The sequence below is a fragment of the Erythrolamprus reginae genome, chromosome 2 (genome assembly GCF_031021105.1).
Source record: "Erythrolamprus reginae isolate rEryReg1 chromosome 2, rEryReg1.hap1, whole genome shotgun sequence".
Taxonomy (NCBI): Eukaryota; Metazoa; Chordata; class Lepidosauria; order Squamata; family Dipsadidae; genus Erythrolamprus; species Erythrolamprus reginae.
The window spans coordinates 217,358,234-217,430,322 of NC_091951.1; the positions used below are offsets into that span (position 1 = coordinate 217,358,234).

Sequence of the window (72,089 nt, forward strand, 5' to 3'; positions counted from 1 at the left end):
GGTCTAGTAGGAATCTTTTTCTGTGGAGTTCGTTTCTGATTAGGGCTAATTCAGTTCTTTTCAGGATCCGTTCAGTGGATGGGGTTTTAGAATGGAATTTTAGTTGGCAGCATTTGGGGATCAGGTTTCGGTCTCGGCAGTTGCGTAGAAATTTGAGGTCACATAGGATGGTAGCTCTTTGGACCTCGAGTTTCTCGTAGGTCCTGGTCAGCAAGAAGGTATCCTCCCCGTAGAGGTAAGATATTTGTTTTCGTAGATTTTCACGGGTACAGGTATGACGGTCTTGGTATATTCGGGTTTCTTCCCGTGTAGGATTTGGAAATTTCTGGCGACGTTTCGATGAGGTCTCACTCATCATCTTCAGGCTGGTGTTTCTGTCCTTTTTCTCAGGCGAAGACTGCGAGACCTGAGCTGCATTCCTTCTATAAATACTGGTGGCTGGGTGTGGTTTGATGGCTCAGTAATTGCCTGCTGTGTAGAAACTTCCTGGTGAGTCAGAGGGGTAACAATAGGGGTCGTTGATGTAGCTGAGGTATGCTGGTTAGTTAATGGTTGTAGATTAGGCGTGATGTCCTGTGTAGTTAGAACTTGTAGGATGTTATGTTTGTGCAGGATTTTACTAATTTTATCCGTGGTGCCTTTGATGTAAGGAAGGATGGTGGTGCCATTGTCCTGTTCTTGATCTTGTTTTTTGGGGGGTGTCTCTTTATTGATTAGGTTTGTTATTGTTTTCTCTTTGAATCCATTAGAAATTAGTACATCTTTGTATATATATGTAGATTGTTCTGAGTTCGGGTTTTGCCCTGTGTAATGTTTTGCATGTCTATGCGACGTTTCGGTGAAATCACATTCACCATCTTCAGGCTGGAGTTCCAATCTTTGTGTTGTTGTAAATGGAATATTAGCAAATATTATATATATTTGTTTTCGTAAATTTTCACGGGTATATTATATTTTTATATTTTTATATTTTTATATTTTTATATTTTTATATTTTTATATTATTTTTATATTATTTTTATATTATTTTTATATTATTTTTATATATATATATATATATATATATATATATATATATATATATATATATATATATGTTTTCGTAGATTTTCACGGGTACAGGTATGACGGTCTTGGTATATTCGGGTTTCTTCCCGTGTAGGATTTGGAAATTTCTGGCGACGTTTCGATGAGGTCTCACTCATCATCTTCAGGCTGGTGTTTCTGTCCTTTTTCTCAGGCGAAGACTGCGAGACCTGAGCTGCATTCCTTCTATAAATACTGGTGGCTGGGTGTGGTTTGATGGCTCAGTAATTGCCTGCTGTGTAGAAACTTCCTGGTGAGTCAGAGGGGTAACAATAGGGGTCGTTGATGTAGCTGAGGTATGCTGGTTAGTTAATGGTTGTAGATTAGGCGTGATGTCCTGTGTAGTTAGAACTTGTAGGCTGCTTGATTGCTTTACAATGTGTGTCCTGAGTCTGGTTTCTGTGGCTGGGATATGTTTGAGGGCTGGTTTCCAGATGTCTGGTAAGCGAGAGGTATCATCCCGCTTGTTCATATTTTGGGGATGTTTTTCTATCTCGATCGCTTCCATGATTATTCTTTTGCTGTAGTGTTCTGTTTTGGAAATTAATTTGGTACTGTCAAAATCAATTTCATGTCCTGTGGTTTTGAAGTGTTGGAAAAGGGAGGAGGTTTTTTCTTTTTTCTTTAATGCATTCTTATGTTCTGCAACACGTGCATTAACTCTCCTGTTTGTTTGTCCAATGTATGTGGCTGGGCAGATTTTACATGGTATTTGATAAACTCCCTGGTTTTCAAGTTGGATATTGTCTTTTGGGTTTCTTAGGATGTTGGCTATTTTTTTATCTGTACCAAAGGCTGTCTTTATGTTGTGTCTGCGGAGAAAGAAATGTCAGTTTGCTAATATTCCATTTACAACAACACAGAGATTGGAACTCCAGCCTGAAGATGGTGAATGTGATTTCACCGAAACGTCGCATAGACATGCAAAACATTACACAGGGCAAAACCCGAACTCAGAACAATCTACATATATATATATATATATATATATATATATATATATATATATATATATATATATATTTGTTTTCGTAAATTTTCACGGGTATATGTATGTAGATTGTTCTGAGTTCGGGTTTTGCCCTGTGTAATATTTTGCATGTTTATGCGACGTTTCGGTGAAATCACATTCACCATCATCAGGCTGAAGTTTCCAAGCTTCGTGCTGTTGTAAAATGGAATGTTTGCAACTGTCATTTCTTCCTAGTATATAGTGTGGGGGTGGAGATTTGGTTTGAATGTAGCAAATAGATTGGGTGATTATGTTTTAGTGATCTGATTGGTTGGTGTAATCATAATTATTAGAAGGATTGACATGGTGATTTTTATGAAGTGTTTTTTGTTTAAGGCTGGTTTCCAAATTTCAAAATTCCAAAATCATAATTATTAGAAGGATTGACATGGTGATTTTTATGAAGTGTTTTTTTTGTTTAAGGCTGGTTTCCAAATTTCTGGTAGGCGGGACGTGTCATCTCTTTTATTTATGCAAAGGGGGCTCCTCTCAATTTCTATGGCTTCTAGAGCAATTCTTCTATATAAATTCTCTGTTTTGTGAAGTAATTTAGTTTTTTCAAAGTCAATTTCGTGCCCTGTTTTTTTAATGTGCTGGACAAGGGAGGAAGTATTTTCTTCTTTTTAACTGCATTCACATGTTCTGCAATGCGTTGGCTCACTCTTCGGTTGGTTTGTCCAATGTATGTGGCTGCACATGTTTTGCAAGGGATTTCATAGATTCCTTGGTATTCCAATTGGATTTTATCTTTGGGGCTCCTTAGGATATTAGATATTTTTTGGTTAGTGCAAAATGAAGTTTTGATGTTATGTTTGTGCAGAATTTTACTAATTTTGTCTGTGGTGCCCTTGATGTAAGGGAGGATGGTGGTACCATTGTCCTGTTCTTGATCTTGTTTTTTGGGGGGTGTCTCTTTTTTGATTAGGTTTGTGATTGTTTTCCCTTCGAATCCATTAGAAATTAATACATCTTTGAGTTTGTTCAATTCAGTTTTTAAGTGCTCATGGTCAGCTAAGCGTTTGGTTCTGGTGATGAGAGTTTTGGCCACTGAGGTGATTTGTGCGGGATGGTGGTGTGAGTGTGCATTTAGATAACGGTTGGTATGGGTTTTCTTTTGGTAGACAGTGTGTCCTAGGCTGCCATTGGGTTTTTTATAGACCAGTACATCTAGAAAGGGAAGTTGATCATTGATTTCTGTTTCCATAGTAAACTGTATTTTGGGGTGTAGGCTGTTAAGATGTGTGAGGAAATTGTCTAGTTTTTCCTTACCATGTGGCCAAATTACAAAGGTATCATCAACATATCTCAGCCAAAGTTTAGATTTGTATTTGGATTGCTCTAATGCATTATTTTCGAAATATTCCATATAGAGGTTGGCGATGACCGGTGAATTATGTTCAAAATTCATTCCACTTTATACAAATAATCAAAAAACAAAACCTACAACCCGATGACCTACTTGTGAGTTTTGATGTCGTGTCCCTTTTCACACAAATACCTATTAAAGAAGCCTTGACAGCTATCCAGGACAAACACAAACCCCCCAAATATATCCTAGACCTTACCAACCACTGCCTGACCAATACATACTTCATCTATAATGAACAAAGATATAAACAGATAGAGGGAGCCCCCATGGGATCACCTCTCTCACCGGTCATCGCCAACCTCTATATGGAATATTTCGAAAATAATGCATTAGAGCAATCCAAATACAAACCTAAACTTTGGCTGAGATATGTTGATGATACCTTTGTAATTTGGCCACATGGTAAGGAAAAACTAGACAATTTCCTCACACATCTTAACAGCCTACACCCCAAAATACAGTATATATATAATTTTTTATTAGAGTTTTAACTATCATTAATTTTAATCAATATTTTAACTAAATTGTTGGTTTTTTTTTAATTGATGGATAATTGGGGTGAGTGTAGTAGTATGTATGGAACAAATGACTGGAATGGGTGGGATCGGTGGGGATTGGTGGGGTGGGTGATACTATGGCATGAATGAGATGAATGGGAATGGTATGAATGACATATTTGGCCCACCTGACATAGGAAAGGCAGGAGGGGAGGGGGCACCTATCTCTGGGGTAACAGAGAGTCAGAATATCCTGGTCCTGCTGGGCAGAGGCAGATATGGCAGGAGCCACAGAGCTTGCCGTTCCAGGGGAAGGAGAGATTGCTGCTTAATAGCGATCCCTTGTTCCGGCTCCGTAAGCTCAACCCGGGGCACTGGTGACGAGTGTAATTCTGGCCCTGGGCTCAGGCTGCTGCTACTCAATGCCAGGTCGGTGGTAAATAAAGCTCTTCTTATCCGGGATTTGATCCTGGAGGAGGAGGCTGACCTGGCATGTATGACTGAAACCTGGCTGGGCCCAGAGGGAGGAGTTCCTCTCTCTAAAATTTGCCCAGCCGGGTTTCAGATATGGCATCAGCCCTGACACCAGGGATGGGGGGGAGTGGCTATTATAGCCAGGGAGACCATCAAGCTGCATAGGCTGTATATCTCTACCCCATGTCCAGTCAGTGAATGTGATATGCCGGGGCCTGGAAGTTGTTGGGGTCTGGATGGGTGTCAACAGACTCAAGCTCAACCCTGATAAGACAGAGTGGCTGTGGGTTTTGCCCCCCAAGGACAATTCCATCTGTCTGTCCGTCACCCTGGGGGGAATTATTGACCCCCTCAGAGAGGGTCCGCATCTTGGGCATCCTCCTCAATCCACAGCTAACATCAGCTGTGGTGAGGGGGGCGTTTGCTCAGATTCGCCTGGTGCACCAGTTGTGGCCCTATTTGGACCGGGAGTAATTGCTCATAGTCACTCATGCCCTCATCACCTCGAGGTTCAATTACTGTAATGCTCTCTACATGGGGCTACCTTTGAAGAGTATTCAGAAACTTCAGATTGTGCAAAATGCAGCTGTGAGAGCAATCATGGGCTTCCCTAGGTATGCCCATGTCACACCAACACTCCTCAGTCTGCATTGGTTGCCGATCAGTTTCCGGTCACAATTCAAAGTGTTGGTTATGACTTATAAAGCCCTTCATGGCATCGGGCCAGAATATCTCCAAGACTGCCTTCTGCCGCACGAATCCCAGTGACTGGTTAGGTCCCATAGACTTGGCCTTCTCCGGGTCCAGGTCTGGTGGGACCCAGGGGAAGAGCCTTCTCTTTGGTGGACCCGACCCTTTGTAACCAACTCCCCCCGGAGATTAGGATTGCCCCCACCCTCCTTGCCTTTTGCAAACTCCTTAAAACCCACCTCTGCCATCAGGCATGGGGGAATTGAGACATTTCCCCCCAGGCCTATATAGTTTTATGTATGGTATGCTTGTGTTGTATGTTCTTTTAAATAATGGGTTTTTAGATTTTAAATATTAGATTTGTTCTCTGTATATTGTTTTATTATTGTTGTGAGCAGCCCCGAGTCTGCGAAGAGGGGCGGCATACAAATCAAATAAATAAACAAACAAACAAACAAATAAATCCTACCTCTGGATACAATCCACTGGACAGCTTTCCTGCACAAATGCCATGGAAATACTAGTGGTACTACTTATTTTATATAATTTAATTTCATCAGTACAAGAGTATATTGCAGTGGGTGCTCAACTATTACTTTTCACTTTATTAGTGAGTTGATATAATCAAACATTTATGTTCCATCTGAAAGCAAAAGGTTCCAGTCACAGAAGGCTCAGACAACGTCATATTTTATAAATTTGTGTCACATAGTGATAGTACCAAGCAAATGCCATGCTGTCATTTCACTAGGATCTAAGTTAGTAAATAAATGATATGCAAATCTAGGATCCAATGGCAACATGCTGACTGGAATTAAAAGCCAGAAGGCAAGTTAAGATAAATGCCAGAATAATAGAAATAGTAATGATATTTTTTACTGCTATGCAAGATACAGCTGTAAAGGAAACCACTGCTATTGGGAAAAACTGAAAAGTGAGATTCCATATATGTCATATGCAGGATCTCACCAAGGAATTTTAAATTTTCATGGAAATAAAAATCCAGTTTTCCTGTAGGATTTTAAAGTTAATTGCTTATTGAAATATGTAGGGTTTCCTGCCTAAGCAGGGGGATGAAGACCTCCAAGGTTCAACTCTGTCGTTATTTATTTACTTATTTATTATTTAGATTTGTATGCCGCCCCTCTCCGCAGACTCGGGGCGGCTCACAACAAAGTGAAACAATTTATTGTTATTGTTGTTATTATTATTATTGTTGTTGTTATTATTGTTATTATTATTATTATTACTTGCAGTTGAAGAGAAGAATCAGTGATAAATTACATTCTTTTTAGAAAGAAGATTATTTCTGAAGAAGAAAAGAAGGAAGGAGAAGGGGGAAAATCATAGTTCAGCAAATTAATTTTTAAAAAAGTAAGGGAGGGCGGGAGGCTCTAAAAGAATTTGCTGAGATTTTGGATAGCTACTACTAATCAGAAAAAACAGGACTGGGTAGGGTTGACCAATCCTCATGCTTCAGGACAAGGCAATCTCAGCACTTTTAATGGAATCCCCACAACTCAGGATATGCAGATTTTTTATGTACCACCAAATTGCCCAAAGATAATGATGAAGAAAGTGAAGAATAAGAAATGCTCTACAATATCCTGTTCAGTTAAAAAAACCCCACAATTGTCCATTTCCAGCCATATTACATTAGTTATACAGACCTACTGCCAAATAGGTTCTAGATAAAGCTTTTATCATACTTTCCTTCTATCTGCTGTATAGTATTTTTCACTTAGCAAAACAGTAAGATAGGTAGAAGGGACCTTGGAGGTCTTCTAATCCAACCCCTGCTCAAGCAGGAGGCCTATATACCATTCCAGACAAAAGGTTGTCCAGTCTCTTCCTTAAAGCTTTCAGTGATGGAGCACCCACACCTTCTAAAGGCAAACTGTCCCACTGGTTAATAGAAAATTTCTCTTTAATTCTAGGTTTCTTCTCTCCTTAATTAGTCTCCATCCATTATTTCTTGTCTTGCCTTCTGGTGCTTTGGAGAATAAGTTGACCCTATCTTCCTTGTGGCAGTCCCTCAAATATTTATTTATTTATTTATTTATTAGAACACTCTAATATCATGTTATCCTTAGTCCTTGTTTTCAGTAGACTAGACACTCATCATCTTTGTTGCTCCTCTTTGTACTCTTTCCAAAGTCACTATATCTTTTTTATCATATGGTGACCAACTGGATGCAGTATTCTAAGTGTGGTGTTACTATTGTATCAAGAGAGTAAAAGAATTGAAATGGAAATGGGCTGGTCACATAGCAAGATGAACTGATGGCAGGTGAACCCAAGCAGTCATAGAATGGATCCCACTTGATAAAAAGCATCCACAAAAGAGACCTAAAACAAAATGGTTTGATGACATCCAAAAGTATTGCGGGCCCAATTAGCAAAAGAAAGCTCATGACCGCATAGGCTAGATATATGCAGAAGAGACCATCATCCTGCAGTGGACAGATAACGGCTAAAATTATGATGATGACTGTTACGTCACATAATCTTGATTCTATCCTTCTATTAATGCAAACTAGGATTGTCTTGGGTTTTTTTGGCTGTTGCTACATACTGCTGGCTCATATTGTCCAGTAGGATTCTACCATCCCTCTCCCAGTTACTGCTATTTAGCCAGGTTTCACCTAATTTGTGACTGCATATTTGGGTTTTGGGTTTTTGTTTTTATTTTGCCTAGGTGTAAAACCTTACTTTTTCATCATTGGATTTAATTTTGTTACCATAAATAGGGCCAAGTCTGTTGAGATAGTGTTCAGGTCTGTTGAGATCCATCTGGATCTTGAGACTATCTACTGAGGTGTTGGCAATACCTGTGAGTTTAGTGTCATTGTATCACTAAACACCCCAGAGGTTCTAGATCTAGATGGATCTTGATAGAGCCCACTGGGCTCAGTGTTCAAGTCTATCTACCAAACTGAAATTTAATGGTAAGAAAAGTAAGGTTTATACTTACTCAAGAAAAAACCAAATGTACAAGCACAAATTAGGCGAAACCTGGGTCAACAGCAGTAACTGTGAGACAGATCTTGGAGTCCTAGTGGACAATCATATTTAAGTATATATTCAAATATAACATGCCAATCTTTTTCTCTCAATTCTGCTATCATTTGCTTTTGTCTCTTTCCTGTCTCCAGTGCAACTTCACTTTGATTTAAAATTTAAATAATAGTTGCCCATTGAATAGCAGTAATTTGGGCACAGCATTAAGAATCAATGTTATGTGATAGCCATCAACTAATTGGTGGGGAGAGGACTGGGGCAGGAGTGTGTTCCAGATTTTGCTACTGTTGGTTTGTTGAAAGATGCACAGAGTGTGCACTGAGTGTGCACTTTGCCCGCGTATGCATACTAAAAAAAACTTCTGTTAATGTGCAGAAGCAAAAAAACAAGATGGTGGTGCCATAGGCCAGAGAACCAGGTCAGGGGTGTAGCAGGGCTGGGTTGCTGCTGTTTCCAGAGACACAAGCTGCCATGTTACTAACATTTCTATAGAACTGGTCCAAACCGGTAGGAATCCACCACTAGACTGGGGAATAGAAAACCAGCCCCAAGTTTGCATTTTGGATGGATGCAGAGCTCTCAAACTGGATTTCTTTGAGGGTCAGATCAGCATTGTAGTTCAGCAGCACCCTCCTGGTCAAAACAGAGCGTGCGGGGGTGCACATGGCCCCTTCCACCCCATTTATGGCCTGAACAGCCTCCTGCAGCACATTACTGGCATTACTGGCCCCATGGGCTGGATTGATTGATCCGTCCGTCCGTCCGTCCGTCCGTCCATCTATTTATTTATTTATTTATTTATTTATTTATCTATCTATTTAATTATCTATTTAATTATCTATTTAATTATTTATTTATTTATTTATTTAATTATTTATTTATTTATCTATCTATCTATCTATCTATCTATCTATCTATCATCTATCTATTTATTTATTTATTTATGTCCAACCCTCTGCCTGAGCAGGAATCCTAAAGCACCCCAGCCAAGTGGCAGTCCAATCTCCTCTTGAAAGTGTCCAGAGTTGGGGGGTTCACAACCTCCGCAGGCAGGTTGTTCCAATGGTTCATCGCTCTGACCATCAGGAAGTTCTTCCTTACTTCTAGGTTGAATCTCTCCTTGGTCAGCTTCCAGCCGTTGTTCCTCGTCCAGCCGTCTGGTGCTCTGGAGAATAGAGTGACCCCCCCTCCTCTCTGTGATAACCCCTCATATACCTGTATACAGCTACCATGTCCCCTCTGGCCCTCCTTTTCTCTAGGCTATGCATGCCCAGTTCCCGCAATCTCTCTTCGTAAGTCTTGGTTTCAAGTCCCCTAATCATTTTGGTTGCTCTTTTCTGCACCTTCTCCAGAGTTTCAATGTCTCTTTTGAAGTGTGGTGACTAGAACTGGATGCAGTACTCTAGATGTGGTCTGACCAGGGCATAGTAGAGTGGTATTAATACTTCCCTGGTCTTGGAGTGTATCCCTCTGTTGATGCAGCTTAGGGTGGTGTTGGCTTTTTTGGCCGCTGCTGCACATTGCTGGCTCATGTTTATTTGATTATCCACCAAGACTCCAAGATCTCTTTCGCAGTTACTGCTGCTAAGTGGGGTTTCTCCCAGGCTGTATGTGTGTCTAGGGTTTTTTTTTTTACCAAGGTGAAGGACTTTGCTCTTGTCGATGTTGAACATCATGTTGTTAGTGTGGGCCCATAGTGTTAATCTGTCTAGATCTTTCTGTATTTTGAGCCTGTCCTCTAGGGTGTTGGCTACCCCTGCCAGCTTGGTGTCGTCTGCGAATTTGATTAGTTCCCTTTCTACTCTTGTGTCCAGGTCATTGATGAAAATATTGAAGAGTACAGGGCCCAGGACGGAACCCTGTGGTATCCCACTGCCTACCTTCTTCCATGTGGATTTAAGCACTCTATGGGCCAGATCCAGCCCATGGGCTTTGAGTTTGACACCCTGGACCAAAGAGACATTGGACAAAATCAGGCAATGAAGATTCTATCACATTTAGAACAACGTTATTTCTAGATGCAGCTTTAGGATGGTACTTTTAGAATCTGAAGCAGTGAGAGATGATCCAAAGTTGCCTTTTGGAACACTAGAATTTATTCCTAATTCTGCTGTTTGATTGGGTCCCCCCAATCTAAACCTAACATACATTTAGATCCTCAACCTGCAGTGATATATTCGGTCTCCTTGCTGTAGAGCAGCTGTTCTGAACTAGATCTATGAAACAGATAAATGCTTAAGTAATGTCTCTTCTTCCCATCCCAATAGCACTATAAATATTTAGTTGAGGAAATTCTCAATATATTTCACCCCCATCTCTCATTCTGAAAGAAACAATGTTTTTCTCGCACAAAGCCAATGGTAAGTTTATAGAATATGTAATGAGGTGGAGAGCAACAGGAATTTGGCAGAGAAAGTTGAAATAGACTGCAGAATAGCATACGCCGAAGAGAGAAGGGGCCAGGGAGGAGATGATTCAGGCATGTGGCCAACTCTCTGCACTCTTCCTAACTCTTGCCAAATAGTGGCTTTTTTTCCCATTTGCTATTTTTCGTTGTCCCAGCTGATTCAGCGCTGCTTATTGCCACTGTGTTGGTGACTAAAGCTAATTGCCAATTGTGAGCAGTGCTTACTGCTGGCCCTTCTTGAGGCAGTTTCAGAAGACATATAAGGAAACCATTTTGTTATGTTATGCATTTGATGAGTGAGTAAATATGAAGAGCAAATAGGAGTTTAATTTTTAAAAATCCTTTTTTTCAATGCTGATCAAATTTTGTAGAAAATGTTGCATCCTGTTCTGAGTACTATGTCTTAGTCACACTGACAAACTAGAGCAAGTCTAGAAGAGAACAATCAGGTGACTAGGGGCCTGGAGGAACAATTTACAAGTAATAGTTGAAAGTGCCTGATATATTTCACTTGGAGAAGATTAGATAGACATGATAGTTGTTCATATATCTGAAGGGCCACTGCTATGTAGAACTCTTTCAAAGTTGTTCCAGAATACAGATCTAAAAATGAATAAATAAATGAAATAGATTTTTATTGGATTTCAAGACAAAATATCCTAACAGTGAGTAGAGCAAATGGCCTCAGGAAATAGTAAATTCTTCTTAATAGAAGTATTTAAGCAGACACTAGGACACCAGGGATGCTGTAGTAGTGGGCACCTATACTACAACTCTGTTGTTGTTTGTTGTTAAATATTGAACAAGAATGGCCTATATGGCCTATATGTATTCTTACTTTCTATGATTCTATAGTTTCAGTGTCTCCTCTTCAAGTAGATGCATAAGATATACAAGTGGTGAGTTCAACGTATCTAATTTTGCAGAGAAATAATCAAACCCTATGAAGAATAGACTGTAAGTGCATCCATACAAATTATATTAATTATCTACAAGCAATTTTCTATAGACAAGCTGGCTCTAAACTGGGTGGGAAGTCACCGAGAAAACAAATATTTTGTATGTGTTTTTTAAGATGGGTTTTGGGTAGGACTTATATAAGGAGTCCATGGTTAAAATAACCCAGAAGCAGGTGCACATGAGATTCTAAGTACTAACATCTCAAAGATGACCTATTGATATGAAAGGTCCTTGTGCTAGTGAAGTATCCTTTGAGACAGGAATTGTGTGTGAAAAGGTAAATCTGGAATGGGTTTCCAGTATGATCTCAGTTTGTCTTTGTTCTTCTCATTTCTACAGCTTACTGATCACTGAGAATCAAGTGTGTTCTGAGATTGGCCCTTTGCTCGTCGACAGGATGGTCCTCGCGGTTCATCAGAGCGGCGGAGGCGGCGTGCTGGCAGGCCAGTCATCTGGCGGCAAAACTCTAGAAACAGAGAGCTAATCATTTGATACATGCAGCTTCATTTGCAAGAATCATTTTATGGATCCATAACATTAAAATCCTGACTAGATAGATAGATAGATAGATAGATAGATAGATAGATAGGTAGGTAGGTAGGTAGGTAGGTAGGTAGGTAGGTAGATAGATAGATAGATAGATAGATAGATAGATAATTTATATACACACACACACACACACACACACACACATCTGTCTGTCTGTCTGTCTGTCTGTCTGTCTGTCTGTCTGTCTGTCTGTCTGTCTATCTATCTTGTAGATTTTCACAGATACAGGTATGAAGGTCTTGGCATATTCAGGGGTTTTTTCTACTTATAGAGTATTTATAGAGGTAAGGCAACTCAGATCACGCTTTATTCACCCTAGCACAAAACCAAAAGCACCAGTCTGAAGATGGCGAGTGAGACCTTGTCGAAACATCGCCAGAATCTCTGAAACTTACACAAGAAGAAACTCAAATACGCCAAGTCCTTCATATATATATATATGCCACCTAACTCCCGAAGGACTCTGGGTGGCTTCCAGTAATAACAGCATAACAACAACAGCATCTAGTTCAGTTTCTAATTATTACTACAAATATTTTAAGGGTAGTTTTCAATCTATGAATTTCACAGGTACTTGTCCCAAAGTATGTGATACAGTGATACCTCATCTTACGAACTTAATTCGTTCCGTGACAAGGTTCGTAAGTAGAAAGGTTCGTAAGATGAAACAATATTTCCCATAGGAATTAATGTAAAAGTAAATAATGCATGCAAACCTATTAGGAAAATACCAATTTTAAGGCTTAAAAAAAAAGTGGTGGGCAGACAAAGTGAAGGCTAATGGAGTGGAGACGGACTGCAAGGAGAAGCGAAAAATGGAGGTCCTAATGAGGGCTAACATCACCCTAAATTGCTCCCAAAATCACGCCTTCAGACTTTTCCTATGCCGCCCCAAATCGCTCCCAAAATCACCCCTCCAAAAGCTTCCTATGCCACCCAAAATCATTCCAAAAATCACCCCTTCAAATGCTTCCTACGTTGCCCCAAATCGCTCCTAAAATCACCCCTCCAGCCACTTCCTGTGCCACCACAATTCTCCTCCAAAATCACCCCTTCAAACACTTCCTATGCCACCCCAAATCGAGGTCCTAATGAAGGCAAATGGAGTGAAGAAAGGCAGCAAGGAAAGCGAGGCAAACACTTACTATGCCACCCCAAATTGAGGTCCTAATGAAGGCAAATGGAGGGAAGAAAGGCAGCAGGGAGAAACAAGGCATTTTGAAAGGAGAGGTGATTTTGGAAGATTTTTGGAAGCAATTTGGGATGGCATAGGAAGCTTTTGGAGGGGTGATTTTGGGAGCGATTTGGGGTGGTGTAGGAAGCTTTTTGAGAGGTGATTTTGGGGGTGCTATGGTGCATCATAGGAAGCTTTTGGCAAGGTGATTTTGGGAGCAATTTGGGGTGGCGCAGGAAGCTTTTGGACGGTTGATTTTGGAAGCAACTTGGGGCATTGTCGGAAGCTTTTGAAGAAGTGATTTTGGGAGCAACCTGGGGCAGTGTAGGAAGCTTTGGGAAAGGTGATTTTAGAAGCGACTTGGGGCGGCGTTGAAAGCTTTTGGAGAGGTGATTTTGGGAGCAACTTGGGGCAGTGTCAGAAGCTTTTGGAGAGGTTATTTTCGGAGCGATTTGGGGCAGCGTAGGAAGCTTTTGGAGAGGAGATTTTGGGAGCGACTTGGGGCAGCATAGGAAGCTTTTGGAGAGGTGATTTTTGGAGCGATTTGGGGGCTCATAGGAAGCTTTTGGAGGGGTGATTTTGGGAGTGATTGGGGTGGCGTAGGAAGCTTTTGGAGAGGTGATTTCGGGAGCGACTTGGGGCGGCATAGGAAGCTTTTGGAGAGGTGATTTTGGGAGCGACTTGGGGCGGCATAGGAAGCTTTTGGAGAGGTGATTTTGGGAGCAGTTTGGGGGCGTGTCACACTGTCTTTGCCAGCCCCAGAGACATTCAGAGACATTCAGTAATTAAATAGTTAACTGTGTGTATGTTAATTAGCTCCACCCATGATGATGTAAAATCCTGTCTGGAAAGCCAGCATTGCTTCCTTTCTTCTTGGGAAGAAACTCCATCTTTTTCTAAATCTTTAACAATGTAAGACGCACAGTAAGAGCCTGGGACCAGGCAAAGCTGTTTTCTTGTTTTTATTAATAAAAGTAACTTCGTTTGAAGCCGTTTCTGTAACTTAATCTGTTGCCTCCAGATTTGATTCACCATAGCTCACGCGGGCTGTGATTTAGCTACAAAATCTGACAGGGCGGGTGGGAAACTTTTGGAGGACTGATTTTGGGAGCGACTTCGGGTGGCATAGGAAGCTTTTTGAGAGGTGATTTTGGGAGTGATTTGGTGCATCTTAGGAAGCTTTTGGAGAGGTGATGTTGGAGGTGATTTGGGGCAGCGTAGGAAGTTTTTGGAGAGGTGATTTTGGGAGCGGTTTGGGGTGGCGTAGGGCAGCGTTTCCCAACCGGTGTGCCGCGGCACAGTAGTGTGCCGCGAGACATGGTCAGGTGTGCCGCGAGAAGTTCCAGCTGGGCGGGGCGCTGCTGGCGCCCCTGCCTGAGTGTCGTCCTGTGGATGGTCTTGGGCTTCACAGTCGCTTCCTGGTTCCATCTCCTCCCACCGCCTGTGTCTCCCGCCGTCGCCTCCCACCAAGCCGCCGCCCGTTGCCGTGGGTTCCTCGAGTGGGAGCTGCCGCTTCCCTCCGTCCAGCTCAGCCACGCTGCTGTAGAAAGCACAGAGGTTATTGCCACCGCTTCTGCCTCCACTCAGGGAGCCACCGTGGTCACCGTGCCTTTTCCTCTCGCTCAGCTCAACCACGATGGCTCCCTGAGTGGAGGCAGAGGCGGCGGCAATAACCTCTTGGCGGAGGGGAAGCGCTGACGGGCTCTCCTCCTTCCCCACCCCCGCGCTTCTCTCCCGCCCTGGCTTTTGCTTCGCCCCATGATTTCCCCGCAATTTCATCCAGGACACCTCTTGCCTCCTTTTGAACTGCGGGAAAATCTGCAGGCAAAGCAAAAGCCAGGGCGGGAGAGAAGCGCGGGGGTGGGGAAGGAGGAGAGCCCGTCAGCGCTTCCCCTCCGCCAAGCTTCCTGCTTGTCCTCGCGCCTTGTTGCTACCTCCTGCCTTTTTCCAGGGGCCTTTGGAAGGTACCCAGGGAAGGGGGGGATTGGGGGTGGCTGCAGCGGCTTCTCGTCCTCCTCATCGGGCTGCTAACGCCCGCCCGGCCCCTCTTGCATGCAGTCCCTTCACCGAGCGCTTCTTTCTTCTCACAGCTGAGGCAGGATTTGGAATGTCGGGGGGGGGGGTGCGGGCGGGCTCCGCATCCCCCTGCCACCCGGAACATTTAAAATAAGAAAAACCTTCGCCGGCCTCCACAGAGAAGAAAGGAAGAGAGAGAAAGAGAGAGAGAGCAAGAGAGACATAGCAAGAGAGGCAGAGAGAGAGAGAGAGAGACAGAGAAAGAGAGAGAAAGAGAGCTAGCAAGAGAGAGAGAAAGAGAGACAGAGAGAGACAGAGAGAGAGAGAGAAAGAGATAGCAAGAGAGAGAAAGAGAGAGAAAAAGAGAGAATGAAAGAGAGATAGCAAGAGAGGCAGAGAGAGCAAGGGAGAGAGAAAGACATATAGGGAGGGAAGGAGGGAGAAAGAAAGAGCAAAAGAGAGAGGAAGAAAGAAAGAGGGATGGAGAAAGAGAAAGAGGGGAAGGAAGGAAGAGAGAGAAAGTGAGGGAGAAATAGAGCGAAATGGAGGAAGATTTTTTTTTGTCAAAACTTTTCTTTAGCCCCCCCCCCCCCCCCGTTTAGTGTTCCCCAGGATTTTGAAAATGTGAATAATGTGCCGCGGCTCAAAAAAGGTTGGGAAACACTGGCGTAGGGAGCTTTTGGAAAGCGATTTGGGGCAGCATAGGAAGCTTTTGGAGTGGTGATTTTGGCAGCGAGATGGGGCAAAGGAAGTGGTAGGCTAGGCGGTATTTTGGCAGTGGGATGGGGTGGCTGCGGGGAGCAGAGGAAGCGGAGGGCTAAAGGGGAAAGTGGCAGGATAAAGGGGCAGCTCCGGCGTTCCCTGCCTCAGGACTGCAGGTGCAAGGAAAAGGAGGCATGGAATCCTGGTGGGGGCAGCAAACAAATGGGAAATCCCAGTGGTGGCAGTCATAAGGCAAGGGAATCCCTGAAGCAGTAAGAGAGCGTACACAAAGTAAGAGAGGCCATGCACCCAGGCTAGGTTTTGGAAGGTGAAAATGGTTCTTAAGAAGAGGCAAACAAATCTTAAACACCGGGTACGTATCTCAAAAATTTGTATGAAGAGGCATTCATAAGACGAGGTATCACTGTATTTCATTTCCATAAAAGTCTGCCAGGTTTTAGGGAAAGCAAATATAAATATATTATTTTAAACTTTTTTTTTCCTATATGTGTTTTAAACATCCTTAATTTTCTTTCTAGTCATTAAGGAATATCACAACATTCAGAGCAGCTTGAAAATCTTCAAGCAAGTCTAATGTTTTTCTTTGCTGAACACTGCTCTATTTTATTTATTTTTATATCTGTTTATCAGGTAGTATGATTCAAATATACTTAGGATCACTGTGACATAATTGGAGAATATCCAGATACTGTGGATATTCTATTTATGAACTTAATTTGTTCCATGACCAGGTTCTTAAGTAGAAAAGTTTGTAAGAAGAAGCAATTTTATAGCTAGGAATCAATGTAAAAGCAAATAATGCGTGTGATTGAGGAAACCACAGGGAGGATGAAGCCCCTGTTTCCTGCCAGGAGATTCCTAGAGAGGCCCCTTGGAGGCTTCTCCTCGCCTTTTCTGGCCCTGTTTCCTCCCAGGAGATTCCTAGAGAGGCCCCACAGAGGCTTCTCCCCACCTTTTCTGGCCCTATTTCCTCCTAGAAGATTCCTAGAGAGGCTCCACTGAGGCTTCTCCCTGCCTTTTCTTGTTACAGTTTTGGAGGCTCGGGTTTGTAAGTGGAAAATGGTTCTTCAAAAGAGGCAAAAAAATCTTGAACACCTGGTTCCTATCTAGAAAAGTTTGTAAGTAGAGGCATTCTTAGATAGAGGTACCACTGTACTTGTTTTGGAAACAGTGTATTACCAAATAATCAACTAAACAAATCCTGTCTCCTTCTCTTCCTCCCCCACCTACTTCCTTGCCTATTCTGCACATTTAGCATTTCTGCATCTTCTCCCATTTGTTAGCAGGCTTCTTAAATCACCTCACTGATAGTTGAATGTTACTAGAACTATATAACCAAATACAAATGTCTTTTCCTCCTTTAAAGAGATGCATTTCTTTAATATGCATTTTTCTAATATCAGAATTTTTGATAAAAAATATCCTTTTTTGTCATGTCACTTACCTTGTATGGCTTCATCTTCTTTGCAAACAATACGAGAGCAGATCTCCTTGTTTATTATGTATACCCGACGGACACTGTCACCAGCAATGCAGAGAATGAAAAGGACAGACAACATAAACAAAAAATAGAGCAAACTATAATGGATACCTACTGTAATTGCTATTTTACCTTACACACAACTATGCACAACTAACCCAAATACTCCACTTTTTCAAGAAAACCAGCTAATGTGTATCTTTTGGAGTGCGAAAACAATATAAAGGAAAGGGATAATTATGTCTTTGCTTAATCATACCATCTTATATTAGCTGTTTTCCTTCTATGAATATACAAGCTTGTAGACTCAAGACTCTTCTGCAGAGTAAAGTGTTTTCTAGCTGATGAAAACTGACAAAAAATCAATCCAAACATAGATTTTGCTTTCTGTACTGCAAATACCAAATGCTTCTTGGTTTTCCAAAAGTCAATGTTTGCAGCTGGAGTGTGTTGTCCTAATTTCCTGCATATATTGCACTAAATAAAGGGAATGTTACATTCCTTTAGCCTGGCCATCTTCCTCAATGTCACTGCTCACTGGGAAAACCACTCATTAATTGCAGCATTACATGGGGTGGAGTGGCATGATGGGATAATGATGACTGAGCTTTTCTTACTGCATTCCTCCCCACTCGCACTGATGCCAACCAGCTTTAGCAAGACTTTTTTGAACATGGGTTAGCTAGCTCTCTTCAAGAAACAAGTTCCTCATCAACTGGAGCTAAATAATAGCCAAGTGGCATTTGAGGGGTGGTGGTGATGGGTGTTCAGTAAAGTGGCAGAGAGACAGTTGGCTTTTTCCTTTTTCAAAGCCATGTCTCTGATATGCTCTAAAACACAAAGGGGGAAGAATCTAGTGCAGGGGTGCCAAACTGGATTTTTTTCCCAGAGTAATTTTTATTTTATTTTTTCCTCCACATCATAAAATACAAAAAGCAATATACCTTCTCTTATGTTACAATAAAATAGTTTTGGATTAGTAAATCTTATATAATCAAATATACATTCTTAAATCCCATCTATTTAATTTCAGTTATCATCACACACCTCTTATTCCCTTCTTTCTAATTTCATCATCCAGATGAATCTCCATTAATGTCTAATTAAGTCCATCATTAATATTCCTTAAACTATTGGTAAAATCAATATCTTTCACATCTTATAATCTTAATATCAAAGCCATAGTGCCTTCTTCCCTCTTAGTGAAAATCTCAAAACATGCTGGATTTTACTCCTGGATCAGACCCTATTGCAAGCTTAACACAGTGTGTGGAAAACATTTACCCACATATTGACCCACCTGGCCAAGGGGAAGATTTTTACTGAACTGTATTTATGAGAGATGTATTATGTCTGAATCAAGGAAGGGGATGAGTGGAAAATCGCTTTTAATTGCACCATAAGGTGTTTTCAATTTCGAGTACTCCCCTTTGGACTACAGGGTGTCCTGGCCATCTTTATACAGCTGATTAATGAAGTGCTGCATAAGCAATTGTATAAAGGAGTCCTAGTTTACTGGGATGACATTAATTTACAGCAAAACCATGGCTGAACATATGAAGTTCGTCACTGCCATGCTAAAAATACTTAAAGCAGTTCAGCTATATGAATGCTAAGCTGTCTAAGTATGAGTTCCACCAGAGCAAAATTGACTACTTGCAATACTGCATTTTCCATGATGGGATAGAGATGGATCTTGAAAAAGTGCAGGCAGTCCCGGACTGGGCTCCTCCCTGTACAAGGAAAAAACTTCAAAGCTTCCTGAGATTTGCCTATTTTTACTGTTAATTTATCCCAACATTTGCACAAACAGCATTGCCCATCACTAATCTCTTAAAACTCAAAGGTGAATCTAGCCAGCCCCTAAAGTGGTCTATAGAATGTCAGGCAGTGCTTGAAAAACACGAGCACTTGTACATGGGCATTCCTCACCTAGACATTCCTCACCTGGAGAAACTTCCTAGAATGGCATAAGACCTCCTTCAAGGTATGGATGGACCACAAAAAATTTGAGGCCCTAAAACCTCCAGAAGATTGTCCTCCAAAAGCAAGTCCACTGGGTTCAGCAGTGGGTTCAATTTGGTGGCTATTACTAGCTAGCTGCCCCATCTGTGCTCCACAAAAAGGCACCATGGGAAAATGCTAGAACTTCTCTAGCTAGTGGCAGAGCCTAAAGAGCCATGGAAAGAAATTTCCATAGACTTTATAGTGAAGTTATTGGAAAGTTTAGGGAACACAGAAATTTGGATGATAACTGAGCTTTTCTCTAATATACAGTACTTAGATTTTTCTCTTACCTTTTGACACACAAATAACTGATGCATTGCTTCACAGGCTTGTGAACAGAGTACAGACGTGTGCAAGGAAACTGCTCTTCAATGCATTCTGGGAGCAAACCACAGTTTAAATAAATGATCTCAATCACATAAAAACGCCTCAAGAATGGTTGCCAGATAATATTACAATCATATTTAATATTTGCAATGCATTAGGTTTAAAAAAACTGGGGTCAACTTACACAAGTATGATTTGCATTTGCACACTGAAATTGTAACCTGTTACTTAAAATGAACAAAAGTTTATTTTAAATGAAATAAATGAATACTGAGTGGAGGCATCTTCTAAAAATGGGGAATAATGGATCCAGGAAACTATAGACCAAGCAGCATGAGATCAATACCTGGGAAAATCCTGGAAAAGATAATCAAGCAGTCAAAACTATATAAACAATAAACAATCAAAACTATTACTAGAACAGGGGTGTCAAGCTCAATTTCATTGAGGGCTACATCAGGGCTGTGGTTGACCTTGGGGGACTGGACAGGCGTGGCCAACTTGACACCATTCACTGGGCATAGTTGACTGGGTGGGCATGGCCGGCTTGATGCTACTCCCCAAACTGCTAGCATGCTTCCTCTTTGCACTGGGTAGACTGAGACGAAACCATGTTGGCCTGATGTTTCCTCTTCACATTGTGAAGATGGAGGCTGGCCCCTTACATTTTCCAGGATGGCCCTGTGGGCCGATTTGGCCACATCACAGGTAGGATCTGGCCCACAGGCCTTGTATTTGACAACTCTGTGCTGTGCTGGATCACATTATTTTAACTACATCAAACATGACCTTAGTATGTCCCTTTCTATAAAGTTCTTTCAGATGTTGACATTGCTCCTCCCACTGCCTTTTTTGGTCTTTTCTGGATTCATGTGGAAAAATTGCATCCAGTTTTTTAACTTTAGCCTTATTGCCTTTGGCTGCTCTTCGCTGATCAGCTATTTTGATAATGTCATCAGATAGCCACTTGAATGTTTTCTTTGGTTTTTGTTTCAGTTACATAGATACAAAAAAGGTGGGATAACAATCTAATAATGACAATAATTTTCAGCCCTGGAAGAGTGGCAGAAGAGAAGACAACTGCACATCATATTTAAATGGTTTTTGAGAGATTAGGAAGAGAAAACGGTAAAAGGGAATCCCTCTTGTCATTCTTGCTTAGCTGAGATGAAAAATGCTTTCAGAAGATGTAGTGAATCTAGAACCATAGAATTGTCAGGCTACAAGTGATAATGGAGGTTTTTTAGTCCAACCCCCTGCCCAAAGACAGAATCCTTATTCCACCCTGAATAAATTTAATCACCAGTGATTGTGCTTCCATAATTCCAGGACTAATTGCTTTCACTGTCAGAAAATTTCACCTTGGTTCCAAGTTGAAGTTCTCTCTGACTAGCTTCCATCCATTACTTTTTATCCTGCCCTCAAATGCTTTGGACAATAAATCTGTTTCCCTATCACATCCTTCAAGTATTGGAATATAGCTATCATCACCCCTAAGTCTTCTCTTCTTTAATTCCCATAGCTGTTAATGACATAGTCAGTCTTCAGACCTCTTACTATCTTTGTTGCTCTTCTCTACCCTCTTTCTAAGGCCTCAGCATCTTTTTTTTATCATGGTGAGCAAAACAGGACACAGTATACCAACGTGTGACTTTACTAGTGCAATATATGGAAGCTGCAGCATGCTGTTGCTCATACTTGAGTGCTTGTACACTATGATAGCTAAATCTCTCTCATCGGTACTGCTTCTGAGACAGGTATCTCCTATTCTTTACATTTGCATCTGGTTTTCCTGATGTTGTGCAGGACCTTACTTTGCTCATTACTAAAAAGTATCTTGTTAGCTAGGGTCCAATGCTCGAGATGTCAAGACCCTTCTGAATCTTCACTCTATCTTCCAAAGTGTTAACAATTCCCCCCAACATGATGTCATCTACAAATTTGATGAGCTTTTCTTCTATCCTCACATCACAAATAATATTGAAGAGCATTATCCCCAAAACAGATCCTTGAGCTACCCTCCTGCACACTTTCCTCCATGTAGATATAATTTCATTGATGACAATTAAAAATCCATCAGATAGTGTTGCTACTTTTCCCACATTTTCTAGCTTATCAAGAAATAGATTGTTGGCCTACTTTGCAAATGCCTTACTAAAGTCTAGGTATAGCACATCCACAGCATTTGACTGATTTAGTCATTTTATCAAAGAAGGCAATAATGTTTGTCTGACAGACTGGCATGATCTGTTTTTTTAACAAACACAACAAAACAAAACCCTTTTAGGAGTCATCCTGTGTGCTCATAAATACTCTGCTTAATATTACCAGGATTTTCCTGGCTATTGATCTCAAGCTGATTGATCTGTAGTTTCCTGAATCCATTTTCTTTTACTCTTTTGAAGATTAGAACTACATCAGCTCTTTTCCTGTCCTTTCGCAATTCTGTGCTCCAAGATACTCAGTGGTTCTGAAATAATATTTCAGAACCACTGAATATATTTCAGAACCACATCATATGAGTCCACTGGAGAAGGGTGGTCTATAAATTTGATTAAATAAATAAAATAAATAAATATTTGTCAGTTTTTTCAGAACCCTGGGATGTAAAACCATCTGATCCCAACGATTTGAACTCATTCAATATGGATAAGTGTTCTCTTACCAATTCCTTACTTATTTAGATCTACATTCCTATTCTATCTCCCACAAGGTTAATGTTTTCTTTTGCATGAAGACAAATGCAAATAAGGTATTAAGAAGTTCTGCTTTCTTCTTGTTGCCTGTTCCCTTCTTCTCATGTTCTGCCATTAGTAAATAGATCATTTCCTTGACTTTCTTCTTCTTCTTTCCATATTGAAAAAACCCTTTTTTGATATTTTTGGGATTTGTTGCAATTATTAGTTCACGCTAGGCCTTAGATTTTCTGACTTCATCCCTGCAGTTTCGAGCTATTTGCTAGTATTTTATTGTAGTTATTTGCTCCTCATTCTATGTTTTTATATTTGCCCTATTAGTTCCTCAGTTTGTCAGTGAGCTGTCTGTGTGATCATGCTGGTCTTCTCTGTGGAGATGTGTGTATGTGTAACATATTTTTTTCTGATAATGAAAAGGAAAGGAGACAGGAAAAAACCCCACACACGCACACACACACACACACACACACACACACACACACACACAATATATATATATATATAAGAACCAAGGTGGCACAGTGGGTAGGTTGCAGTACTGCAGGCTACTAAAGCTGACTGCTAGATCTGCAGGTCAGTGGTTCAAATCTTATCACCGGCTCAAGTTTGACTCAGCCTTCCATCCTTCCGAGGTAGGTAAAATGAGGACCTGTATTGTGGGGGCAATATGCTGGCTCTGTTAAAAAGTGCTACTGCTAACATGTTGTAAACTGCCCTGAGTCTAAGGAGAACAGCGGCATAAAAAATAGAATAAATAAATAAATATGTATGTATGTGTGTATGTCTGTTAAAGTGACCAGACGTCCCGCTTTTCCCGGGACAGTCCCGATTTTCAATAATTTGTCCCATGTCCTGTGGAGTTTTTAAATAGTCTTGATTTTCATTTATCTGGACTGCCCAGAACGAATAAAGTATTTACTTTCTCTGGGCTCCGGGAGAAGCTTCCTCCTCCCGGTGCCCAGAGAAAGGAAACGTTTTATTCACTCTGGATGGATTGCTTTGCACATGCCCAACAGAGAGAGAGAGAGAGAGATCAGAGGGCTGAAGCAGAGACCAAGCGCACACCTCCGGCGTTGGCGGGGAGGGAAGAGTGCTTCTTCCAGTATAAGAAGCAGCCTGAAAGCAGAACAGGCAAGCTACATTGGTTTCTTCCCTTGTCTTACTGTTTTTATGCTTTTCAAAAATGGGAAGGATAATAAATTAATAGAAGTGCTGGACTGGCAAGCAATACACAAAAACAAACATTGAGGTTAAAGTCTGCAGAGATTTTTCAGTCCTCCATCGTCCATCCCCCCCAATGGTGTCCCGCTTTACCAAAAAATCACCTTAATCTGATCACCTTAATGTGTGTGTGTGTGTGTGTGTGTGTGTATTTTTGCTGATAGTGAAAAGGAAGGGAGACTACTATAGATCTATTTCGGGCTTATTTGCCTTCATCAGGTAGTCACACCCTTTTTACTGGGATTTGAACCCTTGTTTGTTTGTTTGTGTGTGTGTATTTTTTGTTGAATCACCCTGGTGTAGCTAATTTTCAAATTCAGCTAAAACATGTGACATATATATTTATATGTATATATATGTATATGTATCACATGTTTTTGCTGATTTTTTTTTAAATTAAGGGAGACTAGGATAGTGCTATTTCAGCCTTGTTCTGGCCTCATCAGCTAGCCATATCCTTAGTGGGATTTGATCCTGGGGCCTCTGCCTGAGAATTAACCTCTAGGCCACAGGATCTGATTCCTTCAGCTTTGTACCAAGGAGGGGATATATATATATTGTGATTCGACACAAAAATATGTAACCCTTCCCTGGTGCAGAGCTGAAGGGATTGGATACTGTAGCCTAGAGGATAATTCTCTGCCTTACAAGGCAAAGATTGCAGGTTCAAGTCCCAGTGGGTATGGCTAGCTGATGAGGCCAAAATAAGGCCGAAATAGATCTATCCTAGTCTCCCCTTAATTTTCAAATTCAGCAAAAAAACCAACAACATGTGACACATACAGATAGAATTGTCGGCTATCAATAAAATTAACTGCCTTGGAAATGGCCCTGGGTTGGGCCGAGAGGCAAATAAGGGGCTGTGATGGTCCTTCAATATACACCAGGGTGATTTGACACAAAAATATGTAACCCTTCCCTGGTGCAGAGCTGAAGGGATTGGATACTGTAGCCTAGAGGATAATTCTTTGCCTTACAAGGCAAAGGTTGCAGGTTCAAGTCCCAGTGGGTATGGCTAGCTGATGAGGCCAAAATAAGGCTGAAATAGATCTATCCTAGTCTCCCCTTAATTTTCAAATTCAGCAAAAAAAACCCATGTGTGTGTGTGTGTGTGTGTATGCACACTCACACACACAGTAGAGTCTCAATTATCCGACATAAACGGGTGGGCTGATAGTTGGATACCTGAAAATATTGGATAATCCAAGCTCTACTGCCAAGGCAGGAGAAAAATAAATAGGAGTCCTGAGATAAAGCATCCATCTGCCCCTTGCTCCCTTGCTTGCCAGCTGGTCTGGGGACAAACGGGATCTCTCAAGGCTCTTTAGTCACACTGCCTCCAATGGGCGGAAGGGTGGGTGTGGGTTTTTACAGCCCGGCAGTGACAGCCGCAGAGCCAGAAACACCACTGCCACCATTGGAGAAGGTAAAGCAGCCCCTCCAAACCCTTTGGCTCCCTGACATCTTCCGAGGAAGTTGGGAAGAGACTAGGGGACTGGGCCCTACAGCTACCTGTTTTACAGCATGCTGACCCACTCCGCCATCACTATGGGCTGAGAGAGGGGCAAAGACTCCCACCACCTCCCAATTGGAACTTTAAAGAAGGAAGTGGCGAAGGGAGTTCCGGACAGTGGGCTGCACCTCCCACGCCTCAACTCTTCTCGGCGTCCTTGGGGACTGTTTCCCCATTGCAGCTGCATTGTTTGGGGGCATGTCTGATGGAACGGAAATGCCCCCAGCCATGCCCCCAAGTAGTCACGACATCGGATGATCCAGAGTGTCAGATATCCGAAGGATATAACTGAGACTACTGTATATATATAATCTCATTTTTCAGACTTTTCTGTGCATCTCAAACTGTTTTTCCCTCTAGAAGAGCAACCCCCAACCTTTGGAGCAGAGGAGATCACTTCTGTGGAGACAGGATTTTCTGCAGACATGGAGGGGGTGTGGTTTCATGTGTTACGTGCATTACTTAGATGGGGCTTCCTGTGTTTGTATGGTCCACTTGCTGGCATGCCAAGGACCAATGCTGTACACAGACTAGTGGTTGGGGACCCCTGCTCTAGAATTTCCCTCCATGGCAAAGGTTTCAAACTCATGTTATCATAGCAGTGTCACGCAACATATCAGGACTTTTCCCCCCTTTGCTAAACTGGGCGTGGGCATGGCCAGCATGTGACGCATTCAACCCATGAGCCAGGAGTTTAACAGCCCTCCTCTATGGTATCCTTCATAATATCTCCCTGGGTTCATAGAATCATAAGGCTGGACAGGACCTTGGAGGTCTTCTACTCCAGTGGCCCCCAAACTTTCTGGCTCCATAGACCAGCAGCAAGGGTTGGTGGTATAGTTTTGTGTGTGCAGTCTAAATCCTGGGCATACACAAATGAAACTTCACACACTCATTTACCACTTTTGTATCCCAGTTACCAAATTGATCCTATTAATCAAATTGATATTGTTACCATTCTTAGGCATCCGAACATGCTGATCTTATTTTTATGTAACAATATGTTTATGTTTATGTATCCCTTTTAAAAGGTAGATGAATTAAACATACTCTGTTAAATTATAAAATAAACATTTTCTGAAAGTTGATTTTGTTCAAGAAACTGCCCAGAATCACTGGTTAAGATGAGTGGCCATAAAACATAGACAGACAGACAGGCAGATAAATCGAAGTAGACACATAGGGACATGATAGAGGAGAGGGAGGGTGGGAGGGAGAGAGGGAGAGGGAGGGGGAGAGGGAGGAGGAAAGAGAATGACAGAGAGAGAGAGAGAGATTGAGAGAGAGAGAGAGATTTTCTTGTTTTCTGCTAAGAGTTTTTGTTTTAATTCATTGGATTCTCTAAAGCCTCCAAGAAGATGTAAATATCAAAAACATTTGACCAAGGTAAGCCCTTGGTTGTTAAACATCAGCTTCAAAAGAGAAATCATATCACTTTGATAGAAGTGATTAAAAACTAAACTTACCAGGAGATGTTGTTGGAGCACTATTAACTGGAACAAAAAAGGGGAAATTATAAAATTAAATTCATATTGATATAAATTTTGATTTACTTCAAATACTGTCAGTGAACCAGATGGACGCATCCATAATAACACCAGGAATTGACCTCATTTTGAGGGAGCAAATAAATCAAACAAATCAAGACAAATGTCCAAACTAAAATAATTCTATAAAATATTTAAATATTTATTGATTATTGAGTTTTTCCCCTGTGTTTCCTGGAATCCAGCACTTCTTTAACCTCAAAAGGTTGCTCACCCTCAATGAGTAGCGGGGCAGGAGGATCTGGGTGCGGTGGCCGCAAGTCACTTATCCGTTTGGTTTAAGCAAGCTTACATGGAATACCGGGTGGATCTTCCTTAGTTCTTTTGGCAAGTCTAATTTCATTGCCACTGAATTTACCACCTGCACAATTGGGAAAGGACCCACATACTTAGCTCCTAGTTTCTTGGACTTTTGCGTTGTTCTTAGGAACTTAGTCGAGAGATAAACCCTATCTTCCACCTTGTAATCCACAGCTATCCTTTTCTTATCAGCCTGGGTCTTATGCGTATTTTGAGCCTCATCCAGCACCTTCCATGCTATGGGCCAAGCTGCCTTGAGTTGCGTTACCCAATCTTTTAATGATGGGTGGTGAGGGTCATCTTGGGGTAATTCTGGGATTGGCACAAAATCTTGTCCCCTCACCAATTTAAATGGAGTGAACCCTGTACTACTATGTAGTGAATTGTTCTGGCCACTTCTGCGAATGGCAAAAGATCACTCCAGTTATCTTGCTGATAATTCAAGTAACACCTAAGGTACTGTTCTAATACGGAGTTAGTCCTCTCACACCCACGATTAGTCTGAGGGTGATGGCTCGAACTGAGCCCCTGTTTTGTACCCAACAGCCCTAAAAACTCTTTCCAGAAGTTGGAGGTAAATTGTACCCCACGATCCGATGTGATCCTCTCAGGAACCACGTGCAACCGATATACATGCTGTATAAACATCTTCGCCAATGATCTGGAAGTGGGGATTTTTGAACAAGCCACAAAATGAACCTGTTTGGAAAAAAGGTCAGTAACAACCCAAATTACAGTATTACCCCCACTTTCAGGTAAGTCCACAATAAAATCCATTGAAATTTCCTTCCAGGGTGCCCCAGGTCTCGCCACTGATTGCAACAGTCCTTGGGGGCGACCTGGGGGCCGTTTGGCTGCTGCACACACTGGGCAGCTCGCCACATAAGTCTCAATGTCCTTTTTCATGGAAGGCCACCAGAACTGCCTTCTCAATAAATGCAAGGTTTTCAGGAAAGCGAAATGACCAGCCACCTTGGAGTCGTGTCCTCTTTCTAATAGCAATGACCTCAAGGCTAGGGACCCTAGCCAAGCTAGGCCACTTCTCTTGGTGCAGTCTCCTTGATGAGACAGAAACCAGTCATTGGTTTCTAATGCTTTCTGAAGATCCTCCACCAGGCTGTCAGGAAGCTCCGTCTTCTTTGAACTCTGTCGTCTGGTAATTGCCGGGCATGCTGTTTGTGAGGGCTGAAGCACCGGTTGAATTAGTTCTAGCCTCCGGCTATTATGTTGTGGCATTCTAGACAGCGTGTCTGCCATAAAATTGTTCTCCCCTGGTATATAGCGCAGTGAGAAATTGAACCGACTGAAATGCTGCGCCCACCTAGCTTGTTTTGGGGATAATTTATGGGGGGGGGGGGTTCAAAGCTTCCAGGTTTTTGTGAACAGACCACACCTCAAAAGGTTGCTTTGCCCCTTCTAAAAAGTCCCTCCAAGAGAGTAGGGTACAGCGTACTGCAAACGCTTCCTTTTCCCACACTGCCCGTCTCCGTTCGGTTTCAGTTAACTTTCTAGATGTGTAAGCGCAGGGGCGTAACACCTGTTCCTCATCCTTTTGAAGCAATACCGCTCCCGCGGCCACATCACTCAACCCATCCATGAAATATTCCATCAGGATATTCATTGGGTACGAGCTAACATAAGCCATCAGTTCCCTGAACTCCTGGGTATATTCAGTAACTGATCTCCCTCCCTGTTTCAGGGTTTTCAGCTTGGATCTAGCTTTCCTCTCAACCTGGAGATCCTCAAAGCATGCTCTGAGGGCAGTCATAAACTGATCAAAATTCCTAAGGACGGGGTCTCTCCTCTCATGCAATGACACCATCAAATCCGCGGCTTTTGCACCCAATGCCCGGGTCACCACTCTCATCCGGGCTGGGTCATTAGGAAACTCATCCTCATAATCTTCCATGTATTGATTTACTTGGGCCAGGAAATACCTCAATCCAGCCAGCGCTCCATTGTAATGCTGGGCGAAGGGGGGGCAGTCGGGGCCTTACTTCTGCGGGCCTCCCCCCCTTTGTGAAGTGCATCTTGGGATCAAAGGGCTCAGGTCTCTTGCGGGGGGAGGGCTTTGGGCGACTGCACTTTGCTGCTGTTGTCCCTGCCCCGAGGGCCCCGGCATCTGGTTCTCCTCCCCCTATTCCTCATTTGGGACGGCCATTAGGGATCCCTGGCTTTTCTTTTCCACCACTGACAGGGCTTCCTTAATCCCTGACATCAATTCTGCCAGCAAACTTCCTTCCTGGCTGACCACCCGCTTCTCCTTTCTTTGTTTCTTGCGGTGGGACACATTAGCATCAGAATCCCTCATTATATCTCCAAGGAGTCCACTTATGCCTACCCCGGTCAACCATCGCGGGGCCCGTCTGGCTGGTTCGTCTCCGGTGGGGTCCGATACTCCCTCTTTTTCCAGGATCAGAGGAGCAGGGCTTTTGAGGGCAATATCATCTTCAGAAGATTCTCCCTCACTTTAACGTCGGGACATTTTCGCCAGTCCCTGGTAGAATGCTCTCCAGGTGTGACTGTTTAGGGCAGACTTTGCTTAATGTCAAGGCTGCCAGTCAGAATTCAGACAAATAAAACTCAGAGTCCTTTTATAAAGTTCAAAAGTGAATTTATCAAAATCAGAACTTGAAGCATCAAAAGAAAAGAAAAGTCTGAAGAAAAATGGCGTGTTACACACATATCAAAACCCTTTTTCACCCCCCTGTTGGGCATTCGCCCAATCTCCATTGTCCAGATGCATCAGGTGACACAAGTTTATTATTTATTTATTTATTATTTAGATTTGTATGCCGCCCCTCTCCGAAGACTCGGAGTTGCTCCTCCCATACTCTTCAGGAATTTTCCATCTAACGGTCTCCGCCTGGCACCTGGGAAATTGAAACTTACTCTCCTCCTGCACGCTTCCCAATCCCCCCAATCTCTACCCCTCCCCGGCTCTATGACAACCAAGTGAAAGAATGCAGCAGCATAGCGAAGGTTGACACTTCTGTCCCCTCTCCTAATGTCTGTCTTATATTGCTACTTGCTCCATGTATATGAACTCAATTATTCCCAATGATTATTTCTTCTATATTATTCTTAATGTCTTTCCTTCTATTCTTCTATTGATGTATTTTACCATGATTATATCCTCATAAACCTACATTATGTATTAGACTAAACAAACAAACAAACAAATAAATAAAGTTCAAACAAGATACAATGAATATTTGACAGCACAAACTGTTGAGGATATTTTGCAACTGGCTAACCCTGCCTGGGATTCATGATTCATGGGAAATACAATTAAATCTAGAAGGCAGCTGACTGGTCCATATATTATATTTTAGTTTTATTATTAAAATTATATTTAATTATTAATTTTATAAAATTATATTATTAAAATTAAGTTAATTAAATTAAATATAAGTAATTATAATTATAATTAATTGACTTAATTAATGTAAATAAACAACTTAAAATTAAAATTACATTAGATTAATTAAATAAAATTAATTAAAATTACATTAAATTCATATGGATCTAAAATGTTATTCACCTCAAATATTGTCAGCTCAGTGAAGCAGGTGGATACATCCATAATATCACCAGGAATGGACCTCAGGTTGAGTAAATCTAGACAGTTAAATCTAGAATCTTGCTTGCATGAGAAATCAGTGCAACGACTGGGCTATATGTTATATTTTTAGATGACTTCACAGAATATTCAATGTATACCATAGCAATAACATATTCTAAATTAATATCTTTGGAAACAATGTTTCATGTTCAAAGTCCATATATATAACTTAAATGTGAATGGATTATTATTATTATTATTATTATTATTATTATTATTATTATTTGTTAGATTTGTATGCCGCCCCTCTCAGTAGGCTCGGGGCGGCTCATAGCAACAATAAAATAATGCACGACAAATCTAATAATTGAAAAACACTAAAAACCCCATTATTAAAAGCAAACATACACACAAACATACCATGCATAAACTGTATAGGCCCGGGGGGGATGTCTCAATTCCCCCATGCCTGATGGCAGAGGTGGGTTTTAAGGAGTTTACGAAAGGCAAGGAGGGTGGGGGCAATTCTAATCTCTGTGGGGAGCTGGTTCCAGAGGATTGGGGCCACCACAGAAAAGGCTCTTCCCCTGGGTCCCACCAAACGACATTGTTTAGTCGACGGGACCTGGAGAAGGCCAACTCTGTGGGACCTAACCGGTCGCTGGGATTTGTGCAGCAGAAGGTGGTCCCAGAGATATTCTGGTCCGATGCCATGAAGGGCTTTATAGGTCATAACCAACACTTTGAATTGTGACTGGAAACTGATCGGCAACCAATGCAGACTGTGGAGTGTTGGTGTAACATGGGCATACCTAGGGAAGCCCATGGTTGCTCTCGCAGGTGTATTCTGCACAATCTGAAGTTTCTGAACACTTTTCAAAGGTAGCCCCATGTAGAGAGCATTACAGTAGTTGAACCTCGAGGTGATGAGGGCATGAGTGACTGTGAGCAGTGAGTCCCGGTCCAGATAGGGCCGCAACTGGTGCACCAGGCGAACCTGGGCAAATGTCCCCCTCACCACAGCTGAAAGATGGTTCTCTAATGTGAGCTGTGGATCGAGGAGGATGCCCAAGTTGCGGACCCTCTCTGAGGGGGTCAATAATTCCCTCCCCAGGTTCTGGATGGACAGATGGAATTGTCCCTGGGAGGCAGAACCCACAGCCACTCTGTTTTATCCGAGTTGAGTCTGAGTCTGTTGACACCCATCCAGACCCTTACAGCCTCCAGGCACCGGCACATCACTTCCATTGCTTCATTGACTGGACATGGGGTGGAGATGTACAGCTGGGTATCATCAGCATACTGGTGATACCTCCCCCCATGCCCCTGGATGATCTCACCCAATGGTTTCATCTAGATATTGAATAGCAGGGGGGAGAGGACTGACCCCTGAGGCACCCCATAAGGGAATAACCTTGAAGTCGACCTTTGACCTCCCACTAATACCGACTGCGACTGACCAGAGAGGTAGGAGGAGTGCCACCACCTTCTCAACAACCTTCCCCATAAAGGGAAGGTTGGAGACTGGCCAATAGTTGTTAAGAATGCCTCCTTGTAGGGATCCTGAAAGGACCCCCTCCTCAAAGAAGCATTGACAATCTCCTGAACCCAGCTTCGTGTCACCTCCCTGCTGGCCGAGACCAGCCAGGATGGACACGGATCCAGTAAGCAGGTGGCGAAACTCACAGCTCCAATGGCCTTGTCCACTTCATCAGGTGTCACCAGATCAAACTCTTCCCAGACAGGTGGACAAGTATGGGCCCCAGTCACCTCAACTGACTCATTGTCAGTCGACTGTTATCCAATTGGAGTCGAGGTCCACCCGGATTCGAGCAATTTTATCAGCGAAAAACATGTTAAAATCCTTGGCACTACTCTGTAAGGGCTTCCCAACTCCCCCCTGGTTAAGAAGGGAATGGGTCACCCTACAGAGAGCAGCCGGGCAGGATTCCGCTGATGCAATCAAGGCGGCATGATACGCGCATCCTGCCGCCTTGAGCGCCACTTTGTAAGTCTTAATATAAGCTCTTACAAGTGTTCGATCGGATTCGGACTTACTCTTCCTCCATCACTTCTCTAGATGTCTCTTCTGGCATGTCAACTCCCGGAGCTCCTTGTTGAACCATGGAGCTCTACGGGGTCTAGTGCCGTGGAGAAGTCTCAACGGCACAATCCGGTCAAGACCCTCCGCTGCAGCCTTGTTCCAGGCCTCAGCAAGAGTCTCCGCTGAACTGTGGACGAGTGCATCTGGAATAACCCCAAGCACCCTCTGAAAGCCCTCTGGGTCCATCAGGCATTTGGGGCAGAACAACCTAATCGGTTCTGCCTCCCTGCGGTGAAGGATTGGAGCCAGGAAGTCAAGCTGCAATAGAAAATGGTCTGACCATGACAAAGGCAACACTTCTAAGCCCCTTAGTCTCAGACCATTACTCAATTGCCCAGAGAGGAATACCATGTTGGGTACGTGCCCCCCTTCGTGAGTCGGACCCTGTACTACTTGAGTCAGGTCCATGGCTGTCATGGTGGCCATGAACTCCTGCACTAACCCAGAGGTTTCACCGAGCAATGGGAGGTTAAAGTCCCCCAAGACAATAAGTCTGGGGAATCCTACAGCCAGCCCGGCTACCTCCTCGAGCAGCAGAGGCATGGTTGTTGACATGCAGCTGGGAGGCAGGTACGTGAGCAACAAGCCCACCTGGATCCCTAAGTCCAACTTCACTAGGAGTGACTCACAGCCCGCAATCTCTGGAGCAACGAGTCTACGCAGGCAAAGGCTCTCCCTGGCTATAATAGCCACTCCTCCCCCCTTCCCTGGGGTTGAGGCTGATGCCATACCTGAAACCCAGCTGGGCAAATTTCAGAGAGAGGAACTCCTCCCTCTGGGCCCAGCCAGGTCTTGGTCACACATGCCAGGTTGGCCTCCTCATCCAGGATCAAATCCCGGATGAGGAGAGCTTTATTTACCACCGACCTGGCTTTGAGTAGCAGCAGACTGATCCCAGGGCCAGAATTACACTCGTCACCAGCACCCTGGGTTGAGCTCACGGAACCGGAACAAGGAATCGCTGATAAGCAGTGATCCCTCCTTCCCCTCGAATGGCTAGCTCCATGGATACCGCCATATCTGCCTCTCCCCAGCAGCACTATAATATTCTGACCCTCTGCCACTCCAGAGATAGGTGCACCCTCCCCACCTACCTCTCCTAGCTTTATTCTCTTCTCCTACTGGACGACATCAGGCAGCAGATGGCCAAATCAGAGGTTTAACTACTGTATTTGTTAAAATTCATTATAGGTTCTAACTGACTAAAAATGATAGATGCCATGGGGTGGTAGTGTGGTGAAGTGAGGGGATGTTTAACTTTTGCGTATCTGTAAGCATTCACACTGCCTGCTTGGTTCGGCTGCCATAGAAAAAGGGGGTGGAGGGAAGTTTGGGTTTTTGGGAGGTGGGAGAAGCTGCGCTGGAGATTTATTTATTTATTTATTTATTAGTTGGACTTGTATGCCGCCCCTCTCCGAAGACTCGGGGCGGCTCACAACAAGTAAAACAGTCACAACAATCCAATTAATTAAAATATTTAACGATTTAAGAAAACCCCATGTAATAGCAAACACACACACACAAACATACCATATATAAATTTAACGTGCCCAGGGGAGATGTTTAGTTTCCCCATGCCTGACGGCAAAGGTGGGTCTTAAGGAGTTTTCGGAAGGCAGGAAGAGTAGGGGCAGTTCTAATCTCCAGGGGGAGTTGGTTCCAGAGAGCCGGTGCCGCCACAGAGAAGGCTCTTCCCCTGGGACCCGCCAACCGGCATTGTTTAGTTGACGGGACCCGGAGAAGGCCCACTCTGTGGGACCTAATCGGTCGCTGGGATTCGTGCGGCAGGAGGCGGTCTCAGAGATATTCTGGTCCGATGCCATGAAGGGCTTTAAAGGTCATAACCAACACTTTGAATTGTGACCGGAAATTGATCGGCAGCCAATGCAGACTGCGGAGTGATGGTGAAACATGGGCATACCTAGGTAAGCCCATGACTGCTCTCGCAGCCGCATTCTGCACAATCTGAAGTTTCCGAACACTTTTCAAAGGTAGCCCCATGTAGAGAGGATTACAGTAGTCGAACCTCGAGGTGATGAGGGCATGAGTGACTGTGAGCAATGAGTCCCGGTCCAGATAGGGCCACAACTGGTGCATCAGGCGAACCTGGGCAAACGCCCCCCCCTCGCCACAACTGAGAGATGGTTTTCTAATGTGAGCTGTGGATCGAGGAGGACGCCCAAGTTGCGGACCCTCTCTGAGGGGGTCAATAATTCCCCCCCCAGGGTGATGGACGGACAGATGGAATTGTCCTTGGGAGGCAGAACCCACAGCCACTCCGTCTTATCCGGGTTGAGTTTGAGTCTGTTGACACCCATCCAGGCCCCAACAGCCTCCAGGCACCGGCACATCACTTCCACCGCTTCGTTGACTGGGCATGGGGTGGAGATGTAAAGCTGGGTATCATCGGCATATTGATGATACCTCACCCCATGTCCTTGGATGATCTCACCCAGCGGTTTCATGTAGATGTTAAATAGCAAGGGGGAGAGGACTGACCCCTGAGGCACCCCACAAGGGAGAGACCTCGGAGCCGACCTCTGACCCCCCACTAACACCGACTGCGACTGGTCAGAGAGGTAGGAGGAGAACCACTGGAGAACAGTGCCTCCCACCCCCAACCCCTCCAACCGGTGCAGAAGGATACCATGGTCGATGGTATCGAAAGCCGCTGAGAGATTGAGGAGCACCATGACAGAGGATAAACCCCTGTCCCGGTCCCACCAGAGGTCATCCATCAACGCGACCAAAGCGGTTTCCGTGCTGTAACCAGGCCTGAAACCTGACTGTCGGGGACCTAGATAATCGGCTTCTTCCAAGGACCGCTGGAGCTGGAGTGCCACCACCTTCTTGACAACCTTCCCCATAAAGGGAAGGTTGGAGACTGGACAATAGTTATTAAGTACGGCTGGGTCCAGGGAGGGCTTCTTGAGGAGGGGGCGCACGAGCGCTTCTTTATAGAATGTTGGAAAGACTCCCCTCCCCAAGGAAGCGTTGGTAATTTCCTGGGCCCAGCTCCGTGTCACCTCCCTGCTGGCCGAGACCAACCAGGAGGGACACGGATCCAGTAAACAGGTGGCAGAACTCACAGCTCCGATGGCCTTGTCCACTTCATCAGGTGTCACCAGATCAAACTCTTCCCAGACAGGTGGACAAGTACGTGCCCCAGTCACCTCGACTGACTCGTTGTCAGTCGACTCTGTTTTACAATTGGAGTCGAGGTCGGCCCGGATCTGAGCGACTTTATCAGCGAAAAACGTGTTAAACTCCTCGGCACTACTCTGCAAGGGCTCCCCAACTCCCCCCTGATTAAGAAGGGAGCGGGTCACCCTAAACAGAGCAGCCGGGTGGGATTCCGCTGATGCAATCAAGGCGGCATAGTACGCGCATCTTGCCGCTTTGAGCGCCACTTTGTAAGTCTTAATAAAAGCTCTTACAAGTGTTCGATCAGATTCAGACCTACTCTTCCTCCATCGCTTCTCTAGATGTCTCTTTTGGCGTTTCAACTCCCGGAGCTCCTCGTTGAACCATGGGGCTCTACGGGGTCTAGCGCCGTGGAGAGGTCGCAAAGGCGCAATCCGGTCAAGAGCCCCCGCCGCAGCCCTGTTCCAGGCCTCAGCGAGGGACTCCGCCGAGCTGTGGACGAGTGCCTCTGGAATAACCCCAAGCGCCGTCTGAAAGCCCTCTGGGTCCATCAGGCATCTGGGGCGGAACATCTTCATTTGTTCCGCCTCCCTGCGGGGAAGGATTGGAGCCAGGAAGTCAAGCCGTAGCAGAAAATGGTCTGACCATGACAAAGGCAACGCTTCTAATCCCCTTAGTCTCGGACCATTGCTCAATTGCTCGGAAAGGAATACCATGTCAGGTGCGTGCCCTCCCTCGTGAGTCGGACCCTGTACTACTTGAGTCAGGTCCATGGCTGTCATGGTGGCCATAAACTCCTGTGCCAACCCAGAGGTTTCGCCGAGTGACGGCAGGTTGAAGTCCCCCAGGACAATGAGTCCGGGGAACTCCACCGCCAACCCGGCTACCTCCTCGAGTAGCACAGGCAGGGCTTTTGACACGCAGCTGGGAGGCAGGTACGTGAGAAATAAGCCCACCTGAACCCCTAAGTCCAACTTCAGCAAGAGAGACTCGCAACCTGCAATTTCCGGAGCAATGAGTCTACGTAGGCAAAGGCTCTCCCTGGCTATAATAGCCACTCCTCCCCCCCTTCCCTGGGGTCGAGGTTGATGCCATATCTGAAACCCGGCTGGGCAAATTTCAGAGAGAGGGACACCTCCCTCCGGGCCCAGCCAGGTTTCAGTAATACAAGCCAGGTCGGCCTCCTCATCCAGGATCAGATCCCGGATGAGGAGAGCTTTATTTACCACTGACCTGGCATTGAGCAGCAGCAACCTGAGCCCAGGGCCAGAGTTACACTCATCACCAGTACCCAAGATTGGGCTCACAGAGCCGGAACAAGGGACCGTTATTAAACAATGGTCTCTCGTTCCCCTGGAATGGCTAACTCTGTGGCCCCCACCATATCTGCCTCTCCCCAGCAACACAGGGATATTCCGGCCCTCTGTCACCCCAGAGATCGGTGCCCCTTCCTCTCCTGTCTCCCGAGCGTCAGGTGGGCCAAACCTATCATTCATACTACTCACAATCATCTCATCCATACCGTACTCCCCCCCACCCCAACCATCACACTCATACCAATCATTCATTCCATGCACAAGATTAACTCTATTCCAATCATCCATTAATTAGCGAACCCTCCCAATATTAAAAAAGGATTAAATTAGTAATAGGTAAAAATGCTAATAAAATGTGGCACAATATAAATACATATAAATAGAAATATTCACAAAATTAATAATTAGTAGTATAAAATGGTAAAAGTGGTAAAATAGTAAAAATCAGATCTTAATACTAGTTATTAGTTAATCATCGGTTAATCAGTCGGTCCAGGTGAAGTGTCTTTGTATAGCTTCAATAAGTCTTAGATCTTAAAAGGATTTTAAAAGGTCTTTAAAAGCTGCTGTTTTTCCCCAGCCAGTCCACTAGGGGGCGTGGATCTTCAATAAAGTGCATAGAGGTCAGGGGGGGAGGGGGGGAACAGACAATGATAGTCATTTGCAAGTTCATATTAGCAATGTCCCAATTCCCAAGCAACCAGTTCCATCTTTCTCATTTCTCTTTCGTGATTTTATCGTCCAGCAGGTCCAACCGTCTATGCAGTCCTCCCATCCCACCCAACCCTCCCCCGGCACCAGCCGCTCTCACCCGCTGGCGCCATACAGGAAGGGGGGGATGGGGGGGAGTTATTATCCCAAATATACCCCGCTTGCAATTATCCTCCACAGGCAACAGGTCGCTCCCATCGTTCTTTCAGCACCTCCTTTCCTCCTTTCTCCTCCGGTGTTTCTCAAGTCTTGCGCAGGCACCTCCGCCATCTTCCGTGTCTCAGTCAATCACCCTTCGACGCCGCGATTTTTTCGGTGCCCACAGCACCCCCCCGGCCCCCACCGTCTCGGCACCATTCGATCCCATCTGTCGGGCTGGGTCGGGGGGCTCAGCCCGGCAGTCGCTCTGCCCCTTCTCGGCCGCCTCTCCTCCCTCCGGTGTTAAAGACTCCGCGCCAGGCACTGCCGCCATCCTCCGCGTCCCAGCTGTTTCCGCATCCCAGCTGGTCGCGCTGCAGTCACCCGCCGCCTCCGGCCTCAGTCTCGGAGCCCGGGGCTCCGCAGCTGGAGACACGGCACAGCAGCAACAGCAGACAACCTTCCATCCTGGGCCAGCATTTCCGATGACAAACCGTTGTTCAAGGGAGCGGCGGACCCACCATCTTCTATGCCATAAAGCTTCCTTGTAAATAGAGTATATAGAACCTTTCTCTCGGAGTCTTCCGGTGCATGTCTCTTCTTGTGTTTGATTAGGAGCCCAGGGAGGAAAGTTCTCATCAGGTACTGCTAGGTTACATGGACATGTTTACAGCTATCAAGGTCGATAGCTTCGATGGACCAGATGTGGAAGCCCAAATGGATGGTGTATCCACCTAACATCCTGGGACATTGGGATTGGATGATTTGCCCAGGGGGGTTATGAGGGGAGGGGTTTGGGATTATTTGTATATGCATTTACACACATTTTGCCTCAGATCTTACTTTCATTTTGTGGCTATCAGTTCTTGTCTAGTAAAAGCACTCATCTCTATTAACATGGAGTTGCAGTCTTTCTTCCCTGGATTTTGAATGGAAGCCCACCTGACATTATCTTTCTGAGAAACCTACAGTCTTTTTGTCCAGATACAGGAACGATCTTTTAATCATTTCCTGATCCTGAGGCTACATATATCTCAATGTCTACCCACAATTGAGACAATGCAAGGGCAGCTTAAGGTGCTACATACTAGAAGTAATATTTTCTTGTGTGTTAGGGTGTCACTTTGGTGATGACAATTTTGTGGCTTTGTTTGGTTCGGCTGAATTCCCATGGGACAACCTCTTCAATCTGATTCTTGGGAAACCTTTGGCTGCAGGGGAGAGCAAGTACTTCTATATTCTTTATTATGTAGAGTGGCCAACTGGTTAACCTGCAGATTTTGGAACTGATTCTGTATGTGCTGCATGTGCCAGACTTAACAAATGTAGAATTAAAAGTATTCCATTTGTGTGCTCCTATAATAGGGATGATAAACCTATAGCAAACATGTCAAAGATACCATGCCACAAAATTTTGGATGACACACTAGTGTTCACTAACACCCAATAATGACTAAAGCATGTCCCATTCTTATGTGACTTTCCAAGGCTGTAGAGAAGAGAATGGATATGTTCTGGAGCAGTCTTGAGAGCTTCCAAAAATTACACAAGTATGGGGTATGTTTTTGCCTCATATCCAGAGGCTACAGCGGTCACAAAAGAGCATTCTTTGAAGCCACTTTAATAAAGGCCACCAATAGCACCCTAGAGTAGCCACAGAGGCCTGTCAACAGAAAAGGACACGGTTTAAAAATAAGCAGTACATGGCAGATCCTTGAGAGCACTTGGCTGTGGACAATCATGCCATTCCCCAAGAATTACTTCTCTTGGGGAGGGGGGTGATCTTTTGGGGGTGGGATTCAGCTGTGGCACTAGTGCTGAACTTGAGGTTTGAGCCACTCTTCAGGCACAGCTTCAGCATTGGCAAGTACCATTTTTCAAGGTGGCCTAGATGGAGGTGAGGGGAGATAGAGAATTGTTTCTCTTTTGTTCAGAGGAACTGGGTGACATGCAGCGGGGTGAAGTTAAATTTTTGACATGCTAACCCAAAAGGTTCGCTATTGCATTCCTTATAGCCTGTTTTCTAAGGGAAGCCTCATCCCAATTGCAGACCTGATCTGAGGTTTTTAAGGTTTACAGCTCCTGCTAAAACTTCCCAGTCCTTGAAGAGAGACGGCACATACGGGAAATCCAAGAAACAAACAAACAAACAAACAAACATTCACAATTAACCCCCCTTTCTCAAACTTCAGCTCTTCAGCAGTTGCATAATGGATACAATTTGGATGGCATCTAGCTGGCAGCAAGAAATACTCAGACATTAAAGTTGTTTCTGTGGTTTTAAAAAATGCATACATGGAGTAACCAGAGTGTTGAGAATTGGGCAGAGCTGGAATTTCAGCTAAGGGAACTATCAATCACAGTTATTAGAAAGTTGAATGTTAAGCGGGGGTGGGTTTTTCTTACCTTCTCTACCGGTTTGGAATATGCGTGTCTTATCGAAATGGTGCATGTTACATCCAGATATTGACCCTCCGTGCTTTCAAGCAATGGCAACTGGGAAACTGATTTGGGGTGTGGCAAGCTGGCCATCACAACCGGTTCAGCAAACAGGGCTAAATTTTTGCTACCACTTCGCGTGAACCAATCTGAACTGTTAGCAACCCTATCACTGATGCTATTATTCATTTATTCATTTATTCATTTATTCATTTATTCATTTATTCATTTATTCATTTATTCATTTATTCATTTATTCATTTATTCATTTATTCATTTATTCATTTATTCATTTATTCATTTATTCATTTATTCATTTATTCATTTATTCATTTATTCATTCATTTATTTATCTATTTGATTTTTATGCCGCCCTTCTCCTGAAATTCAGGGCGGCTTACAACATGTTAGCAATAGCACTTTTTTTAACAGAGCTAGGCTATTGCCCCTACAATCTGGGTCCTCATTTTACCCACTTCGGAAGGATGGAAGGCTGAGTCAACCTTGAGCTGGTGATGAGATTTGAACCGCTGGCCTTCAGATCTACAAGTCAGCTTCAGTAGCCTGCAGTACAGCACTCTACCTGCTGCGCCACCCCGGCTCATACTGGGTTTAGGACACTTTGCCTCCGCCAGTTCGATGAAGCTCTTTCTTCCGCAGCAGCTGATAGGACACTGCATTATCTCCCTCGCCCAAAGGCCCCTAGCTCTTCGCCCCACCCCTTTCATCACAAAAATCCACATTCAGCCACAGCCTTTTGGCTACATGGGACACTTCACCACCATCCAATCAGAACAGTCCTAACAAAATGCTACTTTTGGAAGGAAAGAATGGGACAGTTTGCTCTTTCATACACACACACACCAGTTGAATGATAGAGATGGAAGGGGCCTCAGTGGCCATCTAGTCTGCCCCCCCTTCTCATTCAGGAGACTTACGGAATGATAGAGAGGGAAGGGGCCTCAGTGGCCATCTATTCTGACCCCCATTCTCATTCAGGATACTGTTACAGAATGATAGAGATGGAAGTGGCTATCTAGTCTGACCCCTATTCCCATTCAGGATACTTACAGAATGATAGAGAGGGAAGGGGCCTCAGTGGCTATCTAGTATGACCCCCCTTCTCATTCAGAAGACTTACAGAATGATAGTGAGGGAAGGGACCTCAGTGGCCATCTTGTCTGACCCTCCCTTCTCATTCAGGAAACTTACAGAATGATAGAGAGGGAAGGGGCCTCAGTGGCCATCTAGTCTGACCCACTTCTCATTCAGGATACTGTTACAGAATGATAGGGAGGGAAGGGACCTCAGTGGCCATCTAATATGACACACTTCTCATTCAAGAGACTATAACAGAATGATAGAGATGGAAGTGGCCATCTAGTCTGACCCCCATTCTCATTCAGGAGACTGTTACAGAATGATAGAGAGGGAAGGGACCTCAGTGGCCATCAAGTCTGACACACTTCTCATTCAAGAGACTATATCAGAATGATACAGATTGAAGTGGCCATCTAGTCTGTCACACTTCTCATTCAAGAGACTATAACAGAATGATAGAGATGGAAGTGGCCATCTAGTCTGACCCCCATTCTCATTCAGGAGACTTACAGAATGATAGAGAGGGAAGGGACCTCAGTGGCCATCTAGTCTGACCCCCTTCTCATTCAGGAGACTGTTACAGAATGAGAGAGAGGGAAGGGACCTCAGTGGCCATCTAGTCTGACCTACTTCTCATTCAGGAGACTGTTAAAGATTGATAGAGAGGGAAGGGACCTCAGTGGCCATCTAGTCTGACACACTTCTCATTCAAGAGACTATATCAGAATGATAGAGATGGCAATGGCCATCTAGTCTGACCCCCATTCTCATTCAGGAGACTGTTACAGAATGATAGAGAGGGAAGAGACCTCAGTGGCCATCTAATCTGACCCACTTCTCATTCAGGAGACTGTTACAGAATGATAGAGATGGAAGTAGCCATCTAGTCTGACCCCTTTCTCATTCATGAGACTGTTACAGAATGATAGAGAGGGAAGTGGCCATCTAGTCTGACCCCCATTCTCATTCAGGAGACTTACAGAATGATACAGATTGAAGTGGCCATCTAGTCTGTCACACTTCTCATTCAAGAGACTATAACAGAATGATAGAGATGGAAGTGGCCATCTAGTCTGACCCCCATTCTCATTCAGGAGACTTACAGAATGATAGAGAGGGAAGGGACCTCAGTGGCCATCTAGTCTGACCCCCTTCTCATTCAGGAGACTGTTACAGAATGAGAGAGAGGGAAGGGACCTCAGTGGCCATCTAGTCTGACCTACTTCTCATTCAGGAGACTGTTAAAGATTGATAGAGAGGGAAGGGACCTCAGTGGCCATCTAGTCTGACACACTTCTCATTCAAGAGACTATATCAGAATGATAGAGATGGCAATGGCCATCTAGTCTGACCCCCATTCTCATTCAGGAGACTGTTACAGAATGATAGAGAGGGAAGAGACCTCAGTGGCCATCTAATCTGACCCACTTCTCATTCAGGAGACTGTTACAGAATGATAGAGATGGAAGTAGCCATCTAGTCTGACCCCTTTCTCATTCATGAGACTGTTACACATTGATAGAGATGGAAGTGGCCATCTAGTCTGACCCCCTTCTCATTCAGGAAACTGTTACAGAATGATAGAGAGGGAAGGGACCTCAGTGGCCATCTAGTCTGACCCACTCTCATTCAGGAGACTGTTACACATTGATAGAGATGGAAGTGGCCATCTAGTCTGACCCCCTTCTCATTCAGGAGACGGTTACAGAATGATAGAGAGGGAAGGGACTTCAGTGGCCATCTAATCTGACCCACTTCTCATTCAGGATACTGTTACAGAATGATAGAGATGGAAGTGGCTATCTAGTCTGACCCCTCTTCTCATTCAGGAGACTTACAGAATGATAGAGAGGGAAGGGGCCTCAGTGGCTATCTAGTATGACCCCCCCTTCTCATTCAGGAGACTTACAGAATGATAGAGAGGGAAGGGGCCTCAGTGGCCATCTAGTCTGACCCACTTCTCATTCAGGATACTGTTACAGAATGATAGGAAGGGACCTCAGTGGCCATCTAATCTGACACACTTCTCATTCAAGAGACTATAACAGAATGATAGAGATGGAAGTGGCCATCTAGTCTGACCCCCATTCTCATTCAGGAGACTGTTACAGAATGATAGAGAGGGAAGGGACCTCAGTGGCCATCAAGTCTGACACACTTCTCATTCAAGAGACTATATCAGAATGATAGAGATTGAAGTGGCCATCTAGTCTGTCACACTTCTCATTCAAGAGACTATAACAGAATGATAGAGATGGAAGTGGCCATCTAGTCTGACCCCCATTCTCATTCAGGAGACTTACAGAATGATAGAGAGGGAAGGGACCTCAGTGGCCATCTAGTCTGACCCCTTCTCATTCAGGAGACTGTTACAGAATGAGAGAGAGGGAAGGGACCTCAGTGGCCATCAAGTCTGACCTACTTCTCATTCGGGAGACTGTTAAAGATTGATAGAGAGGGATGGGACCTCAGTGGCCATCTAGTCTGACCCCCTTCTCATTCAGGAGACTGTTACAGAATGAGAGAGAGGGAAGGGACCTCAGTGGCCATCTAGTCTGACCTACTTCTCATTCAGGAGACTGTTAAAGATTGATAGAGAGGGAAGGGACCTCAGTGGCCATCAAGTCTGACACACTTCTCATTCAAGAGACTATATCAGAATGATAGAGATTGAAGTGGCCATCTAGTCTGTCACACTTCTCATTCAAGAGACTATAACAGAATGATAGAGATGGAAGTGGCCATCTAGTCTGACCCCCATTCTCATTCAGGAGACTTACAGAATGATAGAGAGGGAAGGGACCTCAGTGGCCATCTAGTCTGACCCCCTTCTCATTCAGGAGACTGTTACAGAATGAGAGAGAGGGAAGGGACCTCAGTGGCCATCTAGTCTGACCTACTTCTCATTCAGGAGACTGTTAAAGATTGATAGAGAGGGATGGGACCTCAGTGGCCATCTAGTCTGACACACTTCTCATTCAAGAGACTATATCAGAATGATAGAGATGGCAATGGCCATCTAGTCTGACCCCCATTCTCATTCAGGAGACTGTTACAGAATGATAGAGAGGGAAGGGACCTCAGTGGCCATCTAGTCTGTCACACTTCTCATTCAAGAGACTATATCAGAATGATAGAGATGGAAGTGGCCATCTAGTCTGACCCCCATTCTCATTTAGGAGACTGTTACAGAATGATAGAGAGGGAAGGGACTTCAGTGGCCATCTAATGTGACCCACTTCTCATTCAGGAGACTGTTACAGAATGATAGAGATGGAAGTAGCCATCTAGTCTGACCCCTTTCTCATTCATGAGACTGTTACAGAATGATAGAGAGAGAAGGGACCTCAGTGGCCATCTAGTCTGACCCACTCTCATTCAGGAGACTGTTACACATTGATAGAGATGGAAGTGGCCATCTAGTCTGACCCCCTTCTCATTCAGGAGACTGTTACAGAATGATAGAGAGGGAAGGGACTTCAGTGGCCATCTAATCTGACCCACTTCTCATTCAGGATACTGTTACAGAATGATAGAGATGGAAGTGGCTATCTAGTCTTACCCCTCTTCTCATTCAGGAGACTTACAGAATGATAGAGAGGGAAGGGGCCTCAGTGGCTATCTAGTATGAAGTATGACCCCCCTTCTCATTCAGAAGACTTACAGAATGATAGAGAGGGAAGGGACCTCAGTGGCCATCTTGTCTGACCCCCCCTTCTCATTCAGGAGACTTACAGAATGATAGAGAGGGAAGGGGCCTCAGTGGCCATCTAGTCTGACCCACTTCTCATTCAGGATACTGTTACAGAATGATAGGAAGGGACCTCAGTGGCCATCTAATCTGACACACTTCTCATTCAAGAGACTATAACAGAATGATAGAGATGGAAGTGGCCATCTAGTCTGACCCCCATTCTCATTCAGGAGACTGTTACAGAATGATAGAGAGGGAAGGGACCTCAGTGGCCATCAAGTCTGACACACTTCTCATTCAAGAGACTATATCAGAATGATAGAGATTGAAGTGGCCATCTAGTCTGTCACACTTCTCATTCAAGAGACTATAACAGAATGATAGAGATGGAAGTGGCCATCTAGTCTGACCCCCATTCTCATTCAGGAGACTTACAGAATGATAGAGAGGGAAGGGACCTCAGTGGCCATCTAGTCTGACCCCTTCTCATTCAGGAGACTGTTACAGAATGAGAGAGAGGGAAGGGACCTCAGTGGCCATCTAGTCTGACCTACTTCTCATTCGGGAGACTGTTAAAGATTGATAGAGAGGGATGGGACCTCAGTGGCCATCTAGTCTGACCCCCTTCTCATTCAGGAGACTGTTACAGAATGAGAGAGAGGGAAGGGACCTCAGTGGCCATCTAGTCTGACCTACTTCTCATTCAGGAGACTGTTAAAGATTGATAGAGAGGGAAGGGACCTCAGTGGCCATCAAGTCTGACACACTTCTCATTCAAGAGACTATATCAGAATGATAGAGATTGAAGTGGCCATCTAGTCTGTCACACTTCTCATTCAAGAGACTATAACAGAATGATAGAGATGGAAGTGGCCATCTAGTCTGACCCCCATTCTCATTCAGGAGACTTACAGAATGATAGAGAGGGAAAGGACCTCAGTGGCCATCTAGTCTGACCCCCTTCTCATTCAGGAGACTGTTACAGAATGAGAGAGAGGGAAGGGACCTCAGTGGCCATCTAGTCTGACCTACTTCTCATTCAAGAGACTATATCAGAATGATAGAGATGGCAATGGCCATCTAGTCTGACCCCCATTCTCATTCAGGAGACTGTTACAGAATGATAGAGAGGGAAGGGACCTCAGTGGCCATCTAGTCTGTCACACTTCTGATTCAAGAGACTATATCAGAATGATAGAGATGGAAGTGGCCATCTAGTCTGACCCCCATTCTCATTTAGGAGACTGTTACAGAATGATAGAGAGGGAAGGGACTTCAGTGGCCATCTAATGTGACCCACTTCTCATTCAGGAGACTGTTACAGAATGATAGAGATGGAAGTAGCCATCTAGTCTGACCCCTTTCTCATTCATGAGACTGTTACAGAATGATAGAGAGGGAAGGGACCTCAGTGGCCATCTAGTCTGACCCACTCTCATTCAGGAGACTGTTACACATTGATAGAGATGGAAGTGGCCATCTAGTCTGACCCCCTTCTCATTCAGGAGACTGTTACAGAATGATAGAGAGGGAAGGGACTTCAGTGGCCATCTAATCTGACCCACTTCTCATTCAGGATACTGTTACAGAATGATAGAGATGGAAGTGGCTATCTAGTCTTACCCCTCTTCTCATTCAGGAGACTTACAGAATGATAGAGAGGGAAGGGGCCTCAGTGGCTATCTAGTATGAAGTATGACCCCCCTTCTCATTCAGAAGACTTACAGAATGATAGAGAGGGAAGGGACCTCAGTGGCCATCTTGTCTGACCCCCCCTTCTCATTCAGGAGACTTACAGAATGATAGAGAGGGAAGGGGCCTCAGTGGCCATCTAGTCTGACCCACTTCTCATTCAGGATACTGTTACAGAATGATAGGAAGGGACCTCAGTGGCCATCTAATCTGACACACTTCTCATTCAAGAGACTATAACAGAATGATAGAGATGGAAGTGGCCATCTAGTCTGACCCCCATTCTCATTCAGGAGACTGTTACAGAATGATAGAGAGGGAAGGGACCTCAGTGGCCATCAAGTCTGACACACTTCTCATTCAAGAGACTATATCAGAATGATAGAGATTGAAGTGGCCATCTAGTCTGTCACACTTCTCATTCAAGAGACTATAACAGAATGATAGAGATGGAAGTGGCCATCTAGTCTGACCCCCATTCTCATTCAGGAGACTTACAGAATGATAGAGAGGGAAGGGACCTCAGTGGCCATCTAGTCTGACCCCTTCTCATTCAGGAGACTGTTACAGAATGAGAGAGAGGGAAGGGACCTCAGTGGCCATCTAGTCTGACCTACTTCTCATTCGGGAGACTGTTAAAGATTGATAGAGAGGGATGGGACCTCAGTGGCCATCTAGTCTGACCCCCTTCTCATTCAGGAGACTGTTACAGAATGAGAGAGAGGGAAGGGACCTCAGTGGCCATCTAGTCTGACCTACTTCTCATTCAGGAGACTGTTAAAGATTGATAGAGAGGGAAGGGACCTCAGTGGCCATCAAGTCTGACACACTTCTCATTCAAGAGACTATATCAGAATGATAGAGATTGAAGTGGCCATCTAGTCTGTCACACTTCTCATTCAAGAGACTATATCAGAATGATAGAGATTGAAGTGGCCATCTAGTCTGTCACACTTCTCATTCAAGAGACTATAACAGAATGATAGAGATGGAAGTGGCCATCTAGTCTGACCCCCATTCTCATTCAGGAGACTTACAGAATGATAGAGAGGGAAAGGACCTCAGTGGCCATCTAGTCTGACCCCCTTCTCATTCAGGAGACTGTTACAGAATGAGAGAGAGGGAAGGGACCTCAGTGGCCATCTAGTCTGACCTACTTCTCATTCAAGAGACTATATCAGAATGATAGAGATGGCAATGGCCATCTAGTCTGACCCCCATTCTCATTCAGGAGACTGTTACAGAATGATAGAGAGGGAAGGGACCTCAGTGGCCATCTAGTCTGTCACACTTCTCATTCAAGAGACTATATCAGAATGATAGAGATGGAAGTGGCCATCTAGTCTGACCCCCATTCTCATTTAGGAGACTGTTACAGAATGATAGAGAGGGAAGGGACTTCAGTGGCCATCTAATGTGACCCACTTCTCATTCAGGAGACTGTTACAGAATGATAGAGATGGAAGTAGCCATCTAGTCTGACCCCTTTCTCATTCATGAGACTGTTACAGAATGATAGAGAGGGAAGGGACCTCAGTGGCCATCTAGTCTGACCCACTCTCATTCAGGAGACTGTTACACATTGATAGAGATGGAAGTGGCCATCTAGTCTGACCCCCTTCTCATTCAGGAGACTGTTACAGAATGATAGAGAGGGAAGGGACTTCAGTGGCCATCTAATCTGACCCACTTCTCATTCAGGATACTGTTACAGAATGATAGAGATGGAAGTGGCTATCTAGTCTTACCCCTCTTCTCATTCAGGAGACTTACAGAATGATAGAGAGGGAAGGGGCCTCAGTGGCTATCTAGTATGAAGTATGACCCCCCTTCTCATTCAGAAGACTTACAGAATGATAGAGAGGGAAGGGACCTCAGTGGCCATCTTGTCTGACCCCCCCTTCTCATTCAGGATACTTACAGAATGATAGAGAGGTAAGGGGCCTCAGTGGCCATCTAGTCTGACCCACTTCTCATTCAGGATACTGTTACAGAATGATAGGAAGGGACCTCAGTGGCCATCTAATCTGACACACTTCTCATTCAAGAGACTATAACAGAATGATAGAGATGGAAGTGGCCATCTAGTCTGACCCCCATTCTCATTCAGGAGACTGTTACAGAATGATAGAGAGGGAAGGGACTTCAGTGGCCATCAAGTCTGACACACTTCTCATTCAAGAGACTATATCAGAATGATAGAGATTGAAGTGGCCATCTAGTCTGTCACACTTCTCATTCAAGAGACTATAACAGAATGATAGAGATGGAAGTGGCCATCTAGTCTGACCCCCATTCTCATTCAGGAGACTTACAGAATGATAGAGAGGGAAGGGACCTCAGTGGCCATCTAGTCTGACCCCCTTCTCATTCAGGAGACTGTTACAGAATGAGAGAGAGGGAAGGGACCTCAGTGGCCATCTAGTCTGACCTACTTCTCATTCAGGAGACTGTTAAAGATTGATAGAGAGGGAAGGGACCTCAGTGGTCATCTAGTCTGTCACACTTCTCATTCAAGAGACTATATCAGAATGATAGAGATGGAAGTGGCCATCTAGTCTGACCCCCATTCTCATTCAGGAGACTGTTACCGAATGATAGAGAGGGAAGGGACTTCAGTGGCCATCTAGTCTGTCACATTTCTCATTCAAGAGACTATATCAGAATGATAGAGATGGAAGTGGCCATCTAGTCTGACCCCCATTCTCATTAAGGAGACTGTTACAGAATGATAGAGAGGGAAGGGACTTCAGTGGCCATCTAATCTGACCCACTTCTCATTCAGGAGATTGTTACAGAATGATAGAGATGGAAGTAGCCATCTAGTCTGACCCCTTTCTCATTCGGGAGACTGTTACAGAATGATAGAGAGGGAGGGGACCTCAGTGGCCATCTAGTCTGACCCACTCTCATTCAGGAGACTGTTACACATTGATAGAGATGGAAGTGGCCATCTAGTCTGACCCCCTTCTCATTCAGGAGACTGTTACAGAATGATAGAGAGGGAAGGGACCTCAGTGGCCATCTAGTCTGACCCCCAGCTCAAGCAGGGGAATGGAGGGGACCTCAGAGGCCATCTAGTCTGACCCCCAGCTCAAGCAGGAGAATGAAACAGAATGATAGAGATTGAGGGGATCTCAGAATCCATCTAGTCTAACCCCCAGCTCAAGCAGGAGAATGAAACAGAATGATAGAGAGGGAGGAGACCTCAGAGACCATCTAGTCCAACCCACTTCGCAAGCAGGAGAATTGGTCTTCCAGTCAAATTCATGGGCTGCTAAATTGGCTGGTGCAACTCCTTGCCTCACAACAAGCTAATCTTTTAAAAGCTAATTTGGGGATCCAATCAGAGCAGTCCTCTCAAAAGAGGGGTGGGAGAGAGAAGTAGGTAGCATTCTCTTAGCGAAGGACAGATGTGAAGTTACTGGTTACTGTCTGGGGCGCCTTTATGACCTGCTCCTCATAGTAATCTTTGGAATTTTTATGAAGCGTGGAGCACTTATGACAAAAGAAAGCGTCAAGAGAGGCAAAACCTCAGAGGCCCCAGAAGTGGGGGTAGGGGGCCACCCCCACCCTACACCCATACACATTTAACAAGAGTTGGAAGGGACCTTGGTGGTCATCCAGTCCCACCCCGTCCTTCCACCCATACACATTTGACAAATTCTGACCTGCTAAATTGTCTGGCGGAACACACTGCTACATGGTCCTCTCTCAAACTCCCTTTGCATTTCTCTCTCTCTCTCTCTCTCTCTCTCTCTCTCTCTCTCTCTCTCTCTCTCTCTCTCCAGGGTCCCTTCCAACACTTGTTAATTTGTTTGGGAATCTGTAGATGTCACCGACTTGAGAAGGCGGTTGGACTAGATGACCACCAAGGTCCCTTCCATCTCTCTGATTCTGTAGAAAGCTGCTTGAGAAGGGGGTTGGACTAGATGATCTCTATGATTCTAGATGACCTCCTTAAGGTCCCATCCAATTCTGTAAGGGTCACCTGCTTGAGAACGGGGTTGGACTAGATGCCCTCTAGTTTGTTTTGTTATAACCGCTTGTTCCTTTTGCATCTGCCTCGAGGCATCATAAAAATTCCACAGATAATCATGATGAGCAGGTCATAAAAGGGCCCCAGACAGCAATCAGTCTTCATTTCTGTCCTTTGCTGAGAGAATGCTACCTAGTTCTCTCTCCCACCCCTCTTTTGTGACGACCAATCTGATTGGAATATGGAATCGGATAGATATGGAATTAAAATCACCAAGTACAGAATTTAATTATTAAAAAAAGAGCATGTGGTAAACTGTTCCCATATCTCCTTGAAATGCTAATTGTTTTAGGAAACTCCTGGGTTTTTTTAATGTGATATATGGTAAAGGGTTCATCAGGTCCATTGCCCCAACTAAATGTGACCAGGTAGGCCAATTTATAGAATCATAACTCCTATATTTTTCTCATTCTTTTGTTAATTCCTGTTTCTTTGATGACGATGAGCTTTTTGGTGATTTTAATTCCATATTTATTGATGGGATAACTTTTGTTGAAAACAAAAGTTCATTGCTGCTGATAATGTTTGTGTGTGTGTGTGTGTGTGTGTGTGTGTGTGTGTGTGAAAGAGCTCCCAAGCCCCCACACACTTTGGGGACTCTCCACATGAACGCAGAAGAAGGCATGGGATTGTCTAGATGCCCAGTGTATGAACAGACCTCTCTCTCTACAAACAGGAAAGGTTCATTAGCCTCCCCAAGTTTTTCCCCACAAAGCCCCTTGCCCCCCCACTTTGGGGACCCATGCCTCTTTTCACCCCTCCTTCATTCGTCTTGAGGGTTCCCAGAAGTGGGATGGGGAGGGGGCTTTGGGAGCTCTTTCACACACACATAAACACACCCACACCTACCAATTCAACTCAGAACCCCTCTTCAAGCAGGAAACTGATACAGAGTCATAGAGATGGATGGTACCTCAGAGGCCATCTAGTCCAGCCCTCTTCACAAGCAGGAGAATTGGTCTTCCAGTCAAATTTCTGGGCTGCTAAATTGGCTGGTGGAACTCCCTGCTTCGCAACAAGCTAATCCTTAAAAAGCTAATTTGGGAAGCCAATCAGATTGGTGCTCACAAAAGAGGGGTGGGAGAGAGAGCTAGGTAGCATTCTCCTAGCAAAGGACAGAAGTGAAGGCTGGTTGCTGTCTGGGTACCCTTTATGACCTGCTCATCATGATTATCTGTGGAATTTTTGTGATGCCTTGAGGCAGATGCAAAAGGAACAAGCGGTTATGACAAAACAAACTAGAGGAAACATAGAAACATAGAAGTCTGACGGCAGAAAAAGACCTCATGGTCCATCTAGTCTGCCCTTATACTATTTTCTGTATTTTATCTTAGGATGGATATATGTTTATCCCAGGCATGCTTAAATTCGGTTACTGTGGATTTATCTACCACGTCTGCTGGAAGTTTGTTCCAAGGATCTACTACTCTTTCAGTAAAATAATATTTTCTCATGTTGCTTTTGATCTTTCCCCCAACTAACTTCAGATTGTGTCCCCTTGTTCTTGTGTTCACTTTCCTATTAAAAACACTTCCCTCCTGAACCTTATTTAACCCTTTAATATATTTAAATGTTTCGATCATGTCCCCCCTTTTCCTTCTGTCCTCCAGACTATACAGATTGAGTTCATTAAGTCTTTCCTGATACGTTTTATGCTTAAGACCTTCCACCATTCTTCTAGTCCAACCCCCTTCTCAAGCAGGTGACCCTTACAGAATTGGATGGGACCTTAAGGAGGTCATCTAGAATCATAGAGATCATCTAGTCCAACCCCCTTCTCAAACAGCTTTCTACAGAATCAGAGAGATGGAAGGGACCACAGAGGTCATCTAGTCCAACCGCCTTCTCAAGTCAGTGACATCTACAGATTCCCAAACAAATTAACAAGTGTTGGAAGGGACCCTGGAGAGAGAGAGGGAGAGAGAGAGAGAGAGAAATGCAAAGGAAGTTTGAGAGAGAACCATGTAGCAGTGTGTTCCGCTGGACAATTTAGCTGGTCAGAATTTGTCAAATGTGAATGGGTGGAAGGACGGGGTGGGACTGGATGACCACCAAGGTCCCTTCCAACTCTTGTTAAATGTGTAAGGGTGGAGGCCAGGGGTGGCCCCCTACCCCCACTTCTGGGGCCTCCGAGTTTTTGCCTCTCTCGACACTTTCTTTTGTCATAAATGCTCCACGTATCATAAAAATTCCAAAGATTACCATGAGGAGCAGGTCATAAAGGGGCCCCAGACAGTAACCCGTAACTTCACATCTTTCCTTCGCTAAGAGAATGCTATCTAGCTCTCTCTCCCACCTCTTTTTTGAGAGGACTGCTCTAATTGGGTTCCCAAATTAGCTTTTAAAGGATTAGCTCGTTGTGAGGCAAGGAGTTCCACCAGTCAATTTAGCAGCCCATGAATTTGACTGGCAGACCAATTCTCCTGCTTGCAAAGAGGGTTGGACTAGATGGTCTCTGAGGTCTCCTCCATCTCTATCATTCTGTTTCATTCTCCTGCTTGAGCTGGAGGTCAGACTAGATGGCATCTGAGGTCCCTTCCATCTCTATCATTCTGTTTCATTCTCCTGCTTGAGCTGGGGGTCAGACTAGATGGCCTCTGAGGTCCCCTCCATTCTCCTGCTTGAGCTGGGGGTCAGACTAGATGGCCACTGAGGTCCCTTCCCTCTCTATCATTCTGTAAATCTCCTGAATGAGAAGGGGGGTCAGACTAGATGGCCACTGAGGCCCCTTCCATCTCTATCATTCAACTGGTGTGTGGGTGTGTGTGTATGAAAGAGCAAATTGTCCTATTCTTTCCTTCCAAAAGTAGCATTTTGTTAGAACTGTTCTGATTGGATCGTGGCGAAGTGTCCCATGTGGCCAAAAGGCTGTGGCTGAATGTGGATTTTTGTGACGAAAGGGCTGGGGTGAATAGCTAGGGCTCTTTTGGCGAGGGAGATAATGCAGTGTCCTATCAGCTGCTGTGGAAGAAAGAGCTTCATCCAACTGGTGGAGGCAAAAAGTCCCATCCCCTATAGCAAAGCAGATATGTGGATGTGGCTATTCATTGTACCATAAGTCATCTCTTCCTGAGCTTGTCAGGGAATCTGTTATTAGGACAAATAGCAGCTGGCAGGCACAATGGAGGTGGGGGTGAGGGTGGGATTAATGATGAAACAGCACAAAGCATTGCTCAACCCTTCTGCACATGTGTCATCTGTAACAGCTCCAGAAAGGAGAGTTCATCCATATTTTAAAATAGTGCAACAAATAATAGGTATCTGGAAAGTGGGTAGTTGTATTGTACACTGGGAGCACCACACTGAGTAACCTTCTTCACAAACTGACAATTATTTTTAACCAGGTTATAGGTAAGGTTTGTTTTAAAGTATCCTGTTGAACAAGTGACAGACCTAGGAAAGAGATTAGTCAGGGTTGTGCATTTCTTGTTTGTAAGTAGAACTGATGATTCTGTTAAAGCTAAGTCTTCAAAACAGTGATCCACTTAAATAACTGTCAGGTATAGGGGAAGATGCAGGCATGAGAGACCCAGAGTTCATTCAACTTGAATCTTCATCACAGAAAACTTTAAAGAAGAGACTGGATATCCACATATCTGGAATAGTATAGGATAGTGATGGCGAATCTTTTCCAGTCCATATGCCCAAAGTGTGCACACGCGAATGCATCTGTGCACATGTGAACCCCCAAAATGTAATGCGTGTGCAGCCCCCAATATGCACCCCACCCATTGCATGTGCCCTCCCCTGTGCATGACACAAGGCACATGCAGCCCTCCCCCAGGCATGTATGGCAGAGACCCAAAGACCAGCTGGCTGGTGGGAGGCAAATGCGCATGTGTGGCATAGCTGAACGGGGGCAGCAGCTTGTGTGCCCCGACATGCCATAGGTTTGCCATCACGGATATAGGATCTCCTGCTTTTGCAGAGAGTTGGACTAAAAAATGTTCAAGATTCCTTCCAGCTCTGTTTTCTGTGATTCTGTTAAACTGCATATTTTGAAAGCCATACAAGTAGTAAATGCAGTATATAAGTCAGCCCTAATGCTTACCATAGATGTAGAAAAAGTAGGAAGAACCTACCTAAGGCATTGTCTGGATCTGTGGGTGATTCCAGAGGCCCTGAAACGAGACAATGGGCTGAATCAACTGTTGCACAATAATACAGCAGTGATAGCAATGCACATCTGACTAGCATGTTAGCATATTTAGATGTGTTTATGAAAACTTATTCCCATTCTCACGTTGTTGTGTTAGGAAAGCTCTACTTTTTTAAAATTCTGAAATGCATCTAGAATATCCATGTTTTTGTATTGCAAGTAACTCCTGATCTGACTGAGAAAAATAGAATAAAGGCAGCATGAAAGGAAAGGATGAAAGAAAAAAGGAGTGGAGTAAGAGAGGAATTGGTATCTTCTCCAAATCATGTATGCCAAGACCCTTTGGAAGAACCTATGATATAAATGATGCAAAGATTTATATTGCAAATATGCCTGGGACAGACTGATGAAAAAAATGAGTCACCTTAACCACAATTTGTGAATAAAAATTTAAAAAAATAAAAAAGAGAATAAAGCTTTTAATCACTTGGATGATTAAGATACACTGTGTAGTTACAAGAGGATAAAGTGGATTAAGAAATGGATTATGAAACTTGGAGAAAAAAATGAGTTCATCCTCCAGCTAAGCCTGATGGAAACCACAAATTTAGTAGCAATTTTTAGCCAAAAATTCCATTGATAGGGAAAAGCTTTGATCTTTAACAGTTTGACCAACTTCAGTTCAGACCTCCAAATGTATCAATTGTAGGAAACAGAGCAGATAGTATGAGAGAATATAGAGTAACTGCCCCTATTTTCAACTCAGAGTTCTGAACAAATTTATGGATTTACATTGAAGCCAAACCCATAATTCTTCAGAATGAAGGATTCGGTGATTTGAACCACTGTTTAAAAAATATGTGTGTTTGTGTGTGTGTGGGGGGGGGGGGGGTTGTGAGTCTTGATTTCTGGTGATTGCCTAAATTAGTACCTGAAGTTTTCTTGGCAAGTTTTTTTTTAGAAATGGTTGCCATTGCCTCCTTCCTGGGGCTGGGAGAAAGTGACTGACCTAAAATCATCCAGCTGGATTTGTGCCTACAGCAGACTAGAACTCCGAATATCTGGATTTCTAGCTTGATGCCTTAGCCACTATATCAAAGTATCTACATTATATAATAAACAAACAAATATCAAAGAGGTTAATATTATGTATGAAATTAGATCAGAATTGCTATATAGTCACACATCAACTTAAGCATTAGTATAAAACCAGTCAAACATACCTGGTGTTGTTTGAGAAACAACTTCCAGCAAAAGCCACTCTAAATAGAAAGGAAAAAAAGTTATTTCTTATTTGTATACATAAACATGAACATAAAATACATGAACGTAAAATAATTTTATATTCTTATGTTTTTATGTTAACAAAAAAGCCATGTTTCTTTCCCCTACTTTTTGGGTTATAGAACTATGTTTTCAGGTTGGTTAAAGAAGTATTATCTTAGCATTGTAATCCCATTATTGGTTTTCATTGTATAGAATTTAACTTTCACAGTAAACTGTAGGGTCTGGATCAGGGAGCTGAAAGGAACAACATCGATTCCAAGATACCTAGAAAATATCATAGTTAAAGCTATATATGACATAGAGGACTGGGCTGGACCCTTATAATTTATTTTTTCTTTACATTAAAATATCTGTTAACAGGAGGATGAGTTTACTCATTTTATGAGGGGAAAGCATAGTGGGAAAATGTGTTAATTCTCTCTACTCTTTGCTACTTGCAAAAGAAAGAAAGTGGTCAATGATCATGACCACAATATATAATGATGGCAAAAGACATAATTTCCTTGTTAATAATTGTTTGATGGCCATATACTTACGAGAGTAAATTTCTCTAATCAAAATTAGCATAACTGCAGAGTAAAATATCATAGCTTCTTCTCCCTATCTCAGTAATGGTTGCCAAACATAAAAAGTCTCCATATCTATGTTGAATTTTGAAGAAAAAACAATTTTGAATTGTGTAACAATTTTGTTGTTAGGTGATTCAGCCCATAATATTCTAGTAGTTAAATTAACACTGAATAGAAGCAGAGGGTGGGGGCAATTTGAAATGTTCATATTTGGCAAATAGAAGCAGGCTTAGTCACTTTTGAGGTGCTATAATTTCTTTGGGTTATCTGCCAGTGTGGCTTTTTCCCAACTCAAATGTCATTGTCTACACCTTTAAAAATAAATATTTATTAAAATCACCAAAGAGCTTTCAGCTCCAAAAAACAAAAAACATATTCAGCAAAGATATCCTGGAAACTATTACTCCTCAGAAAAGACATTTTGTTGGGCATGTATAGGCACTACTTATTCTGGATAGGGTAAAATTAAAAAGCAGATTTCTGTTTGAGAATTCAGAATTAGCAAAAAAAAAACCACAGCTATATAGTGCTTTAGATCAATTAATCATCCTATGTCCTTGCATGAATAATTTTAGTTGTTATTGATTGAAAAAATCTAAAGCCTTTTCTATTTGAAATTTCCAGCCATCCCATGGAACAGGTGCCATTGATTCCTTAGAAAAAAAATTCTTAAAATAAATACCGGTTATACTTAAAGCTCATATACAGTTAATTTAAAATATGTCTATGAGTTTAATAGAATAGAATAGAATAGAATAGAATAGAATAGAATAGAATAGAATAGATTTTTTATTGGCCAAGTGTGATTGGACACACAAGGAATTTGTCTTGGTGCATATGCTCTCAACGTACATAAAATAAAATATACATTTGTCAAGAATCATGTGATATTAATTAATCATTAATATCTGAGACAACACAGCACAAATGAAGCAATAGAGGCAACACAAGGAGGATTTACACATTACATTAAATTATGGTTTATTTACGAAGATTTCTTGAATAACCTACCATTGGGGTAATAAATTTGTTAATGCATTAAAAATGTTTTATAAACCAAAATATCATGGCTCACACAAAGTTCTAAGTCAAATCAAACAAGGCACATTATGAACAAACTTAACTTGTGAACTCAGTCACAGTTATAATTTAAAGATACAAATTCACAGCCATACAGGACCCCAACTTAATGCCCACTAGATTTCTTTTCCCTACAGAATCTGTTGGGAAAAGTTAATGTATATTACTTGTAAGATGCAAATAACAGAGAGCTTTTTCTTGGAATCTCAATAACTGCTGACTGTTTCATTTCAGTTTGTAACAAAATAAATGGTAACTGATAATTCATTTGAGGTGATTTGGTATAAACACACATTATATAAGCTCACAAGTTTATCTAAGGAAGATTGGTGCTCTTGCAGGTAAGGCTCAGACTGTGTAAACATTTTGCCTCCTTCACATTTTGTGCAGGGAAGTGGAGAGATGATATCATAGTCCACATGGACTTTCCAATCTTTCAATCCATCATTTTTCCTACCATAGAAACTACACTGAAGAGAAAAGACAGCTGCTCCATAATCTGTAGTTTAGTAATTCTACAAATCCTGCCTCTGGTAGTCCAACTTAAACTATATATATATATATATACCATTAGTTAACACAGATTTAAGTTGGAAGATAAGTGTTGTACTTTGCCAGTGTTACACTACTCACCAGATGGCAGGACAACTATAGTTAGGAGGCACAGCAACATCTGAGTTCCACAGGCCACCATCCCTGCAAAATGAGAAAGAAAGAAAATAAATGGAAGTTCCTTACCTACATTTTACATATCCTTCCCTTGCACAACAGCAATGGAAGGTTCCTTAATCTCCCTTCTCAGCTGCTCAACTATTCCAAATGAAAACCAAATAATTTGAGTTGAAGATAAACTACATTCCTTTCCATAGTTCTATCCATTTTTCCCTGATTTTCATTGTCAATTTTATTAGCATTTTCTCCTACAAAAATCATCCTCTGTTTTGGGGAAACAACCCTCTCCACTCACTGCTGTTCAGGAACTCTGCTTCTTTTCACTGCAGAATGCAGATGTGTTTATTTTCTCTTCAACTAATCCTCTATTTTGGCCAGAGTTTCTAACCACTCCCAATGTTTTTATTTGGCTTGTCTTCAAAATTTAATTAAGAAAAGTTATAAAGTTTCAATGTCATCATCCCAATGGAATGAGGAGAAAAGTGGGGGGGGGGGGGGGGGGAGACATCTTTCCTACCATGATCTCATTCCAGAATTTATTGTAACTGCAAAGACTTCAGCGCCTCCTATTCCCACTGGATGAAAAATGGACAGGAATGGAGTCTCACTGTCTCCCTAACATGCATGTCCTGGTTCACCCTGCTCTTGGAACAGTGAAGAAGCATTTATTTTTTCCAGGGAAATTCTCTCCTACACAACCATAACCCTTTCCCTGAAAAAAAACATACAAATCAACCATAATAAGTCTTAAGACAGGAGAAGAAGCCATAGCCAAGCAGTAGATCGAACAGACAAATAAAATGTTACCAATTTTAATCATAATTAATGTTTTACTTTCACAGAGACTATTATTGGAAATTGCCATCTTAGGCATCAACATGTTTTGGGGTCAGAGAATTATTCTTCCCATCTTGGTTTACAACATTATTTATTTATTTATTTATTTATTTATTTATTTATTTATTTATTTATTTATTTATTTATTTATTATTTGGATTTGTATGCCGCCCCTCTCCGAAGACTCGGGGCGGCTCACAACAAGTGAAAAACAATCCAATACAATCCAATTAATTAAAATATTATGAGTTTAAGAAAATCCCCTATACTAACATACACACATACAGGCATACCATATATAACTTCAACGTGCCCAGGGGGAGATGTTTAGTTTCCCCATGCCTGACGGCAAAGGTGGGTTTTTGAGGAGTTTACGGAAGGCAGGAAGAGTAGGGGCAGTTCTGATCTCCGGGGGGAGTTGGTTCCAGAGGGCCGGTGCCGCCACAGAGAAGGGCTCTCCCCCTGGGGGCCCGCCAACTGGCATTGTTTAGTTGACGGGACCCGGAGGAGGCCCACTCTGTGGGACCGAATCGGTCGCTGGGATTCGTGCGGCAGAAGGCGGTCTCGGAGATATTCTGGTCCAGTGCCATGAAGGGCTTTAAAGGTCATAACCAACACTTTGAATTGTGACCGGAAACTGATCGGCAGCCAATGCAGACTGCGGAGTGATGGTGAAACATGGGCATACCTGGGTAAGCCCATGACTGCTCTCGCAGCTGCATTCTGCACGATCTGAAGTTTCCGAACACTTTTCAAAGGTAGCCCCATGTAGAGAGCATTACAGTAGTCGAACCTCGAGGTGATGAGGGCATGAGTGACTGTGAGTAATGAGTCCCGGTCCAGATAGGGCCGCAACTGGTGCACCAGGCGAACCTGGGCGAGCAAACGCCCCCCTCGCCACAGCTGAAAGGTGGTTCTCTAATGTGAGCTGTGGATCGAGGAGGACGCCCAAGTTGCGGACCCTCTCTGAGGGGGTCAATGATTCCCCCCCCAGGGTAATGGACGGACCGATGGGATTGTCCTTGGGAGGCAAAACCCACAGCCCACTCCGTCTTATCCGGGTTGAGCTTGAGTCTGTTGACACCCATCCAGGCCCCAACAGCCTCCAGGCACCGGCACATCACTTCCACCGCTTCGTTGACTGGGCATGGGGTGGAGATGTAAAGCTGGGTATCATCGGCATATTGATGATACCTCACCCCATGTCCTTGGATGATCTCACCCAGCGGTTTCATGTAGATGTTAAATAGCAAGGGGGAGAGGACCGACCCCTGAGGCACCCCACAAGGGAGAGACCTCGGAGTCGACCTCTGACCCCCCACTAACACCGACTGCGACCGGCCCAGAGAGGTAGGAGGAGAACCACTGAAGCACAGTGCCTCCCACCCCCAACCCCTCCAACGGTGCAGAAGGATACCATGGTCGATGGTATCGAAAGCCGCTGAGAGATCGAGGAGTACCAGGACAGAGGATAAACCCCTGTCCCGGGCCCGCCAGAGATCATCCATCAACGCGACCAAAGCGGTTTCTCCGTGCTGTAACCGGGCCTGAAGCCCGACTGCTGGGGACCTAGATAATCGGCTTCTTCCAAGGACCGCTGGAGCTGGAGTGCCACCACCTTCTCGACAACCTTCCCCATGAAGGGAAGGTTGGAGACTGGACGGTAGTTGTTGAGTACTGCTGGGTCCAGGGAAGGCTTCTTGAGGAGGGGGCGCACAAGCGCTTCTTTATAGAGTGATGGAAAAACTCCCCTCCCCAAGGAAGCGTTGGTAATCTCCTGGGCCCAGCTCCGTGTCACCTCCCTGCTGGCCGAGACCAACCAGGAGGACACGGATCCAGTAAACAGGTGGCGGAACTCACAGCTCCAATGGCCTTGTCCACTTCATCAGGTGTCACCAGATCAAACTCTTCCCAGACAGGTGGACAAGTACGTGCCCCAGTCACCTCGACTGACTCGTTGTCAGTCGACTCTGTTTTACAATTGGAGTCGAGGTCGGCCCGGATCTGAGCGACTTTATCAGCGAAAAAACGTGTTAAACTCCTCGCACTACTCTGCAAGGGCTCCCCAACTCCCCCCTGGTTAAGAAGGGAGCGGGTCACCCTAAACAGAGCGGCCGGGCGGGATTCCGCTGATGCAATCAAGGCGGCATGGTACGCGCATCTTGCCGCCTTGAGCGCCACTTTGTAAGTCTTAATAAAAGCTCTTACAAGTGTTCGATCAGATTCAGACCTACTCTTCCTCCATCGCTTCTCTAGACGTCTCTTTTGGCGTTTCAACTCCCGGAGCTCCTCGTTGAACCATGGGGCTCTATGGGGTCTAGCGCCACGGAGAGGTCGCAAAGGCGCAATCCGGTCGAGAGCCTCCGCAGCAGCCGTATTCCAGGCCTCCGCAAGAGACTCCGCCGAACTGTGGATGAGTGCCTCTGGAATAACCCCAAGCGCCGTCTGGAAACCCTCTGGATCCATTAGGCGTCTGGGGCGGAACATCTTCATTGGTTCCGCCTCCCTGCGGGGAAGGATTGGAGCCAGGAAGTCAAGCCTTAGTAGAAAATGGTCTGACCATGACAAAGGCACTGCTTCTAAGCCCCTTAGTCTCAGACCATTGCTCAATTGCTCGGAAAGGAATACCATGTCAGGTGCGTGCCCCCCCTCATGAGTCGGACTCCGTACTACTTGAGTCAGGTCCATGGCTGTCATGGTGGTCATGAACTCCTGTGCCAACCCCGAGGTTTCGCCGAGTGACGGCAGGTTGAAGTCCCCCAAGACAATAAGTCTGGGGAACTCCACCGCCAACCCGGCTACCTCCTCGAGTAGCACAGGCAGGGCTTTTGACACGCAGCTGGGAGGCAGGTACGTGAGAAATAAGCCCACCTGAACCCCTAAGTCCAACCTCATAAAGAGTGACTCGCAACCCGCAATTTCCGGAGCAATGAGTCCACGTAGGCAAAGGCTCTCCCTGGCTATAATAGCCACTCCTCCCCCCCTTCCCTGGGGTCGAGGTTGATGCCATATCTGAAACCCAGCTGGGCAAATTTCAGAGAGAGGAACACCTCCCTCTGGGCCCAGCCAGGTTTCAGTGATACATGCCAGGTCGGCCTCCTCATCCAGGATCAAATCCCGGATGAGGAGAGCTTTATTTACCACCGACCTGGCATTAAGCAGCAGCAACCTGAGTCCAGGGCCAGAGTTACACTCATCACCAGTACCCAGGATTGGGCTCACAGAGTTGGAACAAGGGACCGTTATTAAGCAATGGTCCCTCGTTCCCCTGGAACGGCTAGCTCTGTGGCCCCCGCCATATCTGCCTCTCCCCAGCAACACTGAAATATTCCGACCCTCTGCCACCCCAGAGATCGGTGTCCCTCCCTCCCCTGTCTCCCGGGCGTCAGGTGGGCCAAATCTGTCATTCGCACTACTGTCAATCAACTCATCCATATCATATCCCCACCCACCCCGACCCCCCCAATCATACCAATCATTCCATTCATACCCACACGTATATGTACCCCAGTCACCCATTATATAAAACCCCAATTATGTTAAAAAAGCAATTAAATTGATAGCAGTATAAAAATAGCAATTAAGAACGATATTAATATTAAAAACACTATTAAAACTAACTAAAAATAACAATAAAAATACAACATAGGTAATAATGAATAATTCAATTCGATTAGGAAATACGGTCAGCAGCAACTAATAAAAGTGCTAGTTCTCAAAGTGCCAAGTTTCCCAAAATGTCAAGTTTTTCAAAGTGCCAAGTTCCTCAAAAGTGCCAATTTTCTCAAAGTGCCAAGTTCTCAGGGGCAGAGGTTATTCAAAAGTCAAGGATCATTCAGCATCTCTCTCCCTCCCCCCCAGACTAGGGAGGGGGGCATCCATGTCTGTAAAACTCTCCCACCATCAGACCTTGATCTACCAGTCCTCCTCCCTTGGTCTCCTTTCAATCTCCTCTCTCCTATCGCAATGGTCGGTCCTCCATCCGCCAGGTCTCCTCCAGCGCCGAGCGCACCCACCGCACAGCTGCTCGGCGTCTTGGTCTGCCTGGCTGTCAAGTTCACTCGCTCCACAGGGGCCGCCATCTTCCGAGCCCTAGCTGATCGAGGCTCCCAGCTCTTAACTCTCCCACGGCAAAACCAAGGAGAGGACGCACACACAGGAACCGGACACCGAGACTAGGAACTTTCAACTCACCAACATGCACACTGGCGTTCAAACTAATTCAAAATTACCTATATTATTGTTGTTATCACCGTAGTCCGGCGGAGCAGCGGCATCCCTCCTTCCTTCCCGCTGCTCCGCCGGAACCGGAAAAGAAAAACCGCCAGCAGCCCCCTCCGGTCCTCAGCTTGCTTTGGGGTTTGGGGGGGGGTTGGGGGGGGTTGGGGGGGGAGGGTATAATTTTTTAAAATTTTTCTGCACCTTAAGATAAAATATATGTAAATAACAAAACACAATACCAATACTTTTCATTTTTCCCCAAATTGCAAACAACGAATTCCTTATACTATGTCTCTGGAAATACCCATGTATTTTTTTGTTACTCATACCACACAAATGTGTGCCATCCTAGCTGTAAATCATGTCTTTCTAACGCCATAAGTCTTTAATTTCTCAATATTATCCATTCTTTAGTCTAAACCATTGCTGTAGCTTGATAGTAAAGCTACCAATTTGGAAGTCCAAAAACCCCCTCTCATTCAAACATTTTATGACATTTTAAAACTACAATAATTCTTGGTCTTTTCCCTTGCCAAACAAACATTGTCATAAAAGATTTTGTCAATTTTAATTGGAATTGTTGGAATTGTTGGAATTGTTGAAAATAGGAAAATCAGATATGGTAGTATATTCATCTTAATTAATGCAATTCTACCCATCAAAGATAGCTGAAGAGTTATCCATTTCTCCAAGTCCTTTTCCATTTGTTTCGGCACTTTTATATAATTATCTTCCTTTAATGACAAACATCTTGCTGACATCTGGATCCCCATCTTACTTTTTTCACAATCTATGTGTTCAAAAGTCCTCTAAGTTCCAGGGTTTGCGGTTTTTTAAAAGAAAAAGTACATGCACTAGATTGGAATAGAATGGAATGGAGTGGAGCTGGAAGGAACCTTGGAGGTTTTCTAGTCCATCCCCCTGCTCAAACAGGAAAACTAATACCATTTCAGATAAGTTACTGTCTAGTTTCTTCTTACAAACCTCCAATGATGGAGTACCCACAATTTTTGAAAGCAAACTGTTCCACTGGTTAGTTGTCCTCATTGTTAAGACATTTCTCCTTAATTCCAGGTTTTTTTTCTCTGTTATTATTTAAGTGCTTTTACCATATGCTTTAAATCAAGAGTCACTTCTCTCTCTGTTTCTCTCTCTTTCCTGTCATTCTCTGCCTCAATCATTTTCTCATTTCTCTTTTTTCCTCCCCTTTTTTCTATCATTTCTCTCTCTCTCTCTTCCTACCACTCTTCTCTCTCTCTCTTTCTTCCTCTCTCTCACTTTCTTCCTTCCTCTCTCTTTCTTTCTCTCTCTCTCTATCTTGCTTTCTTCCTGTCTCTCACTCTCTTCCTTCCTCTCTCATCTCTCTCTCTACATATATCTTTCTTTCTTTCTCTCTCTCTCTTTCTCTATCTTGCTTTCTTCCTCTCTCTCACTCTCTTCCTTCCTCTCTCATCTCTTTCTTTCTCTCTCTCTCTCTTTATCTTTCTTTCTTCCTCTCTCTCACTCTCTTCCTTCCTCTCTCATCTCTTTCTTTCTTCCTTCCTTTCTTTCTCTCTTTCTCTATCTTGCTTTCTTCCTCTCTCTCACTCTCCTCCTTCCTCTGTCACCTCTCTCTCTTTCTTTCTTTCTTTCTCTCTCTTTCTCTCTCTCTTCTCTTTTTCTCACTTTCCCTCTCTTGTTTTCTTTCTCTCTCTCTCTTGCTTTCTCTCTCTCACTCTTTCTCATTTTCTTTCTCTCACTCTTTCTCTCTCTCGTTCTCTCTCTCTTGCTATCTCTTTCTCTCCCCCCTCTTTCTCTCTCTCTCTCTTTCTCACTTTCTCTCTATCTTGTTCTGTTGCTCTCACTCTCTCTTGTTCTCCGGAGGCTGGTGAAAGTGATTTTCAATGCCGGGCATGCGGGCCGGCGCGCTCTCTCCCCATCCCCCTGCTTTCAGCCCACCCGGAACATTCAAAGTAAGAAAAACCTTCGCTCTTACTTTGAATGTTCTGGGCGGGCTAGCAGAGAGATGGGGAGAGCGCGCGGCGGCCCGCACGTCTGACATTGAAAATCGCCTTCGCCGGCCCCCGCTGAGAGAACACCTGCCCCGCCTCTCTTGCAGTGGAGGAGAAAGAGAGGCGGATCGGGTGGGGGGCAGCGGCGAGTAGCCAGGGGCGCAAGGGGGCTAGAGGCGCGGGGGGGCGAAGGCAGCCACGGCTTTGTGCACGCCCTTGGAAAAGGGTGTGTGGGGGGGCATTTTAGGGTGCGCTGGCGCAGGCGTGCGCAGCCTACAACTTGCGCTTGTGTTAAATTTTGTTTCTTTCCTAAGCAGCCTTCTGTGTAAAAAATCCATTTGGGAACGAGGCTTGGGCAGTCGGGCGCTCGCCTCATCCGGGCCCGGACCAGCATGAGACTCGTGCCGGCCTGGGCCCGGATGAGGCGAGCGCCCGGCCACCCAAGCCTTGTTCCCAAATGGATTTTTTTTACACAGAAGGCTGCTTAGGAAAGAAACAAAATTTAAGACAAGCGCAACTAACGTTTGCAAACGGCTTTTTTTTGAGTGACCAGGATGATTGGCTTGTAAAAGGAATTGGGGTGCAAAAGTAAACTACTCGTGCTGGCCCGGGCCCAGATGAGGCGAGCGCACGGCCGCCCAAGCCTCGTTCCCCAACGCTGCATCGCCGCCACCCCGAAGGGGCTCCTACCTTCACCGCACGCTTTATTCCGGGACCGGGAGGACCGCGCTGACAAAGGCTCCATCGGGGCTTCGAGTCCTGCCTTGCGAGGGCCAGAGGGCGTGCCTTTTTCATTGGTTAGGCAGGCGGCCGGCAAGAGAGGGCCGGTACTGCGCCTGTGCACAAATTACTGCAGGCGCCAGGAGGCTGGCTGGCCAAACTGCCCCCCCCCATTTTTCCATTTGGCCAGGCCCCTGACGCCACTACCAGTAGTACCGGCCTATCGGCGGCCCTGAGGAACCCTATAGCACCCCAGCCAAATGACAGTCCAATCTCCTCTTTCTCTATGCCTTCTCTAGACATCTTTGCTCTTGTCGATGTTGAACATAATTTTGTTAGTATGGGCCCACTGTATTAATCTGTCCAGGTCTTTCTGTATTTTGAGCCTGTCTTCTAGGGTATTGGCTACCCCCGCCAGCTTGGTGTCATCTGCGAATTTCATCAGTTGCCCTTCAATTCCCTCGTCCAAGTCCTTGATGAAAAGGTTGAAAAGCACAGGGCCCAGGACTGAACCCTGTGGTACTCCACTGCCTACGTTCTTCCATGTGGATTTGGAACCGCTGAGGACAACTCGTTGGGTACGGTTGGTCAGCCAGCTATTGATCCATCTGCATGTGTTGCAGGGCGTAGTAGAGTGGTATTAATATTTCCCTGGTCTTGGAATGTATCCCCCTGTTGATGCATCTTAGGATAGTGTTGGGTTTTTGGCCGCTGCTGCACATTGCTGGCTCATGTTTAGTTGATTATCCACCAAGACTCCAAGATCTCTTTCGCAGTCACTACTGCTAAGCGGGGTTTCTCCCAGGCTGTATGTGTGTCTATGTTTTTTTTTACCAAGGTGAAGGCCTTTGCTCTTGTCGACGTTGAACATCATGTTGTTATTGTGGGCCATTAGTGTTAATTTGTCCAGATCTTTCTGTATTTTGAGCCTGTCTTCCAGGGTGTTGGCTACCCCTGCCAGCTTGGTGTCATCTGCGGATTTGATTAGTTGCCCTTCTATTTCCTCGTTTAGGTTGTTGATGAAAATGTTGAAGAGCACAGGGCCCAGGACAGAACCCTGTGGCACTCCACTGCCTACCTTCTTCCTTTTTAAAAAAAAAAAAAAAATTAATTAATTTTTCTTTAAGACAAACAATACAAACACCATTGAACATTTAAAGGAGCTACTATTGCTCTGCTAAGCATAGAAGTCTTGCTAATACAAAAAAAGAAATCTACCTGTGATTGAGATGAATACAGAAAAACAATTCATGATATACTACTATATTATATCATCTACTTCAATGTTTCCATTTTAACATTGTAATTTGGGTGATTGGAGTCTGTTCTAGTATACTAAAAACTTTTCAAAAGAATTTCTTAATATACTGTTATAATATAATATCTACTTCTATATTTTCATCTTAATAATATAATTAAAATAATTAAAATCAATTAATTAAACAGGAAAAAACCTTAAACTTAAAATTTCTTAATATACTACTATATTGTATGATTATACAATTTAAAATCTACTTCTTTATTTCTATTTTAACAATATAATTAAAATAATGAAAGTCAATTGATCAATCAAAAAACCTTATCCTTTAAATTTCTTAATATACTACTGTACTATAACATCTACTTCAACCTTTACCTTATGATTAAAAATATTAAGATCCATTAATAAAGTTAATAACTTATCCTTAAAATTTCAATATATCATTTATTCAATTTAATAAGTTCAAATGTTATAAAATTTATTTGTATGTTATTCATAATCTTTTTTTAATATTCCACCAATTATACACTTTCTCCTAAGTTTTATAGAACTATGTTTCCATTTGATTATTTAACCGTCTCGTCATCATATCTAATTCTGCACATTCCATACTTTTTAAAAAAAATCTTCATCTTTTGGTATTTCCTTTTCTTTCCATTTTTGCGCAAATGTAATTCTTGCCGCGACTAAGATATGAATTATTAAATAATATATTTCTTTTTTATATTTGGTATTACAAATGCCTAGTAGGAAGAATTCTGGGGTCTTTTTAATCTTCTTATTCGTTATTTCCTTTAACCATTTTTCTACCTTGTTCCAGTAAATCTTGACTTTAGGGCAGGTCCACCATATGTGAAAATATATACCAATTTCTTTTTTACATTTCCAACAAATGGGAGAAATATTAGGAAACATCTTTGAAATCCTATATGGTGGAAGATGCCATCTGTAAAACATCTTAATTTGATTTTCTTTAAAAGAAATTGATTTTGTTATTTTCCAGTTGTATATCCATACCTTTTCCCATGTTTCCAAATTTATTTCTTTTCCAAAAGTTTTGCAGCAACTAATCATGTTGTCTTTCAATATCCAGCCTATCGTTTTGTAATTTATTAAATATTTATATAATTTCCCAATTAATTTCCCTTGGTTTTGAATCAATAATTTCCCAAGAATGTTATTATCTTTTTTAAAAATAAAAGCTCTGACATCTTTTTGATATCTAGAGTTAATCTGTACATACTGCCACCAATCTATATCAAAGCCTATCACATGCAATTCTTGTTTAGTTCTTAATTTTAATTGATTGTCCAATAAATCTCTATATTTCCATATCGTACCATCTTTTAAAAGATTTGGGTGCGAATTGGCTTCTATTGGTGAAATCCATTCTGGCATTACTAAAAAGTGATTTTTCCTTATTTCATTCCAAACATCTATTAATGCTTTCCATCGACAAGAGCAAAGTCCTACAGCTAGGCAGAAAAAACCCTGGACACACATACAACCTGGGAGAAACCCCTCTTAGCAGTAGCGACTGGGAAAGAGACCTCGGAGTCTTGGTGGATAATCAACTAAACATGAGCCAACAATGTGCAGCAGCAGCAGCTAAAAAAGCCAACACAATCCTAAACTATATCAACGGGGGAATACACTCCAAGACCAGGGAAGTCTTAATACCACTCTACTATACCCTGGTCTGACCACACCTGGAGTACTGTATTCAGTTCTGGTCACCACACTTCAAAAGAGACATTGAAACTCTGGAGAATGTGCAAAAAAGAGCAACCAAGATGATTAGGGGACTTGAAACCAAGACTTACGAAGAGAGATTGCGGGAACTGGGCATGCATAGCCTAGAGAAAAGGAGGGCCAGAGGGGACATGGTAGCTGTATAGAGGTATATGAGGGGTTATCACAGAGAGGAGGGGGGGTCACTCTATTCTCCAGAGCACCAGACGGCCGGACGAGGAACAACGGCTGGAAGCTGACCAAGGAGAGATTCAACCTAGAAGTAAGGAAGAACTTCCTGATGGTCAGAGCGATGAACCATTGGAACAACCTGCCTGCGGAGGTTGTGAACCCCCCAACTCTGGACACTTTCAAGAGGAGATTGGACTGCCACTTGGCTGGGGTGCTTTAGGATTCCTGCTCAGGCAGAGGGTTGGACTTGATGACCTGCATGGTCCCTTTCAACTCTTAGTTCTCAGTCTTCTATTAGGCAAAAAAGGAAGAAAATAAGTCCAAAAACAAGTCCAAAATCCACAATCCACAGAGATGTAAAAAATATATATGAAAATAGTTGTATTACTAATATAAAAATATAAAAATTGGCGAATATAAAATTGGAAAAAAAATAAGGTGAAAAAAAAGTTCTAGTCCATCTCTTTTAACTTGATCCTTATGCTCTTGCCATCAGTAAAATAGTCCTTCAATTGATACCTCCAAATTAATGCAAATCTTATTCTTCTTTATTTTCTTAATTATAAATATCTAATGCAGTCCAATTCAAAAGAAATTCAAAAATTTAATCCATCAAGATAAAATTCATTAAAAGGAAATTTAGACCATTTGCCACAATTTCTTCTGAATTAATCCAATTAAAAGTTCATTCCAGTCATTTATAAAATGTAGATAATATATTAGGGTTATCAATCCAGATATTTGAAAAATTTAAAGTCCAAAATCAATATATAATAATTAAAATATAAAAATGTCACTTTTTTCTTTCCAAGACAAGCAGTCTAACAAAGGAAAGTAGGTCTGGCCGTATCTTACTTTTGCAGAAAGATTTCACTCAGAGTAACAAACTTTTTTTACTTCACCTTTTAAGTTCAAGATCTTCGCTTTTCAGGTATTAGTTAACAAAATTTTGCCTTGTATGTGCTTTTTATTTTCTTCTTTCTGTAGATCTGCTTTTTGTAGACTTTGGTCCTATTTTCTTGGCTTCCTCCATAGACTGATCGCTATGGCCGAGTCCCGGTGGCTGCTGGGGCATGGTTCTCCATACTACAGCTGCGGGGCTTTCCCTACCCTTTGGGGCAGTGGCAATCTGCCCCTAGGCAGCCGGGAGACCCCCTGTTCTATGTCGAGCCCTCCGGGCTCAGGCAAAGTGCAAAACGCACCCTGTAGCAGGGAAAAAGGAGAAACAAAGACGGAGCTATGTCTTCGTCCACCCGGTGCGATCGAGCATCACCCGGAAGTCAGTCGCCTTCTTCCATGTGGATTTGGAACCGTTGAAGACAACTCATTGGGTGCGGTTGTTCAGCCAAATGTTAATCCATCTGTATGTGTTGTAATCTACCCCGCTTTTTTCTAATTTGTTGATTGGGAGATTGTGGTCAACTTTATCGAAAGCTTTGCTGAAGTCTAAGTATATGAGGTCCACTACGTTGCACTGGTCTACTGATTTGGTTATGGTGTTGAAAAATGATATGAGATTGGTTTGGCATGATTTGTTTCTGACAAACCCATGTTAGCTGTTGGATATTATCTTGTTTGTTTCCAGGTAGTGGCAAAGCTGGTTTTTTTTATTATTTTCTCCAGTATTTTTCCAGGTATAGACGTCAGACTAATAGGTTTGTAGTTGCCTGGATCCATCTTTTTACCTTTTTTGTGGATGGGAACTACATCAGCCCATTTCCAGTCTTCTGGTAGGTCTCCAGTGGCCCAAGAGTTTTGGTAGATGAGGAGAAGAGGTTCCGATATGGTGTTTGCCAGTTCTTTTAGGACTCTGGGGTGAAGTCCGTCTGGTCCCGGTGATTTGTACTCGTTGAGCTCCCACAAGTAGTCCCTAATAGTAGTTTTATCTGCGTTGAGTTCATTTCCGTGGCTGTTTATTGCAGTTAAGTTGTAGGTTGGTAGGTAGGTGATTCCATTTTGTGTGAAGACTGATGCAAAGTAGGCATTGAGCAGCTGTGCTTTGTCTCTGTTGTCTGTGATTTCATTACAGTCTTCGTTTTTTAGTGTAGAGTCTGTTTCCTTGATTTTCTTCTTAGTGTTTATGTGCTGGAATAAACTTTTTTTGTTGCCTTTGACTTTGGTTGCAAGGTATTGTTCGTGTTGGGCCCTTGCTGTTTTTATTTTTTGTTTGCAGGTTTTGGCTGTTTGCTGATATTCCGCTTTGGTTATGAGTCCTTCTTTCCATTTTTTTTATTTGGCTTTTTTTTAAATGTTGTCTGCGAGTTCTTTGTTTAGCCATGCTGGTTTCATTTTAGTTTTCCTGTTTTTCTTTTTCATGGGGATTGTATTGTTTTGGGCATCTATGGTTTTTAGGGCCTCCCAGGCTTCCTGTGTGGTTTTACCCTTTAGAAGTTCCTTCCAGGTTTTTTTTTCCAGGT

At 43.7% G+C, this 72,089-nt stretch overlaps 1 protein-coding gene across 1 annotated transcript; it reads right to left on the reverse strand.

The window, feature by feature from the left end:
* Nucleotides 1-11,174: 11,174 nt before the first annotated feature.
* Nucleotides 11,175-59,087, reverse strand: MFAP5 (microfibril associated protein 5). Its single transcript, XM_070741869.1, has 8 exons — nt 59,015-59,087; nt 58,681-58,743; nt 56,335-56,373; nt 55,095-55,133; nt 26,689-26,715; nt 19,756-19,843; nt 17,423-17,496; nt 11,175-11,982 (listed from the first exon to the last, which is right to left on the reverse strand). Exons 2-8 carry the CDS (start codon nt 58,739-58,741, stop codon nt 11,864-11,866), a joined length of 447 nt encoding a protein of 148 aa, XP_070597970.1. The 5' UTR covers nt 58,742-58,743; nt 59,015-59,087; the 3' UTR covers nt 11,175-11,863.
* Between the last annotated feature and the right edge of the window lie 13,002 nt (nt 59,088-72,089).

Bases quoted from the DNA above. Each gene is read 5' to 3' on its own strand.
- MFAP5 (XM_070741869.1), bottom strand. From the start codon at position 58,741: ATGGTGGCCTGTGGAACTCAGATGTTGCTGTGCCTCCTAACTATAGTT. The intron at 56,374-58,680 runs GTGAGTAGTGTA...CTTTCTATTTAG, and splicing joins TATAGTTGTCCTGCCATCTG to AGTGGCTTTTGCTGGAAGTT. The intron at 19,844-26,688 runs GTAAGTTTAGTT...GTTTGCTCCCAG, and splicing joins TGCTCCAACAACATCTCCTG to AATGCATTGAAGAGCAGTTT.